Source organism: Oncorhynchus keta, chromosome 15, assembly GCF_023373465.1.
Source record: "Oncorhynchus keta strain PuntledgeMale-10-30-2019 chromosome 15, Oket_V2, whole genome shotgun sequence".
NCBI classification, from domain to species: domain Eukaryota; kingdom Metazoa; phylum Chordata; class Actinopteri; order Salmoniformes; family Salmonidae; genus Oncorhynchus; species Oncorhynchus keta.
The window spans coordinates 38,139,287-38,211,375 of record NC_068435.1 but is presented as its reverse complement, the minus strand read 5'-3'; the positions used below and the strand labels follow the sequence as shown (position 1 = coordinate 38,211,375).

Here is a 72,089-nt window from a genome sequence, read left to right as displayed (position 1 = left end):
TGTCAACTTCTGACCCAATGGAATTGTGATACAGTGAATTATCAGTTTTAAACAATTGTTGGAAAAATTACTTGTGTCATGCACAAAGTAGATATCCTATCCAACTTGCTAAAACTATAGTTTGTTAACAAGAAATATGTGAAGTGGTTGAAAAAACAGTTTTAACGACTCTAACCTAAGTGTATGTAAACTTCTGACTTCAACTGTACCTATTGCCTGATCACCCAGACTACGTTACTGGCCTTTTCCCTGCCTGTACTGTTGCCCTTTTGGACCCTCTGTGTATGACCTTCTGCCCCTGGACCCAGCTTCCTGCCTCCTCCTGTGTATGACCTTCTGCCTGCACCTGGACCCAGCTACCTGCCTCCTCCTGTGTATGACCTTCTGCCTGCACCTGGACCCAGCTACCTGCCTCCTCCTGTGTATGACCTTCTGCCCCTGGACCCAGCTTCCTGCCTCCTCCTGTGTATGACCTTCTGCCTGCACCTGGACCCAGCTACCTGCCTCCTCCTGTGTATGACCTTCTGCCCCTGGACCCAGATTCCTGCCTCCTCCTGTGTATGACCTTCTGCCTGCACCTGGACCCAGCTACCTGCCTCCTCCTGTGTATGACCTTCTGCCTGCACCTGCACCCAGCTACCTGCCTCCTCCTGTGTATGACCTTCTGCCTGCACCTGCACCCAGCTACCTGCCTCATCCCGTGTATGACCTTCTGCCTGCCCCTGGACCCTGCTTCCTGCCTCCTCCTGTGTATGACCTTCTGCCTGCACCTGGACCCAGCTACCTGCCTCCTCCTGTGTATGACCTTCTGCCTGCACCTGGACCCAGCTACCTGCCTCCTCCTGTGTATGACCTTCTGCCCCTGGACCCAGCTTCCTGCCTCCTCCTGTGTATGACCTTCTGCCTGCACCTGGACCCAGCTACCTGCCTCCTCCTGTGTATGACCTTCTGCCTGCACCTGCACCCAGCTACCTGCCTCCTCCTGTGTATGACCTTCTGCCTGCCCCTGGACCCAGCTACCTGCCTCCTCCTGTGTATGACCTTCTGCCCCTGGACCCAGCTTCCTGCCTCCTCCTGTGTATGACCTTCTGCCTGCACCTGGACCCAGCTACCTGCCTCCTCCTGTGTATGACCTTCTGCCTGCACCTGCACCCAGCTACCTGCCTCCTCCTGTGTATGACCTTCTGCCTGCACCTGCACCCAGCTACCTGCCTCATCCCGTGTATGACCTTCTGCCTGCCCCTGGACCCAGCTTCCTGCCTCCTCCTGTGTATGACCTTCTGCCTGCACCTGGACCCAGCTACCTGCCTCCTCCTGTGTATGACCTTCTGCCTGCACCTGGACCCAGCTACCTGCCTCCTCCTGTGTATGACCTTCTGCCCCTGGACCCAGCTTCCTGCCTCCTCCTGTGTATGACCTTCTGCCTGCACCTGGACCCAGCTACCTGCCTCCTCCTGTGTATGACCTTCTGCCTGCCCCTGGACCCAGCTACCTGCCTCCTCCTGTGTATGACCTTCTGCCCCTGGACCCAGCTTCCTGCCTCCTCCTGTGTATGACCTTCTGCCTGCACCTGGACCCAGCTACCTGCCTCCTCCTGTGTATGACCTTCTGCCTGCCCCTGGACCCAGCTTCCTGCCTCCTCCTGTGTACGACCTTCTGCCCCTGAACCCAGCTACCTGCCTCCTCCTGTGTATGACCTTCTGCCTGCGCCTGGACCCAGCTACCTGCCTCCTCCTGTGTATGACCTTCTGCCTGCCCCTGCACCCAGCTGCCTGCCTCCTCCTGTGTATGACCTTCTGCCTGCCCCTGCTACGTTAGGTAAGAGGTTAAGGTTAGGGTTAGAATGACCCATATTACATTCAACTGCTTTAGTATGACATGCTACGTTAGGTAAGGGGTTAAGGTTAGGGTTAAGGTTAGGGTTAAGGTTAGGGTTAAGGTTAGGGTTAGAATGACCCATGTTACATTCAACTGCTTTAGTATGACATGCTACGTTAGGTAAGGGGTTAAGGTTAGGGTTAAGGTTAGGGTTAAGGTTAGGGTTAAGGTTAGGGTTAGAATGACCCATGTTACATTCAACTGCTTTAGTATGACATGCTACGTTAGGTAAATGGTTAAGTTTGGGGTTAAGGTTAGGGTTAAGGTTAGGTTTAGAATGACCCATTTTACATTCAACTGCTTTAGTGTGACATGCTACGTTAGGTAAGGGGTTAAGGTTAGAATGACCCATGTTTCATTCAACTGCTTTAGTATGACATGCTACGTTAGGTAAATGGTTAAGTTTGGGGTTAAGGTTAGGGTTAAGGTTAGGTTTAGAATGACCCATTTTACATTCAACTGCTTTAGTATGACATGCTACGTTAGGTAAGGGGTTAAGGTTAGAATGACCCATGTTTCATTCAACTGCTTTAATATGACATGCTACGTTAGGTATATGGTTAAGTTTGGGGTTCAGGTTAGGTTTAAGGTTAGGTTTAGAATGACCCATTTTACATTCAACTGCTTTAGTGTGACATGCTACGTTAGGTATATGGTTAAGTTTGGGGTTCAGGTTAGGTTTAAGGTTGGGGTTAGAATGACCCATATTACATTCAACTGCTTTAATATGACATGCTACGTCAGGTAAGGGCTTAAGGTTAGGGTTAAGTTAGGTTAAAATGTTGTCCGTCATGAGATTTGAACAGACAATCTTTGGGTTGCTAGATGTTCGTGCTATATGCCTACACATCCACCCCGATCAACCACCATCCTTTTTTTTTAACCCATTACTTCATTACTCAAATTAAGAAGTTTCACGGTGCAAGAGGCTGTATGTATGAAAAATCTCATGGTAGAGATTGTGGTCTACAGTTTATCATCAGGTACTTCCTTATTAGACATTGCGCACCAGCTGTTATTGACAAATGGATACACACCCCCACCCCTCGTCTTACCAGATGTAGCTGTTCTGTCCTGACGATGCACGGAAAACCCAGCCAAATGTATATTATCCGTGTCGTCATTCAGCCACTTTTCGTTGTAACATAAGATATTACAGTTTTTAAATGTCCCGTTGGTAGGATAGTCTCGAACGGAGATCATCTAGTTTATTTTTCTAGTGATTGCTTTATGATGATACTGTATATGTATGTGTCTATGCCTGTATAATGGGGTTTGATTGACTGATTGAATGAAAGTGCGGTATAGCATCATGATTTAGTTTAGTTTATTAGGATTCCCATTAGCTATTGCACATGCAGCATCTACTCTTCCTGGTGTACCACATGATTATAGTGTGTGTGTGTGTGTGTGTGTGTGTGTGTGTGTGTGTGTGTGTGTGTGTGTGTGTGTGTGTGTGTGTGTGTGTGTGTGTGTGTGTGTGTGTGTGTGTGTGTGTGTGTGTGTGTGTGTGTGTAAGAGTGAGTGAAAGACAGAGAGAGATTACGATTCTGCCTGCAATTGTATCCTATTTGTGACTCACCGTCTCTTTTCAGTCTTTTTCTCCAAAATTTGAAATACTCTGTTGTACATTAGATAAAGGTACAGACTCAGAGATTCAAAATGGAATATGCTACAATGTAGTGTATGATATGCCACATTGGCAGTGTATATTGACCCCCCTTCCTGGGGTCCAAACACATTAAAGCACTTACATTACATATAAAACAAAAGATAAAACAGTACATCCCATAACATTATTACACCACTTCATACAATACAACATGTGGCTATGTGCTGTAATGAAAGCAGTGTTGGTGCTTTTACTGTGTATAATATAGCTTTCTAAAAATGTGAGCTCCACATCTGGGCCCCTATGCTCAGGATTGGGTTGCTCATCATCGGTGATGTAGTCAGGAATAGGGAATAGGTCTTGGAATTGAATTTAGAATGACATTTTGAATGACGATGATTCACATTGGTTCTATCACTCAAAGTTAAAAACCCTCAATTTAGCACCCATTGGCACTAGCAGAATGTACATTTACATTAACATACAGTATAATTATCCATAATTCTAGCATGAACTTTCTCATCGCGGTTATAATTACAGATCGGTATCTTAATGCATTCTTTGTCCAAATTCCAATACATTCTGCAGTGTGTAGACCTTCACAATGAACTTGATACCCCAAATAAACAATTATGGACAAGTCCAAATCAATTACAGGCACAGTTGACCAACCCCCTCACCAGCACTCAATCTTCTGGCGTCTCTTCATTTTCTTCTTCAGATAGCTTCAGAGTTTGTCTTCCCAATGGCACACATGTTCAAAGTGGATGGCCCTTGATAATGTGTCTTACTTGAGCCGCCACTGTCCTTTACAGTCCATTATGTCTTGTCCATTTGCCAACCAGTATACCAGCAACATGAGAGAAGTTTGGAACAGATCTCTCTCCATGTGGACTCCCAAAAGAAAAGGTGAGAGAACTGGCAGTTGATATCTCCGACTGGATGCTGTGTACAGATGCTGGCTCGGACTCAGGTCTCACAATAGAAGTGGTGAAGGACCATAGTGAATGCCATTTTAACCCATTACTTCAGCCAGATAGAGGGTTTTAGATTCACACTGTTCCGGTGTGTGGTCACCTTCGCCATAACCTCGAGAGAGGACATATCAGAACAACAGTTTAGTCCAGACAAATGATTTACTGTATGACAAATGATTACTTCTACCAACATTCTTAATACACATTTCTAAGACACATGTCAAAGAGAATAACAACACATAGTTATTGGCTTATACTCCCCGATCGTATCGACGACCTCACTGCAGAGTTACAAGGTTAGTGAGTCAGACGGCTAATTCTTAGGGAGAAATCTCAACCATCCAGCACAGCCAATCTGGTGAGATTTATATTAAAGCAAGAGAGAAACAGAACAAACCAAACAAAAAACAGCTGCATATATCCTTTGATTCACTTCTTCCTTTTACAAGCAGGCATGTGAACAAAATCAATCTGCATATTTAACCAAAGAGCCTCAGGATAATCCCCCCTTTTGACACATGACTCATATCGTGATTAATATGTAACAAAAAACAACACTGCTGGTTAAATCAAAATCATCAAAATAACAAATCGAATTAGAATTACTACCCCTAAAACTCCATAAATAAATAATTGTATCCCATAAGGTAATAGTAAAATAGACTAGAGACAGGGGACTGGGGACTAGTAATACATTTTAAACTTCTTCCTAATCAGTAGTGTTTACATATTACATTTCGCATCACACCCAATGTCTCCAAGCTCTAGTGAGGGTGATCAGGCCCCACCAGAAAGTCTGAACAGAGGTCAGAGGTTATTCAACCCCATTAAATGAGTGTTTCTCTCCCCCTTTCTCTTCCTCCAACTCAGACTCATTATTTAAAAACATTTATAAAATATCATATATTTTGTATAACAGGTCTACATTTGTTTTTTTTCAGTACATTTCTTCTTAAATTAATGAACATGTTCAATTAAAACTCAGAAAATAAAAACATCCAAAAATGTAACACAAATTATTAAAGAGTTGAGGGAGGACAGTGACCTACCTCCCTGTTAACACAAGTTATCATGTTTTGTTTTGTCTCTAATTTAAACAATTTTGTTCACCTGGTAAAGTAACATTATACAAAAAGATTGTAGAGGTAAACAAGGATTTGAGTGGAAGAGAAATGTATTGGGTGATGGTGAGTGCTTCTGAGTTAAAGCAAACATATATGTAGACCAGTGGAAATAACAAAGAAAGTGGGAAAGAAATTAAATGGAAAGTTAATTGGAAAGTAAAATGAAAAGTAATATTTCACATTTGGAATTGTTTGGACTCATTAAGATTTAAGCAGAGGGTTATTTTCTTCTTTAGGAGAGGATGGGGATCCCTATCGCTCCATTTGACATGTTTCCTGAGGCTGTTGCCTTGGGAGAGCAGTTCGTGAAATTCTGCAGTTCTATTAAGTATAAAGGTACCCAGATCTGGCCGTAAAGGGAGCCCCAGTTAAGTAAGGCTTGGGCATTTGTTTGCTTTTGTCCTATGTTTTACCATACACACACCAGCACGCTCACACACATAACCCAATTGTTATGAATATTTGTTAGTGGTGTTAATAACGTGTTTGATTTATTGTGTGGTATCTTTTCATTTGGTTTTTAGTGAGTTTTCACAGGTTACAGAGGATTTACCTGAACTTCTTGGTGACAGGGGGGCAGTATTGAGTAGCTTGGATGAATAAGGTGCCCAGAGTAAACTGCCTGCTACTCTGTCCCAGATGCTAATATGTAAATATTATTAGTAGTATTGGATAGAAAACACTCTGAAGTTTCTAAAACTGTTTGAATGATGTCTGAGTATAACAGAACTCATATGGCAGGCGAAAACCTGAGACAAATCCAACCTGGAAGTGGGAAATTGTAGGTTTTGCTTGGCCTATCGAATACACAGTGTCTATGGGGTCATTTTCCACTTCCTAAGGCTTCCACTAGATGTCAACCGTCTTTAGAAACTTGTTTGATGATTCTACTATAAAGGAGGGGCTCATGAGACCTGTTTGAGTCAGTGTTCTGCCAGAGTGCCTTGGTCTCATGACGCGCGGGTCACGAGAGAGTTAGCTCTAGTTCCATTGCTTTTCTTCAGACATAGGAATTCTCTGGTTGGAGCTTTATTTAACATGTATGTTAAAAACATCCTAAAGATAGATTCTATAATTAGTTTGACAGGTTTCTACGGACTGTTATATAACTTTTTGAACTTTTCATCACATTCTGCTGGACCTGCACACGCGTTTGTATTTGCTTACCAAACGCCCTAACAAAATAATCTATTTGGACATAAATGATGGACATTATCGAACAAATCAAGCATTTATTGTGGACCTGGGATTAACAAGTGACAACGTTAGTTTGGGTACTCTGTTCAAGCCAGCCTCTGTTAACTTCATATCTCCACACAGCTGTTCCCTTGAAAGATGTGAGAAGAACAGTGTTGTGACGTGACTTTCATTAATGTGATGACTGTTATTTATCAAATCATTACCTACTATGTTTAAATTAATTGTTACCAGATTAAATTAATCATGTAACAATAAATTCACTAGGAATGTGGGGCACCACAGAAGAAGTTGTTTAATGAGTTACCACAAATTAAACTCAAGAATGTATATACATTACCGTTCAAAAATGTGGAGTCACTGTTTTTGTCCATTAAAATAACATCAAATTGATCAGAAATACAGTGTAGACATTGTTAATGTTGTAAGTGACTATTGTAGCTGGAAATGGCTGATTTGGCCGAAACAACTGAAAATGTGGTTGAGCAAAAGAATGGCCGTGGTTTCCGCTGTGTCATTGGTTGCTTCACAAGGCACTTTACACGCCTTGTGAATGCGCAAGTCACTGTGAGGAGATACTTGTTGCCTCTTGCCGACCTGGCAACTGGGCTGACCCAGTCGATCTGGATCGAGCTGCATTGCAAGGGTGCTCTGTGGAGTGGCTTGAAGGGTTGAAACTGGCAGCAAACTAGACACCCCCTCGCATATTGTTCCATGTGGGCCACCTGTCGCAATGTTTCAGATGTAACCTTGACCACACTGGTGGCTGCATCTGGCATTGCCTTGTGCAGGAAGATGTTGAACTCTGAGGGGGAGTTCACATACCCAAATGGGCAATGATTGAACGTGAAGAGCTTGTTCGAGAAAGACAAAGCCAACTTGTGTAGTTCACAAGGGTTGACTGTCATGGTCCAGAAACCCTTCGCCACATCAACAGTGGAGAAGTACTTGGCGTTTGCCACCTTTGTCAACTCTTTGTCGAGCTGTGTCATTGGCCAACAAGAAAACGTAACCAGCTTGTTGAGTTGCCTATAGTAAATGGTAAAACACCATTTAACCATTGGTTTCAAAGCAGGCCACACGGGAGCGCTGTACATACGGTTACATTCCCTGATGATCTGTTTAGCTAAAAGGGAGTCGATAAGCTCTTATACCTCTGAGTACGCTGCAAGCTGAATTTTGTATTGTCTCACAAATGTAGGAGCTGCTCCTGGTGGCGTAGGAATACCCACCACATGAATAGCCGTAACACCGCAATCCAGCGAGTCTGTCGACCAGATCACTCTGTGTTTGTTAAACAATTCCTGCAGCTGATGTCGTTCAGTGTAATTGACAAGTGCGTCTACCTTTGACGGACAACTAAAAAGCGTCCCTCCCTCACCAAATAGGTCTAGAGAGGAAGGAAGAGGCCCAATGATGGGAACAACAAGTTCAAAATCAAGGAAGGATTAATCAATCAATGTTCCTAGCTGAGTGTGCCGAGGAATTTAAATATCTGATTGAGTCAGATTCTGCACCAAGAGGTAAGTGGATCTAGCGTTTAGTTCCAACAGTGGGTTACCATTGATAGTTAGCCCCAAGTCGAATAGTCGTGGAGATGGTTGGAATAACGCAGTGGTGCCTTCCATCTGGTAGCCGGGCGCCAGGTTCAGTCTTACAGAAACCTTTCTGGTTCTTGCCGGTATCACTACGGCGGACTAAGTTAGCACTTTGCAAGCTTCAGGAATAGTCTGCTCGGATGGTTTGTGACAAGTAGTAGGTAGTGAGATGATTCCTTGGTTCCAATGCAAAGTGATAGCGCAGACACCCCTACAGCAGTCAGTGTCATCTGGGGAGTCATTCCCAGTGGGAATCTGAATTTCTTTGGAACAAGGGGGTGGCAGTTAGCCGCTTTCTAAATGTTATTGAACATTTCCAAACTGATTGCAGATTTTTCGGACCAGGTTGCCAGTATGGCAACCTCAACCATAGTGCCATTTAGGCACAAGCCATCTATCAGTGGAGGGCGGTATGTGTCTGTTGGTGATTCACCCAAGCCACACAGGAGAACCTCCTGTCATTTGCCACAAATGGCAGACTCATGACCAAGTTCACCGGGGGTACATCAGTTGATGACGCCAAACCCTCGTCATTGCATAATGTACTGCAGGTAGCCTTCGATGAAGGCGGGGGAGTCAACGGAGTTGGCATAGTTATTTGTGACCAGACTTGGTTGGTTTTCCAATCCATCAGTGGTACCATACCCCAATCAGCATATGCTCTGTGTCAATGCTAGTCACGTGCACAGGGTGGATAAGTGACAAGCTTTTGAAGTTCAGTTTTAGTAGGAGACGCTTAGAGGTGAGGTAGCCTGCGTGAAACCTTGAAGTGTAGTGTTTGGTCCTAACCATCGTTTTGCTGGATCCACTGCCCTTTTGAGTTCATCCAGCAAATTTTGAGATTTGAGGGAAATAGTCTAACCTGAATCTATCAGTGCATCACAGGTCAAACAGTCCTCTAAGACCACGTTGAGGTATGTTGAGGTACGTGGACGTATGGTTCGAGTTCTTTTTTCTCGTCATATTCCCAAAAAAGTGGAGAGAGTTGGAAGAACATTTTTCAAGACAGATAATCAATTTCGTGACCCAGTGGGTGCTCTATCGGAATGGGAGAGGAATTAGCTGTTGCAACGCTGCTTACCTTGTACGTCTCCACATCTGTATCAGAGTCTGTAGACAAAACACATGGTCTTGTGTCTAGATCGAGCATGCCCTGGACAGGGATTTGAGTGAGGGCGGGGGTAATGTGAACGTTGACGTCCTCAAGAATATAATTAATTTTGGCTGACTCGTTCTCTGGCAATTGTACGCCTAGTCATGGTGTCTTATCCTTGTCCTCTTCCTCAAATTTCTTCCGCTGCAGTACAACTCTTATCAGAGCTTCTAGAGAGTTTCTGTTGACGTTCTTATCATCATTGAACCCTTTGTTGCTCTTCTTATGCTTGTTACTCTTGTGCCCTGACCCTTTGTGAGGGTTAGGTCCAGGAATGTAGCGGCCAGATCGATCTCTGGGACCTGTTTTGTAGGGGACGTTCTTTATAGCTACCGTGACTGTGGTGGTTATCGGTGTGGTGGTCACGTGTGCGTCATCTTTTGCTGCTCCTGTCCCTGATGCCGCACACTCCAACTGGAGTGATTGCTCCCTCCTAAGCTTGAAAACCAAGATGTCTGGGGTCTTAGCCTGGCTCACTTTCGAAGGCTTGTGGGTGTTCATTCCCGAGCTTATTTGACATTGTTAGCCAGCGAGCTGTCGTGTTTGCGAGTCGCCGAACCACTGAATTCTATTGGCAAGTTTAGCGTAGTCATTTGCATGTGTTGCTGTTGTAGATGGATGAACCTTGTCACGTGTCTGTAGGACGTTCGATTCAACAGGTAAAGGCTGTCCGTATTCATAGTGTTGGGGTAGCCATCCAAGGCATCCTCTATGTCTGCTAAGAATGTCTCAGTGTCGTTTGGCTTACATACAACGGGGTCAAAGGTGCGGAAGTTTTAAATGATTTTGTCAAGGCTTTTCCGCACCAGTGTACGGGGAGTGTCTGCTCCCTTCTGTGGGGAATTTTGGGCCGAAAGGCCAAGAGGAAAAGCCAAGCTTTGGTTTTGTTGGCGAGGAGGCACCATGTTACTATGGGCCGAATGGCAAAAAGGGAAAGACTAAGGGAACCCTAAGAGAGGTGAAGTCTAAAACCTCCTGTCGTCTACATTCCTTTGTTCCTTGAGCTCCGGTTGCAAGCTAGGTTGCTTGGATGGGTAGTCCCACAATAGTGTGTGACTGTTCTGGAGTTCCTCCAAATGGTACATAAGGGTGGTATTCTGCAGTATCGCAGAGTCCACTTGGGAGCTTAGGGTATTTATATTAGTGTCACGATCGTCGTATGTAGTAGACCAAAGTGCAGCGTGGTTAGAATACATTATTCTTTATTTAATGAAGAACACGAAGAACACTTAAACAAAAACAACAAAACGAATAAGACGAACGTGACCGCTATATAAACAATGTGCTAACGTGTAACATAACATAGACAATCACCCACAAAATACCCACAGAATATGGCTGCCTAAATATGGTTCCCAATCAGAGACAACGATAGACAGCTGCCTCTAATTGAGAACCAATCTAGGCAACCATAGACATACAATTTACCTAGAAAGGATACAGCCCCATAAACATACAAAAAGCCCTAGACAAGACAAAACACATATATCACCTATGTCACCCTGACCTAACCAAAATAACAAGGAAAACAAAGAATACTAAGGTCAGGGTGTGACAGTACCCCCCTCCTCCCCAAAGGTGCGGACTCCCGGCCGCACACCTAAACCTATAGGGGAGGGTCTGGGTGGGAGTCTGTCCATGGTGGCGGCTCTGGCGCTGGACGTGGACCCCACTCCACCATAGTCTTAGTCCGCTTTTGTGGTCTCCTAGGAACGGCGACCCTCGCCGCCAACCTAGGACTGGCAACCCTACTAAAGGGCCCCACTGGACTGAGGGGCAGCTCCCGACTGAGGGGCAGCTCCCGACTGAGGGGCAGCTCCGGACTGAGGGGCAGCTCAGGACTGGCTGACGACTCTGGCAGATTTTGGCTGACTGGCGGCTCTGGCAGATCCTGGCTGACTGGCGGCTCTGGCAGATCCTGGACGACTGGCGGCTCTGGCGTATCCTGGACGACTGGCGGCTCTGGCGGATTCTGGCTGACTGGCGGCTCTGGCGGCTCCTGGCTGACTAGCGGCTCTGGGCTCCTGGCTGTCTGGCGGCTCTGGCGGATCCTGGCTGACTGGTGGCTCTGGTGGATCCTGGCTGACTGGCGGTTCCTGGCTGACTGGTGGCTCTGGTGGATCCTGGCTGACTGGCGGATCCTGGCTGACTGTCGGCTCTGGCGGATCCTGGCTGACTGGCGGCTCTGGCGGCTCCTGGCTGACTAGCGGCTCTGGCGGCTCCTGGCTCCTGGCTGACCGGCGGCTCCTGGCTGACTGACAGCTCTGGCGGCTCCTAGCTGACTGGCGGCTCTGGTGGCTCCTGGCTGACTCGCAGCTCTGGTGGCTCCTTGCAGACTGGCGGCTCTAGCGGCTCTTTGCAGACTGTCGGCTCCTTGCAGACTGGCGGCTCTAGCGGCTCCTTGTAGACTGGCGGCTCTGGCGGCTCCTTGTAGACTGGCGGCTCTGGCGGCTCAGAATAGACTGGCGGCTCTGGAGTCTCAGAACAGACGGGAGCCTCTGGCGGCTCAAGACAAGAGGAACACTCTGGCGGCGCTGAACAGACAAGGCACACTGTAGGCCTGGTGCGTGGTGCCGGTACTGGTGGTACTGGGCCGAGGACACGCACCTCAGGGCGAGTGCGAGGAGGAGGAACAGAGAGTACTGGGCTCAGGACGCGTACAGGAAGCCTGGTGCAAGGGGCTGCCCAGTGTGGCAAAGTGGAATAGCCCGCACTGGGCTGTGCAGGCAAACCGGGGACACCATACGTAAGGCTGGTGCCATGTATGCCGGCCCAAGGAGACGCACTGGAGACCAGATGCATAGAGCCGGCTTCATGGCACCTAACCCGGCCGATACGAGGAGATGGAATGTACCGCACCGGACTAAGCACGCATACTGGGGACACTGTGCGCTCCACCGCAAAACACGGTGCCGGACCAGTACAACACCCTCTCTCACTCCGGTAAGCACGGGAAGCTGGCGCAGGACTCCTACCTGCCTTAGCCACACTCCCCGTGTGCCTCCCCCTAATACAGTTTTGGGGCTGCCTCTCGGGCTTCCTACCGCGGCCTCCGTGCTGACTCCATTTGCCGGTATCCCTCCTCACACTGCTCCAGAGAATTCCAGGGGGGCTCCGGCACTCTCCCTGGGTCTGCCGCCCACCTGTCTATCTCCTCCCAAGTAGTGACCTCGTCCAGATCTCGCTCCCAAGTCCATAAGTCCTGATTACGCTGCTCCTGCTGCCGCTGCCTGTCACCACGCTGCTTGGTCCTGTTGTGCTGGGTGATTCTGTCACGATCGTCGTATGGAGTAGACCAAAGTGCAGCGTGGTTAGAATACATTATTCTTTATTTAATGAAGAACATGAAGAACACTTAAACAAAAACAACAAAACGAATAAGACGAACGTGACCGCTATATAAACAATGTGCTAACGTGCAACATAACATAGACAATCACCCACAAAATACCCACAGAATATGGCTGCCTAAATATGGTTCCCAATCAGAGACAACGATAGACAGCTGCCTCTAATTGTGAACCAACCTAGGCAACCATAGACATACAATTCACCTAGAAAGGAAACAGCCCCATAAACATACAAACCCCCTAGACAAGTCAAAAAACACATACATCACCCATGTCACACCCTGACCTAACCAAAATAACAAGGAACACAAAGAATAATAAGGTCAGGGTGTGACAAATGTGAGTGTCACACTTGCTCCATTCGGCCTCATACTTATCTCTCATGGCTTGCAGGCAGAGGTCTCGAGTGCGGAGCAAGAGATTCAGTGATGAAATGTCCTTCGCTTGCTTAGAGGGCACTTTTTCCCAATTTTCTCACCTAAGTTCTCTCATTGTTCATTTGATCAACGACTTCAATGAGTTCTGCTGTTTTGTCATCCAACTTGATCATTGTGTTCATTAACTGATCGTCTTTGGTCTGCAGCTTTTGGAATAGAACATTATTGCTTTGAGTGGTCACTCAAAATTGCCTGCAGGGCTTCAAGTTGCTCGCCCTTGTTTTTAGCTAGCTCGTCAGATTCATCTCATTTTGCGTGAACTTCGTCATATTTATTTTTGGCTAAATCGAGTTGTTCCTATAGAAGACGGACTTGTTAAATTGTTCTGTCCTCAAACGCAGGTCCTCGGCTAGCCGTATCCTTGTCTTTGTCGGCTTTTATCATTAACTTCCTGTTCTCTCCACCTGTCCCTTCATCTCAACAGTTGCCTGGTCATGCTTCTGCTGGTCATTGAGGTACTGGACCATTGTCCATCTCTGCTGGTGGGCATAGTTCAGGGCTAAACTGGAGAGAACATTTACAAGGCCTGTGCCGGCTGGCCTAGTGTGGAGGGCGTCGGTCGCAATTTCTGCAGTTTTTTCACTTATGGGTTCCGCTTTGTGAATCAATGTTATTGATTAATCATACCTGTAAAGGCTATTTGGGAATTAAACTTGAATTAACCTGAAAGCATCGATGTATCTAGGTTCATGTGGGAAAGTTTAAAATGTCTCATTGGTTGGAACAAATTAATTTAGGGGTTATCCAGATTATCAACCTGGAACAAGGTCTGTTTGGCAATTTAACTTCCTTGTTAAATCGAATGACACAATAATATCCAATCAGTTGAGATTGGTTGGATATCATACAGTGTAACAGATGTGAGGAGGTGTGTGCCACATGAAACATATATATATATATTTTAATTACTGGCGATCCTTCACCAAGCATCTCACTTCCAAGTACAACAGGGTCCCCTTTAAAACGGGAACGGGTTTACTAATGACGTCTCACGTTCACCCTTTCTGCGTTTCTTTTGCTAGCAATGTTTTACCAGAACACATGAAACATAAAATAAATACCCGCCGTGGTCTACTCACGCTACTGAAATGTGAAAGATGGAGGGATAAGTTAGTTTCGTTCAAACGACTAGATCTACTCAAATTTCTACAATCGGCCGGCCCATATGTCCTCTCTCTAGAAATGAATAATGACAGAGTCTACTCACTTCTGAAACGCGAGACACAGAAATAGTACTTAGTTTTGGCCCAAGGAGTCACCGTACACACTGACTTTTCGTCAGATATACAACACAGGAGTCATTATCTCCCTACCAGTATCTGGATGAAAAGGAACCACACACACGCCACTCAACATTAATCCTGCCTATAGCGCTAATGGTGTATAACTTACTTTGCTACACAATTCATATAGACTGAATTCAACAGTAAGGCCTAGTTTTCTAGATTCCTCGCACGGGGCTCCAATATGTTGTGACATGAGCTGTTATTTATCGAATCATTACCTACTATGTTTAATTGTTACCAGATTATATTAATCATGTAACAATTAACTCATTTGGAATTTGGGGCAACACGGAAGAAGTTGTTCAACGAGTTACCATCTCCCGAATTAAACTCAAGAATATATATATATAAGTTATAAGTTATATATAAGTTATAAGTCACTTATTAATCATTACCTCATATCAGTCTCATTCTGAACATTGCAGACCACTTGAATCTGCACAAACCCCAGTCTTACTGATCATTCCGTACCACACCATTGATTTGATTATGTACTAACAAACAAAATAATAACACAGGATACACACACACACATGGTACAGCTTATTGATTAGAAACTTAATACGATGAAAACAGGTCCCTAGCGGACTAACACAATATGACACTTGTTACACAAGATGGAGAGTTCACGAGAGAGAGAGAGAGAGAGAAAGAGAGAGAGACAACACTTGGATAGATTTGGGAACTACGCTCACAGTAATCCTAATACCTTGCCACGAACTGCTGCCTATTTGGGTAAGAAGTAATGCATGTATTTATGTGTTGAAGGTCTTCGTTGTGTATCTCTGTTGGACCCAGACCTTCGTGAAAAGGGTTCCGCTTTGTGAAAAGGGTTTGATTGGGCCTTCTCCTTAGTTCATAAGTGTAAGGCTCTGATTGTGCACAAGAGATCATAATGTCCTTCTCCTTAGTTATCTGTGTTAACATTCCCTCGTTCTGGAAGAGTGGTCTTCTGTGGACAGCTAATCAGCCAATGATCCCAAGAGTGGTGATGAGAGCAGTGTAGGTGACGATGAATTGAAGAGAATAACCGGATGGTCCTACTTAAATTCACTTTCTTAGACACAGTACTTCAACTGTAACATTGATTGTTAGAGGCTACTTTGTCGTCTTCAAATCGTGTTGATTTTCAGGGTCGTGACAAATGGAGACCTAGCTGGAGCTTGTGGTCTTTCTAGTCTGGTATGTGAATTCTTAACTCAATCTTTTATACACTTGGATTTCCGTCATACTGACACGCTCTCTGAGCTCCCTCGTGCGTGGCTAGTTACGGGGCAAAACATCATCAAAAACTGTGATCTCGTTAGAAAACCAAAATCACATTCCTGTCTTAACAAAAATATTATCTTCATCCTTGATATTTCCTACACAGCGTAAAGGATGTAAACCTGATTTACACCGTTGGAAAACTCTTCAAGTTACAATATTTTCATTATATCACTTTTACCATTTTTAATGGCATCACAAAATAGACATTCATTTCCCATATTCCATCTCTCATCATTCCCCACATTTGGAAGTTGAAATATATTGTCCCAGTGTTCACTGATGGATGTTAGTGTTTGGGTGGCAAAACCTTCTGTAACAAAGAGATTCTATTCACCAACATTAGAGACCAAAAGGAGTCGTCTGCTGCCTACAATTTACGATTGGCGTGTGTCATAGAATCCCCACACCAGTCCCTCATCCCCTCTGCGGGTGAGAGGGCTCTGTAGATGCTGATCCACTGTAACTTCATCTTTGTATCCTCACAGGAGTGTCATGCCAACAGGTTGAACTGTGACACTATGGTCACTCTCATGGAATCTTTGTCTCATGCCATGTGACCAAGTTCATCAGAAGCACAGCATTGGTAGAATAGAAATGTCTTACCATTTGTTAAGCACATAGTTGTTAACTATTAATATTAAACAAAGCAGGTAAATATGTAATTTTTCTCTCAACCCCCCAACAACAGTGTAGTGACTCCACAATAATTACCTAAATATAGTAAAAAAATATATACAGAATACAAATATTCTAAAACATGCATCTGTATGCAACAAGGCAATAAGTAATAAAAAAGAACACTTTTTGGCCAAATCCAACACATCACTGATTAACTTCACTCAAACCTTATTTTCAAGCATGGTGGTGGCTGCATCATGGTATGGGTATCCTTGACATTGGCAAAGACTAGGGAGTTTTTCAGGATGAAAAGAAATGGGATGGACCTGAGCACAGGCAAAATCCTAGAGGAAAACCTGCTTTAGACCAGGCAGGCACTGGAAGAGGATTTTGGCAATGAGGCCCTTTCTCTACTTCCCCAGAGTGGATATCCTTTTTAAGTCTCTGTATCCAGTATGAATGAAGTTTGAGGTCATTTCGTGAGCCAATGCTAACTAGCGACTGAGATACCAGTCTCTTTAGCCAACATTGTACTCTTTATCATTGCCAAAGACTGGCCTTTCTGCCATCTTCAAATATGAACATTCTATAATTAATGAGCTTGGGTCGTCACTGTGTCTCTGTATCCAGTGTGAATGAAGTTTGAGGTCAGCCACAAAGTTATAAACCGAGCCCATTTCAACTATTTATCTTCTTAAAATCTGATTTGAACCCTAACCTTAACCACACTGCTAACCTTATGCCTAATCCCAACCTTATATTAAGACCAAAAATCACATTTTTGTTCTCATGAACTTTGACAATATAGCTCATTTTGATTTTGTGTAACTAGTGGAAACCATGAGCTCGAGGAGAACAGAAGAGTTGAACCTGATTCGATAACCCTCATTGCCATCATCAACAACAATTATGCAAATATTGGAACTATCACTTTTTTTTCTCTCTCCACAGAACACATTGGTATCCTGCTGCTACGTCTGTCAGAGGTTTCTAGCTCATTTGTAAGTTCTCAAACTAAATACCACTGGACAAAAATAAACACAACATGCAACAACTTCAAAGATTTTACTGAGTTAACTTCTTGCGTCGAGCCATCCCGGATCCGGGATCGTGACTACAGCCATTACCATAACACAACGTCAACTATTCATGAAAATCGCAAATGAAATGAAATCAATATGCTAGCTCTCAAGCTTAGCCTTTTGTTAACAACACTGTCATCTCAGATTTTCAAAATATGCTTCTCAACCATAGCAAAACAAGCATTTGTGTAACAGTATTGATAGCTAGCGTAGCATTTAGCATAGCATTTAGTGTTAGCATTCAGCAGGCAACATTTTCACAAAAAACAGAAAAGCATTCAAATAAAATCATTTACCTTTGAAGAATTTCAGATGTTTTCCATGAGGAGACTCTCAGTTAGATAGCAAATGTTCAGTTTTTCCTGAAAGATTATTTGTTTAGGACAAATCGCTCCGTTTTCTGCGTCACGTTTAGCTACGAAAAAAACCTGTATCCAGGATTGTGTAAATCTAACCGCAAGCTCATTAGCATAACGCAACGTTAACTATTCATGAAAATCGCATAATTAAATTAAATAAATCTATTTGCTCTCAAGCTTAGCCTTTTGTTAACAACACTGTCATCTCAGATTTTCAAAAATATGCTTCTCAACCATAGCAAAACAAGCATTTGTGTAACAGTATTGATAGCCTAGCATAGGATTATGCCTGACATTCAGCATGCAACATTTTCACAAAAAACAGAAAAGCATTCAAATAAAATAATTTACCTTTGAAGAACTTCAGATGTTTTCAATGAGGAGACTCTCAGTTAGATAGCAAATGTTTTTACAAAAATATTATTTGTGTTGACAAATCACTCCGTTTTCTTCATCACGTTTGGGTAAGAAAAAAATGAAAATTAAGTTATTAAAACGCAAACTTTTTTCCAAATTAACTCCATAATATCGACAGAAACATGGCAAACCGATGTTTAGAATCAATCCTCAAGGTGTTTTTCACATATCTATCGACGATAAATCCTTCGTGGCAGTTGACTTTCTCTTCTGAAGAAATGGAACGCGCATGGACCTAGAGATTACGCAATAATTTCGACACAGGACACCGGGCGGACACCTGGTAAATGTAGTCTCTTATGGTCAATCTTCCAATGATATGCCTACAAATACGTCACAATGCTGCAGACACCTTGGAGAAACGACACAAAGGGCAGGCTCATTCCTGGCGCATTCACAGCCATATAAAGAGACATTGGACCACAGCGCCTTCAGAATCTGGGGCATTTCCTGTATGAAACTTAATCTTGGTTTCACCTGTAGCATTAGTTCTGGGGCACTCACAGATAATATCTTTGCAGTTTTGGAAATGTCAGAGTTTTTTCTTTCCAAAGCTGTCAATTACATGCATAGTCGAGCATCTTTTCGTGACAAAATATCTTGTTTAAAACGGGAACGTTTTTTATCCAAAAATTAAAAGAGCGCCCCCTATCTCAAAGAAGTTAAAGTTCATATAAGGAAATGATTCAATTAAAATAAATTAATTATGCACTAACACTGTGTTCCACATGACTGAGAATACAGATATGCATCGGTTGGTCACAGATACCTTTAAAAAAGGGGGTGTGGATCAGCAAACCAGACCACCATTTGCCTCATGCAGCGCGACACATCACATTGAGTTGATCAGGCTGTTGATTGTGGCCTGTGGAATGTTGTCCCACTCCTCTTCAATGGCTGTGTGAAGTTCCGCCATGGGGCATTCTGTTCACAACGTCGACATCAGCAAACCGCTCGCCCACAAGACACCATGCTCGCTGTCTGCCATCTGCCCGGTACAGTTGAAACCAGGATTGATCAGTGAAGAGCACACTTCTACAGCGTGCCAGTGGCCATTGAAGGTGAGCATTTTCCCATTGAAGTCAGTTATGATGCTGAACTGCTGTCAGGTCAATTCCCTGGTGAGGATGACGAGCACGTAGATGAGCTTCCCTAAGACAGTTTCTGCATAAATTCTTTGGCTGTAAGAACTCAGTTTCAACAGCTGCCCAGGTGGCTGGTCTCAGACGATCCTACAGGCGAAGAAGGCGGATGTGGAGGTCCTGTTCTGGTCTGCAGTTGTGAGACCGGTTGGACGTACTGCCAAATTCTCTAAAACGACGTTGGAGGCTGCTTATGGTGGAGAAATTAACATAACATTATCCTGCAACAGCTCTGGTGGACATTTCTGCAGTCAGCATGACAATTGCACGCTCCCTCAAAACTTGAGACATCTGTGGCAATGTGTTGTGTGACAAAACTGCACATTTTACAGTGGCCTTTTATTGTTCCCAGCACAAGGTGTACCTGTGTAATGATCATGCCGTTTAATCAGTTTCTTGATATGCCACACGTCAGGTGGATAGATTATCTTGGCAAAGGAGAAATGCTCACTAACAGGGATGTAAATACATTTGTGCAAGAGATGAGACAAAGCTTTTTATGCATATGTAACATTTCTGTGTTCTTTTATTTCAGTTAATGAAACATGGGACCAAAAATACATGTGTTAATACAGTACCAGTCCAAAGTTTGGACACACCTACTCATTCAAGGGTTTTTCTTTATTAAGGTACTATTTTCTACATTCCACATATGGACTCATGTAGTAATAACCAAGTGCTAAACAAGTTCAAATATATATATATATATTTTTTGATTCTTCAAAGTAGCCACCCTTTGCCTTGATGACAGCTTTGCACACTCTTGGCATTCTCTCAACCAGCTTCACCTGGAATTATTTTCCAACCGTCTTGAAGGAGTTTCCACATATGCTGAGCACTTGTTGGCTGTTTTTCCTTCACTCTGCGGTCCAACTCATCCCAATTGGGTTGAGGTTGGGTGATTGTGGAGGACAGGACATCTGATGCAACACTCCATCACTCTCCTTCTTGGTCAAATTAACATTTACATTTAAGTCATTTAGCAGACGCTCTTATCCAGAGCGACTTACAAATTGGTGCATTCACCTTATGACATCCAGTGGAACAGCCACTTTAAGGGGGGGGGTGAGAAGGATTACTTTATCCTATCCTAGGTATTCCTTAAAGAGGTGGGGTTTCAGGTGTCTCCGGAAGGTGGTGATTGACTCCGCTGTCCTGGCGTCGTGGGGGAGTTTGTTCCACCATTGGGGGGCCAGAGCAGCGAACAGTTTTGACTGGGCTGAGCGGGAACTGTACTTCCTCAGTGGTAGGGAGGCGAGCAGGCCAGAGGTGGATGAACGCAGTGCCCTTGTTTGGGTGTAGGGCCTGATCAGAGCCTGGAGGTACTGAGGTGCCGTTCCCCTCACAGCTCCGTAGGCAAGCACCATGGTCTTGTAGCGGATGCGAGCTTCAACTGGAAGCCAGTGGAGAGAGCGGAGGAGCGGGGTGACGTGAGAGAACTTGGGAAGGTTGAACACCAGACGGGCTGCGGCGTTCTGGATGAGTTGTAGGGGTTTAATGGCACAGGCAGGGAGCCCAGCCAACAGCGAGTTGCAGTAGTCCAGACGGGAGATGACAAGTGCCTGGATTAGGACCTGCGCCGCTTCCTGTGTGAGGCAGGGTCGTACTCTGCGGATGTTGTAGAGCATGAACCTACAGGAACGGGCCACCGCCTTGATGTTAGTTGAGAACGACAGGGTGTTGTCCAGGATCACGCCAAGGTTCTTAGCGCTCTGGGAGGACACAATGGAGTTGTCAACCGTGATGGCGAGATCATGGAACGGGCAGTCCTTCCCCGGGAGGAAGAGCAGCTCCGTCTTGCCGAGGTTCAGCTTGAGGTGGTGATCTGTTAAATTAAGGCCTGATTCTCAGTCTTCTCTGAACAGTTTTTGCAACTGCGCTTAAAGAAACTTTCAAAGTTCTTTAAGTGTTCCAGATTGACTGACCTTCATGTCTTAAAGTAATGATGGACTTTTGTTTCTCTTTGCTTATTTGTGCTGTTCTTGCCAGAATATGGATGTTGTCTTATACCAAATATGGCTATCTTCTGTATACCATCCCTACCTTGTCACAACACAACTGATTGTTGAGAGAATGCCAAGAGTGTGCAAAGCCATCAAGACAAAGGGTGGCTACTTTGAAGAATCTCAAATCAAATATATAGATTTGTTTAACACTTTTTTGGTTACTACATGATTCCATGTGTGTCATTTCATCGTTTTGATGTCTTCACAATGTAGAAAATAGCAACAAAAAAAAGGAAAAAAGTGGAACGAGTAGGTGTCCAAACATTTGATTGGTACTGAAACAAATATATACATGTACATACTGCAATTCCAACCACAAAATACAACAATTTGCCTATAATTCTATTTGAGGCTCCACATATCATGGAAAAGAATGTTATTGCCAACAACCAATCAGTCTCAAATCCAGCTGCATATAGAAAGTTGAGATTGGCCTTTAGGCAGTGGAGTGGAATATTAGCTAAAAAAGACTGGGTACCAGTTATCATGCATTGCAATTTATGCAGGGACATATAAAGGTACAAACAATTAGAATACTTTGCATTGCAACAACACATAAAAAGAGCGAGAGGCTATACAGCTCCTTTATAGTTGTCTACCACATGTTTTATGCTAACTATTAACCCTATAGAAATAAAAAATTTACATGTCTACGACATTTTACACATTTCAGAATTCATATCCTCATAATAGAAATGACTTCCATTTTTTTTTGTGTACACATTTTCTATGATCGAGGTCTTTCTTTCTTGCCCTTGTAAGGGGCCAGTAGTGAGACATTGGCTACTTTGACCACCTTGAAGCAGACACCAGGAATATCACCATCGGAATGTCCCTTTCAAGAAATTCTGCTACCAAGACTTCATCGTTTTCCTGTTGAGAGAGGAGGAAGAGGATTTCAAAACAGTGGTTATGATGAAAAGCCTGGACATTGTGAAGGAAGTTCAAAGGAGGAAAATCCAGGAAACAGATGGCAAACTCATAATAAACCAAAACACAAATCAAAAGTATATGGATGTTCTTGAGGGACTGGAAACGGCTCTTTGTAGGGCCATGGATCAATGTCCAATAACGGGGGGCGTAGAGAGTTAAAATAGTAGAAGGTGCAATTTCAATATGTGGATTTGCGTCAACAGTTTATTTTGTTATGTCAGTCACTGAGTCACTCAATTAGCCATGTCAGCTAACCATTTTTGGATTGGTAAATTAATCTAGCTCAATGATGTACAATATATAATATAATATGGATTGCTGTTGCTGTGTAATGGCCAATGAGAGGCTTTGAAGCCACCTGATTGGCCATATTGGCACTCCCCTGAAGCAGTCCTCCATAGGAATTAATGGAATTTTACAGTATTTCAATTCAATGATAAGGACAAAATTACATGTATTTAAGTATTTTTTTTTGTAGTGGGGACAGTAAAAATAATTAAAAGTTTATACTTTCATGATATTTTAATGAAAATGTTTTACAATATTTCTACATTTTTTGCTCAAATAATAATTAAAAAGTATGGCAAATTGTAGCAAAAAAATTGTAGACAAATGCATTTCGATATTTTTTTATAATATTTTTATTCACAATGAATGAAAGATAAAATGTAAAGACATTGTCCCCTTTGACCTCCCCAGAATGCCTCCAAACACATTTACAAAGAAAGGCAAAGTCATTGGGTTACATATCAGAAAACAAAAGTGTACAACAATGTTACTTCAATACAAGCAAAAATGTAATAGCCTAACAATTTCAGGTGATTAGGTGATCCTATAGGCCTACAGCAGTAATCTGAAGGGGTGGGGCCAGGAGCACTAATCTGGAGGAAGTGTTTGGAGCTGTTCCAAACAGGATATCATCGGGTCCCCTGTGGAATGAAATTAGTTGGTTGACCCTCAAATGGTACACTTCATTTTTTCTAATTTTAGGAACAGCATCAGATCTTTGAGTCAAAGAGAGGCTAAGGGAGGATTGATACATTTCCAAACCAATGAAATCCTTCGGCGGGCAAATAGGCAGGCAAAGGCAATGGCATCCAGCTGTCTATTGGTAAGAGAAAAGTTGTTGTTTAATACTCCACACATTTCTGCACTAGGCTGCAACTTCATATCAAATGCTTCAGAAAGGGTTTTAAATATAGTGGACCAATAACCTGCCAGACAGGGACAGGATCAGAACGTGTGGGTCAGGTCTGTCAATGGGCCTTTACACCTGTCACATGTACCAGCAATATTTGGGTAGAATTTGGATGATCTGGCCTTGCTGAAATGGATACGGTGAAGTACCTTAAACTGTATACGGCTGAGCCGGGCACAAGAGGAGCTTCCTTTTACCCCGAGTAAGGCACCATTCCAGACTTCATCAGAGATCCCTCCACCACGTTCCCTTTCCCACTCAGATCAGATTTTATGGAGTGACGGGTTATCAAAGGACATGATTATCTAAAAAAATATGGGATATGAATCCCTTTATTTGAAAAGGTGTTTTCAAAAGAGCATCCAGACCCGATCCGGGTGATATAATTGAAAAGGTTGGGCTTTGAGTGGAAATAAACTGGCGGATTTGTAAATACCTAAACAAATTTGAATGATGTAGATTCAATTTGATAGAAAGGTCTTCAAATTTGGCAAATGTACCATCAATATAAAGGTCATGAAACTTAGCGAGGCCATTCCTGTCACAGCCTGAAAGCTGAATCCAGTTTGCCTGGAAGGAATAGGTGATTATTACATATAGGACCTTGACTAGAGAAATCATAGAATTTAAAATGTAGATGGAATTGAGTACATATTTTAGAGTATTGACAACAATTGGATTGGATGTGTAGCGCGAAGCTGAAAGAGGGAGATTCGAGGTGACTAAGGCTGATAAAGAGGAAGAGAAACAGGATTTGGCTTCTGTTTGACACCAGTCAGTTTCAGTTTCACCGTGCGCTGCCACTTTAAGAGCGCATGAGCAGTAAGGAAGGAGGAAATAAAGAGGAAATAAAGAGAGCTCGTTCAGCTCTTTGGAGAGGGGCTCTTGGGTGGCGCGACATTTTGATTGTGTGCTGTAGAAGTTTTGTTTATAAAGTATTTAACGCAATCGTCGGTGTGATCGCTCTAGGTCGTGGTTGTTTTCGTTTGGGACCGCGCCCATTATGGATCGCATGGATTAGTAGCAACATTTTTGCGAAGCTTTAACATACAAACCAACTTGTAAATCACTGCCAATTGTGATTCTAACATGTATTGACTCATGGGTGTGAATATGTAAATGAGATAGTATTTTTGTATTTAATTGTCAATAAGTTTGCTAAAATATATAAAGATTGTTTCATTTTGTCATTATGGGGTATATAGATGGGTTATACAATTGTATTTAGTCCATTTTTAATTTGGCAGTAGCACAACTAGGGCTGTCTGACAAAAAAATAAAAATCTTTGTCGACCAAGAATCGTTTGTTCTTTCGGCCAAACATGTTTTTTTTTCCATATATTGACACACCCTATGTGTTTTAATCAAATCAACTAAACTCAGCAAAAAAATAAAATGTCCTCTCACTGTCAACTGTGTTTATCTTCAGCAAACTTAACATGTGTAAAAATGTGTATGAACATAACAAGATTCAACAACTGAGACAAACTAAACAAGTTCCACAGACATGGTACGGCACCTGCACCGCCCGCAACCGCTGGGCTCTCCAGAGTGTGGTTCGGTTTGTCCAACGCATCATCGGGGGCAAACTACCTGACCTCCAGGACACCTAAAGCATCCGATGTCACAGGAAGGCCAAAAAGATCAAGGACAACAACCACCGGCGCCACTGCCTGTTCACCCCACTATCATCCAGAAGGCGAGGTCAGTTCAGGTGCATCAAAGCTGGGATCGAGAGACTGATAAACTCAAGGCCATCAGACTGTTAAACAGCCATCTAACAGAGAGGCTGCTGCCAACACACAGACTTGAAATCCCTGGCCACTTTAATAAATGGAACACTAGTCACTAATAATGTTTACATATTTTGCATTACTCATCTCGTATGTATTGTAATGACCTGACTAGATCATAAAGGAACAATTGTCCAGACAGAGGATTGAGTTAATGAATTGACGGTTTATTAAATCAACTTTACACAGGCTACTGTTTGGCCGTAGCCCACGCCAAATAAATGAAAGATAACCCACAAGCCAACCGTGACCTTCTCTTGTGAAGCCCAGACGTAAGAGAGAGGTCTTAACTTCCAATGCTCCATCCCCCTGCCCAACCCCCCCTCCACCGCCAGGATGCCTGGCATCAGAACATTCCCGTGATTGGCAGATAGCAGATTGATTGGCATGTCGGACCCCGCGAACACTGGGTACTGGTAAGTACAACACAACCACCTACTTGCCTAACACATAACACACAGCTGTCTGTGCGGGTCGCTACAGTATATACTGTATTCTATTGTATCTTAGTCTATGCTGCTCTGACATTCAGCATCCATATATTTATATATTTTTAATTCCATTAATTTACTTAGATTTGTGTGTATTGTTTATTGTTGTGACATTGTTAGATATTTACTTGTCAGATATTAATGCACTGTTGGAGCTAGAAACACAAGCATCTTGCTACATCCGCAATAACATCTGCTAAACACGGGTATGTGACCAATGTCATTTTATTTGACACCAGCAACATTTCAGTCGCACCTTGCGCCACACACTTGTCTGTACATCAAGCATGTAAACTATTTGCTTACCCGATCTATAGCAAGCTGTGCCACTGATTGGTGGAGTAATTGAATGAGCTAAATGTAAACACAATGTTGATTTCACAGGTTAAAAAAGGAATGATATAAACTGCGTTTTTGGTGGGGTTGGACCGGTTCAGAACTTTATTTTGCTTGTCGGAAACAGTAAGTGGTTCTGTTCAGATCGAAACGATTGGAAAATAAATTCGTGAGCATTTTGTATAAGCTAACCTGTAACGGAAACATCTGTAGTTACATGGAACAACAATTGGTCTGGGAATGTGAGGGCGGCATGATTATTATCTGGCGTGCTCACAGCATCACATAGGTGTGGAGGGAAATAAGCTGCCAAGAAGAGAGGACAGCAGCCAAACGAACACCTTACAACAAAATAATTTATGGACACTGAAAGAGAGCTTTGGTAAACTGACATATCGCTAACCCACTATAGCATTCTCATATAATACATTTATTTCCAAGCATTAGCAGGTTTTTGCATGTTTGATCAATGAAATAAATGTTCATTCTAATGTGATTTTGAACTTACCCATTGCGCCTGCTTCCGTACACACACACGAACAAAAACCACACGCAGGATTCTTATCACATGACCTACGCAGTCCGTACCAATAATTTGGGGAAATCAATGAAATCCCACGTTCATGGGCTTTATGACGAAGTCTCGCGAGTTTTCCCGTGTGATCTTGATTGCTGTCGCTGAAGAGTAGGAGGAAAATACCAGGTACAGTATTTAAAACAATATATTTTCTTTACCAAAACATACTTGACTCCTAAAATAGATATTCGCGTTCCTAAACTGACCCTGTGCTTATTTATGTCTGATAGAAATTCATTGAGGCCAAATAGATGGAGTTGTTCTGCTTGATAGCGGCCAGGCTTCAATGTTGTGGTTTTCGTCGAAGGCCGCAGTATTACGTTTCCGGCTTATACCAAAAGGACAGTCACTCAGTTCCCCAACTTTATTTACGAATACGTTACTGACGTTAAAATGACGTACATGGCAATCTCATACAACAATTTTACAACATTGCAGTTATTCTATTTTAACCTGGCTTCTATGTGCTATGATACATTTAACCGGCCGTCATTGTAAATAATAATTTGTTCAAAACTGACTTGCCTAGTTAAATAAATAAAATAACCTAAATAACTCACTGTAACGTTACAGTACAGCAGTACACCCACTAACTGCAACGTTAAACATTGAGCCTTAGTTTTATTAGTGAAATGGCAATGATCATCAGAAAAAAACATGTTTTTGCAGAACAATTCATGATGAGTTATGCTGAAAAGCCGGAGGAGATAACGAGAGAGGAGTGGATGGAAAAGCTCAACAATGTCCACATTCAGAGAGCTGACATGAACAGGCTCATCATGAACTACTTGGTGACGGGTACAGTAAACCATGCACACACACAAACATAGGCATACCAAGAAATACCAGGTGCACAAAAAGGTGCTCTAAACAGATAATTGTATGTCTTTGATATCAACAGAGGGGTTTAAGGAGGCAGCTGAGAAGTTCCGTATGGAGTCTGGAATTGAGCCCAGTGTGGACCTGGATTCTCTGGATGAGAGGATAAAGATCCGGGAGATGATCCTGAAGGGACAGATACAGGAGGCCATTGCACTCATCAACAGCTTGCACCCAGAACTGCTCGACACAAACCGCTACCTGTACTTTCACCTACAGGTAAAAAGCAGATGGCCTCTCCCTTTATTCTTCTGGCACTCTTATGTGCAGTGTTCCCTTTATTCCATGCAATCTGTTCCTCTCACTATCCTTTTCTTTCGTCCATCCCCCCCTCTGACCGTCCCCTCATACTGATCTGCCCCTCTGCAGCAGCAGCACCTGATTGAGCTGATCCGTCTGAGGGAGACTGAGGCAGCACTAGAGTTTGCTCAGTCCCAGCTGGCCGAGCAGGGGGAGGAGAGCAGAGAGTGTCTGACAGAGATGGAGAGAACCCTGGCCCTGCTGGCCTTCGACAACCCTGAGGAGTCGCCCTTCGGAGACCTCCTCAACACGATGCAGAGGCAGAAGGTGAGGCTTTAATGTCGCATCATAATCTAGAAATAGATAACTTATTGCTTTGTAATTGTACGTTTCTGCTATTTAATTTTATTTCTTCAGTATTTGAACTTTTGACTACATTATTGCAGATTTCATGTTCTTCTTGTCCACTGTGTGCTTCCTGAAGGTATGGAGTGAAGTGAACCAGTCTGTGCTGGACTACGAGAACAGAGAGTCAACGCCCAAACTGGCCAAGCTCCTCAAACTGCTCCTGTGGGCTCAGAACGAACTTGACCAAAAGAAAGTCAAGTACCCCAAAATGACAGACCTCAGCAAGGGCACGATCGAGGACCCAAAGTGACCGCACACCAGGCTATGTGTGCCGTGGGAAACTAAACGGACTCACCTACTCCCCTCCTATCTATTTATGCTCCGACACAGACTGACTCATACTACTTTTTTCTTTTTTTGTGTGGGTTGCTTTTTGGGAGACTTTGATAACATGGACTGTGCAAACTTGATGGTTTGTATTTTTAAAGTGACTTTATGACTGAAACTTCAACATCTGAAATATAAACCCTTGTATTTTAATGAAGTAAAATTAGACTTTTGTTTCATGTCTCCGATAGATGGTTACATATTTCAGTTTCACTATTTTTTTCTGTCTACTGGCAGGGAAAGTTAGCAATCTTTGCATATGGAGGATGTGTTTAAAGCCTAAATTAGGCTCTCGGGACTATAATGTGTCAACCTAGAAGAGGAATGAAGGTGTGGTGTTTGGGTAGAACGATTGGTTCCCATTGCTGTGGTCCACTGTCAACATTGTTTTATTTTTCTGAACAAAAACATGCACATTTGAGTTTAATGCTATAGGATAGGGGCCAAAGCTTCTGGGTACTGATGGTGAATGCTTCTAAGCTGCCAATGCCCTGTATCTTTGTCAGAGTTTTATTGCAACTTTAGTTTTCATCCTGTGTTATCTTGAACAAACAAGACAATAATGTGAATACATACAGAGACATCCACTCAGTTCACGGTGGCTGTTTTGCAACCGGATTATTTACATGTATGGAATAAAATACTCTTTTGGAACACTTGATATGCCTAGGTTGTTGTTCATTATATTTGCAACAAAAAATATGTAATGATGATATTGTGTGTGTTATTGTCATCTGTGTGCTAGTTACCGATAGCTTACTTTCTCACAGGATGGAACAAGTAAGAAATGTTTTAGACACCAATGTGCAGGAATCTCACTTTTTCCCCATCTGATTGCAGGTTATATAATGGTACCTATGCTTGGTACCTTAGGCAGAGGAGCCAACTCATTGAAGATGTTCTGCTGCGTCCCTGGCTGTCATATGAAGGATGACAGCACCTACTACATCGCAACAGAGGATCATCAGACATGCTTTTGCCAAGGGCAGGGTAGTGCATCCATCCCGTAAGTGGTAGACCTACAACATTTAGGATGATATGGCCATTATAGACTAACATTCTGTAGTAGCTGGCTATATTGGGCTGGGATGTGTGGTTCTTCTCATATGGACCCTGCTGAGTTTTGCTGTGCAATCCAATCAGGTATTTATGGAAGTTTGTTCCTGCCAACCCCCCCCCCAAAAATATCTGACTTTGTTATGAAATAGTTAGTCACAATCTCATGATGACTTCTCATAATTATAAGTCATTATCTTTTTTATTTAACTATGCAAGACAGTTAAGGAGAAATTCTTATTTGCAATGACAGCCTACCCCAGCCATGGGACTCTCAATCACAGCTGGATGTGCTGGTTTGTGATACAGCCTGGATTCAAACCAGGGACTGTAGTGACACCTCTTGCACTGAGATGCAGTGCCTTAGACCACTGTGCCACTTGGGAGCCAAATACATTTAGGTGATCTGTATCACATGAATCCAATGTGCACTTTGCCTGCCTGAACTTTCAAGGATAGCCTTATGTATATCCTATAGCCAATCACACATTGTGTGTGTGTGTATGCGAGAGAGAGTTTGTGGTGGTATCGTCCCATATTAATGGATTGGAGAGTTTTGTTGATGTGAGTTAGTGCCTGTATGATGACATCTGGTTTATCAGATGTAATTAATTTCTCTAACACTTTCAGTTAATAGCTCAGGCATTTATTTCCTTAAATCACTGAACACCGCTTTTGCTCATTTGCAGTTAATTGTTTAATTCCAGCATTCACTTCCAGCATTTGAATCAATTTCTACATTGCACTGTGTTATTATTTACACACTGTGGTGTTTCTCTTGTCTTAGTATGCCTCTATGTAAACATAAGAGTGGGAGTTCTACGACTAGAGGGCGAAGGGTCTGTCCTCCTGAAATTGTTGACTGTTTTTGTACTTGCTAGGATTTCTCAGCTGTTAGCAGCCAATGGCATGTTCTCTTACTGGCAATACAACGGATGATTGCCATTTTTTTAAATCATTACTGAATTATTTAATGTAACAAATCAAACATTAAATCTTGTAAACAATTCATGGTAATTTGTTAACCTTGTAAATGATTAATTTAGACCCCGTGTTTATTTTTTTGTGTGTTGTTGCTCTGCTATTAAAAGAGACAGGTAGCTATTTGAGACTTTTTATGGTAATTAATTAACTCAATTCAATTCATTAAAGGGGCAATCTGAGAATGGTACATTAATTATTTTTTAACTTAAAAAAAAAAAAATATATAGCCATTGATTCTTGATTTTACTCCACCAACCCAAAATGTAAGCTTGTTTTACTCCACTGTTTGTAAACAAACACTGTGTCTATGGAATTGAGTGGTTACATTTCTCCTGTCCCATTCCTCAGCTGTTTACCAAATAAAGTGGTGGGGACGGTGCTTTATTCTTTGAATCCCAGATTGCCCCTCAACTTGCAGATCTATTCAATGTCCATGATCCAAACTTACTATCTCGTAATAATGAGTTACTATCTCATTATTATGAGTTAATTGATAATGCCAGAGAAGCCAGTGTTTGGAGGATATATTGGCACAGGTGTTGTTAGTCGAGTGCCAGCAAACCGTAATGATTTACATATTTTATTTTTTTTAACTTTCATTTTATTAATTTATACATACAATTTCATCCATCCACAAGATATAGTCTTGACACAAATCTAGGGTTGCTACCCAAGCCGGCTGGTTGTTTGTATTATCGGTTTGGTTGCCAGAGACAGGACCCAGTCGTTCAATCTTTTTGTTCTACATTTATGGACACGATCCAGTCGTTTGTTCGAAATGTTCCTGCTTGCTAGCTAGCCAACTACAGCTAACTTAGTCACACAAGACAAACAGCAAAGTGGCTGCATTTGTGTTTGTTTAAGCTGTTTTTGAGTGACATGAATTTGGATACATCCATAACAATGAGCTAATGATGTGATTTCACTGGGCATAGAAAATGTGCTCTCTTGTCAGGACAATGTGGAGCTAGCCAAAAACACAGCTAACACAATCACTGAAGCTGGAAATAAAGCAAATGAGCTGCACTTCGTTTAATTTCATCTGCTTTTTTTATTGATGGTTCTTTATATATATCCATAAAAATTATGCTGATTCATGATTTCGACTGGCTGAGAAAAGCTGCCTGTCTGTCTCATCCCGACTTGTTCAACATTACTATGGGACAGCTGGAGATCGAATTTCAATATTGAAACAATGTTGCAAATGTCAGACAGAGAGCAAGGTTTATACAAATATCTGCTGTTGAAACCAAATGTAATTCTAAAAGAAATGCGAGATAATGTGTAGATGCTTTTTATAGTGGAGATCAAGTTTATAAATTGCCTGGCTGGGCTGATGGAACAGAGTAAATAGGCATTTTAACCTCAGCTTTAACCGGTGGTCATTTGTGGAATAGACACTGGCTGGAATGCGGTTTTACCCAATAGGATTCAGGATTAGACCCCCGTTGTATAATATCTCCTAATTATGACTTCCTATATCATTATTTTGACTTACTGTGAGATAGTAGACTTACTAGTTACTAATTATGATTTACTATCTCGTAGTCAGATTTTTCGGGGGGGAGGGTGGCGTGAACGGGCTTCCATAGTTATCATCCAGGTTATGTAGCATAGAGTTTCAAGAATATTGCACAGTCATTATGGAGCGCGAACGCCTATGTTGGATGGATGTACTAGGCAGCGATACCCCGGGTGGAAAAGAGTGCATTCAAACTGGTTTTCATAGGGACTGAGTAACTTCTTTAACTTACTTCCTGGTGTAACAAACCGTTAGCAGGAAGAACTGCGTGTCTGGAAAAGAAAACGGACACGTGGATTATCATTGCTCCTCTAGTTCCAGGCAAGAGCCACGGAAATAAAAACCATCCTCTCTGTGGCTATCTGTCCTTATTCTCCCGTGATCTTCACCTCATCACACTGCAATACAATAACGGATCCTCGTTAAACGAAAGGGAAATGATACGTGGGCGCGAACATCGATCAAAGCGTTTCTTTTTGTCGGCTTTCCTCACTCATTCCATAGGCCACTGAACTGCGACGTGCAGGAAAAAGCAAATCTCAAACATTAGCATCTCTTGTTGAATGGCAATTCTGCAAAAACATGGAAAGATCTCTGGTCCAGATTTGGTCTGCCTCAAAGAAACCCCGCCAGACACAATCGGTGACGCCGGAGGTCATCAGAAGAATTGGAGTGAACATAACACGAACTGGCCCAGGTGAGTTAACGAAGCAAGATTTTAGTATCCATCCTTTCCCCCAAAGACTAAAACTACCATGTTGAAATTACGGACGTTTTCTTAGGTTTGTAATAACATAACACTATATGAGAGATGTCTTAGCTAGTTCCTTATTTTGCAAATGCCCCTACAAGTTAGAAATTATTTGAGCTCTCAGGTTATGTTACTCGGCTGCACACACACACTTTTTGGGACTTTCAAAGTTACTAGGAAGTCTGATAGTCAGTCATTTTATAGAATTTTCTTAGCATCCATCATAGCCTTATCTTTGTCTTGTCAACTAAGGATTCAGCCAATACTAATATCACGAGATGTAGGCTTAACCTAACTAGTTAGTACAATTTAGCATAGATACAATTTATACATTTGAAGTAAAGTGAATACGCCTAGTTGGTTAAGTTTAACGTTCAACATGTCTCATGAGCCACATTTGCTGTTTTTAAAATGTAGAAAAGCAAAATAAATGTACATATGTTGGTTTTACTGAGAATACCCACTCTCACACCTACTCTCTCAAACACACCATTGTCTTTGCTGCACAATCATTCCCTGCACCCGCTCTGCAGACCCCTGGCGCGGGTATGGACAGTGGTGCTACTGCTGGGAACCTGTCTGCTGTACTGTGCCCGCGTGGCCATGCCCATCTGTTCCGTCAGCATGGCCGAGAAGTTTAACTGGACCAAGAGGGAACAGGGCATGGTGCTGGGCAGCTTCTTCTGGGGCTACTGCTTCACACAGGTCCTTGGAGGCTACGTCAGCGACAGGTGGGCAACGAGAGGAGATGATTATAGAGTTATTGTCTGTTTGCTCATAAATTTGCACATAAATTGCCTGTGTGCACAACCTGCAGCTGCGCTCACTACATACAATAGCTACAATAAACAGTGTACATTGCATTACATTTATTCACCTTTAAACACAGATGGACAATCGGATGATATGAGACCTGCGATTTGAGAAATAGCCCAAGACTTTATCTGTTTTACACATTTGTTTTACGTCATACAGCTGCTCCATTGGTACAATTGACTATAAAACAATACATTTTATATAACTCATTCACTTCAAAACACCCATTTTCCCAAAAAGCAAAAGAACTCCTGAGGGGATGGTGATAGAATGTCATGGTGCAGAGATACTACTGTACATGCTACAGAGTATAAAGGGAGTGTAGTTTTAGGAGCCAATACCCATTTGAGACAGAAGATGGAGTAATTTACCTTAAATTATAAGGTAGTGTTTATATGGGCCCCTTTCAAGCAGCCCCTTATTTAGCACTTATTTGCTTTTTCAACATTATTTTTGTTACAGCCTTATTCTAAAATTGAATAAAACAAATGTTATTTTATTTCACCTTTTATTTAACCAGGTAGGCCAGTTGAGAACAAGTTCTCATTTACAATTCCTCATAACTCTACACACAATACCCCATAATGACAAAGCGAAAACAGATTTTTAGACATTTTTGCTAATTTATAAAAAATAAAAATCAGAAATACCTTATTTACATAAGTACTTGCTTTGCTTATGAGACTTGAAATTGAGTTGATCCTGTTTCCATTGATCATCCTTTATTGGAATCCACCTGTGGTAAATTCTATTGATTGGACATGATTTGGAAAGGCACACACCTGTCTATATAAGGTCCCACAGTTGACAGTGCATGTCAGAGCAGAAACCAAGCCATGAGGTCGAAGGAATTGTCCATGGAGCTCCGAGACAGGATTGTGTCGAGGCACAGATCTCGGGAAGGGTACCAACACATTTCTGCAGCATTGAAGGTCCTCAAGAACATGATGGACTCCATTATTGTTATATGGAAGAAGTTTGGAACCACAGAGAACCTTCCTAGAGCTGTCCGCCCGGCAAAACTGAGCAATTGGGTGAGAAGGGACTTGGTCAGGGAGGTGACCAAGAACCCCATGGTTACTCTTTGATTTGATGAGTCCAAATGAGGACTAAAATAGATTCTAATCTTCAACATTAAAATACAATTCATAATACGATCACATTTTCACGTAACACACTGTTACAGACATAATACACTGTTACAGACATAACACACTGTTACAGACATAACACACTGTTACAGACATAATACACTGTTACAGACATAACACACTGTTACAGACATAATACACTTTTACAGACATAACACACTGTTACAGACATAACACACTGTTACAGACATAATACACTGTTACAGACATAACACACTGTTACAGACATAACACACTGTTACAGACATAATACACTGTTACAGACATAATACACTGTTACAGACGTAACACACTGTTACAGACATAATACACTGTTACAGACATAATACACTGTTACAGACATAACACACTGTTACAGACATAATACACTGTTACAGACATAATACACTGTTACAGACATAATACACTGTTACAGACATAACACACTGTTACAGACATAACACACTGTTACAGACATAATACACTGTTACAGACATAATACACTGTTACAGACATACATAACACACTGTTACAGACATAATACACTGTTACAGACATAACACACTGTTACAGACATAATACACTGTTACAGACATAATACACTGTTACAGACATAACACACTGTTACAGACATAACACACTGTTACAGACATAACACACTGTTACAGACATAATACACTGTTACAGACATAATACACTGTTACAGACATAACACACTGTTACAGACATAACACACTGTTACAGACATAACACACTGTTACAGACATAACACACTGTTACAGACATAATACACTGTTAGACATAACACACTGTTACAGACATAACACACTGTTACAGACATAACACACTGACATATTGACCAGATAAATACTCAAACAGTTTAAAAAGATGGATTGATTCTTCATCCTCCATAGTCCAGCACAACTTTCCCATGTATTATATTAATGGTTTTAAAGTATTGTTTTCATTTATATATTGAAAGGTTTCTGGTTTGCTCAGACAAATTATTCAATTTCTTTATTGCTCTAAATCGAAATGTTATTTTGCCCATTTCTCTTTTCTGTCTGGATAACACAGATGGGACAATCTGTTCCTAGTATTTACTATCTGTCTCTTACCAACTGAATCCTGTTGTGAAGAGTTTTAAATGGTGTATACTATGGAATATAATGCGCATGTTTTTTCTCAATTATCTTGTTGATTGATGACCAACCAAGCGCTTTGAGCATGACTACAACAGAAGAACCATGTCTCCACCTTAAAACAATGCTTGCTGCTTTGCTCTGTGCAATCTGCAGCCTCCTAATTTGAAAAAATATCCTCTCATATTGCCCTGGTTTCCAGTGGTTTGCGGAAGAGGATGTCTTCCTTAATTGACCCCCCATAAACGTAACGGACATATACCAGGAGCTGTGCCAGGCCAGCCAGGTCTGTTGACTCATCCAGCTGTAACGGACATATACCAGGAGCTGTGCCAGGCCAGCCAGGTCTGTTGACTCATCCAGCTGTAACAGACATCTAAATGTGTTTCGGTCAAAGCCAAAATATATTATTTAGGTTGACCAAGTTAAAAACCTCATGTATTTTGATAGGAAGACTACATACATTAACCTGAGCTATATGCAACCCTTTCCTTGTCAAGTGAAGATCAATAGAGCATGTATTCATTATAGTAGAAGTCATGATACACCACAACACACAAACTCAAATTTGAACATTAAATTAAAATAGCCAGGGAGTTACTCTAGAGTCCCGATACAATTGCCTGTTGATGTAAAGTTTATTCATCACCATGGAGACTTGTTGATTCAGGCAATGCTTTTCCTTCATAATGGGATACTGTTTTTTTTTCTCCTTTCATTGATCTCCGTGGGGAAGTGATCATTCATTCCAAAATCAGTGTTTCTGAGTTCTCTGCACATGTTCTTCGTCATTTCCTTTTGCTTAAAATGGTCAAAACATGCAATAATAGCCCGTGGCCTATTCCCAGAGGCCTTACCTATTCTATGGACTCTGGAGAAAGTGGTCTATTCCCAGAGGCCTTACCTATTCTATGGACTCTGGAGAAAGTGACATTACGCACAACATCCGTGGGCAGTTTCAGTTGAGTTGACATAAAGTCTCGGACTGTGTCCTCACAGCCTCTGCTGTTGTCATTCTCCGGGATCCCTGAGAATATTAGATTGTTCCGCATTGATGGGCACTGTACATCAAGCAATGATACTTTTAGTTGTTTGTTCTCCCTTTGCACCACCTCCACCTTGCTATGAATAGAGTCTACAGCACCTTTCAGCTCCGTGTTCTCTTTCCTTAGATCATCTATCTGACGTTGGCTGAATTCTAGACTGGCACATAATGCATTGACGTCCTCTCGTAAATATATCCAAGATATCAAGTTTGGCAAGCCTTTCATTGATGGATTTTAACAAGTCAACATCCATATCCGTAAAAACCTCTCTCCACATGTGCCTTCTTGCTTGGGGATGGTTTGGTGCCATCGCTGACACAGCTTGGCCAACTTGGTTTTGTTTTGTTGATTGGGTTTGTTGTCCTCAGCAGTGCTCGAATCCTCCTTAAAACCAGTGACGCGTTTCTTTTTGACTTCGTAAGTGTCTCTCGTCAATGAATCGTTCAAGCTCCTCGACGGTTTGAGTCATCCAGCGTGTTTTGCAGGCAGAGTTAAACAAAAATAACAAAACAATGGATGGATCTTTCCGGTAGATACACACAATAAAACACGTTTGAACTATTGAGTACTCACTCGTGGTTGGAGGAAGTGCTAGTGTTAAGAGGATAAGAGAAACACTGTTGTTTGGTTAGCAGGTTTTCAGTAGGTCAGTGACACAGGCAACACAGATCACTGTGTTGGCTGATGGTTGAATCTATTCAAAAGGAAAACCTGACAGAGCTCCAGAGTTCCTCTGTGGAAATAGGAGAACCTTCCAGAAGGACAATCATCTCTGCAGCACTCCACCAATCAGGCCTTTATGGTAGAGTGGCCAGACGTAAACCACTCCTCAGTAAAAGGCACATAACATCCCACTTGGAGTTTGCCAAAAGGCACCTAAAGACTCTCAGACCATGATAAACAAGATTCTCTGGTCTGATGAAACCAATGTTGTGCTCTTTGGCCTGAATGCCAAGTGTCAAGTCTGAAGGAAACCTGGCACCATCCCTTCGGTGAAGCATGCTGGCGGCAGCATCATGCTGTGAGGATGTTTTTCATCGGCAGGGACTGGGAGAATAGTCAGGATCGAAGGAAAGATGAACAGAGAAAAGTAAAGGGAGATACTTGATGAAAACCTGCTCCAGAACACTCAGGACTTCAGACTGGGGCAACGGTTCACCTTCCAACAGGACCACGACCCTAATCACACAGACACTGCAGGAGTGGCTTCGGGACAAGTCTCTGAATGTCCTTGCGTGGTCCAGCCAGAGCCCCGACTTGAACCCGATCGAACATCTCCAAAGAGACCTGAAAATAGCTGTGCAGCAACACTCCTCATCCAACCTGACAGAGCTTGAGAGAATCTGCAGAGAAGAATGGGAGAAACTCCCAAAATACAGGTGTGCCAAGCTTGTAGTGTCATACCCAAGAAGACTCAAGGCTGTAATCACTGACAAAGGTGCTTCAACAATGTAATGAGTAAAGGGTCTGAATACTTATGTAAATGTAATTTCATTTTTTAATAAAAATAAAAAAAATTAAAAAACATTTGCAAGAAATTCTCAACCTGTTTTTCTTTGTCATTATGGGGAATTGTGTGTAGATTTGAGGGGGGGGGGGATTTTAAATCTATCCATTTTAGAATAAGGCTGTAAGGTAACAATGTGGAAAAAGTCAAGGGGTCTGAATACTTGCCCGAATGCACTGTATATATCAGGTCGTAACTGGCAATTTGGGAGGGTTGGGGGTTGTTGTTTGAACATGGGGTCTGTTTGCATTTCAAATTAAGGAGGTGTTAAACAATAGAAGTTATCAATGAATTTACCTGCAAAAAAAGCAGAGAATCATTCACACACACCCAATTCCTGTATTTTGGATACAGGGTCTGCGAAAATGCAGGAAAAATAAAACATTTTTTTTGGGAGAACCCGTTTCAGAAATATGAAAAAGCTGTTTTTTAATTGAAGTTGTGGTACATTTGTGGGATTTTGGTCTGTGTATGAAAGGGATACAAGATAAACCTTTAAGTCATGAGTGGAATTTGAAGGGCATTATATGACCGTTATTATTATATTGTGTGTTGTTTGAGGAGTGCACAGCCCTTGTGCTGGTGTCTGGGTGGTGAAAAGGGTGACCGCAATGACGTCGACGTCCTTGGTTAGTTGTGCTTGCTTTGTATGCTGATGTCCACTCAAAGCAGATCAAATCATCCAATGTCAGTCATTTTTCAATTACATTGCCTGGCAGTTGTGTTTCCTGGTAGGAAAGATGAGTACCAAGACATTTTAAGTGACTGCAGACTAAAAGGTATTTAATGATTCTCTGTTTCTTCACATGGCAGGCGACGTTTAGGGTCATCTCACATCTTGCCAACGGAGGAAATAAGTAATCGAGCGTTCAAAGTTCAGAAGCCTCTGCTCTCAACTCCGCCCCCCAAAATCAACGAAGTGAAACGGTCTTAACTCCACTGAAACAGTTTAGATTTGGCCTAAACACCTGAAGCTATTATCATATGATTCTGCTTTTCAATTCTTTCAGATATTAGAGGAAGCACCCAGGAAATGGGTAGCTGATAATGGGAAGTAGCCTCCTTGTCTCCTTTTCTTCATTTGCATTGTTCTGACAACAGAATAGGTGAAAGCTAATTGTTGGAGACCAACTGGATCACTTGGTTTCATGTATACATGTTGTTATGAATAGTGCAAATGAAGCAGATTAGATGAGAAAATACATGTTGTACTATTGAGAGATGCATAATTGTTATCATCTGGTAACAGTACCGTGTCTTTCCTTCAGGTTGTAGATTGAGAGTATGTCATCATTGTAACTGTCATCTACTTGTATCACTGTTTCATCATTCTCTTCCCCTAAGAGTTGGAGGAGGAGGTTAGTAGTCCAGTAGTAATGATAGTGTTGTTATATTACTCCATCTCTTCCCCTCAGGGTTGGAGGAGGAGGTTAGTAGTCCAGTAGTAATGATAGTGTTGTTTTATTACTCCATCTCTTCCCCTCAGGGTTGGAGGAGGAGGTTAGTAGTCCAGTAGTAATGATAGTGTTGTTATATTACTCCATCTTTTCCCCTCAGGGTTGGAGGAGGAGGTTAGTAGTCCAGTAGTAATGATAGTGTTGTTATATTACTCCATCTTTTCCCCTCAGGGTTGGAGGAGGAGGTTAGTAGTCCAGTAGTAATGATAGTGTTGTTATATTACTCCATCTCTTCCCCTCAGGGTTGGAGGAGGAGGTTAGTAGTCCAGTAGTAATGATAGTGTTGTTATATTACTCCATCTCTTCCCCTCAGGGTTGGAGGAGGAGGTTAGTAGTCCAGTAGTAATGATAGTGTTGTTATATTACTCCATCTTTTCCCCTCAGGGTTGGAGGAGGAGGTTAGTAGTCCAGTAGTAATGATAGTGTTGTCATATTACTCCATCTCTTCCCCTCAGGGTTGGAGGAGGATGTTAGTAGTCTAGTAGTAATGATAGTGTTGTTATATTACTCCATCTCTTCCCCTCAGGGTTGGAGGAGGATGTTAGTAGTCTAGTAGTAATGATAGTGTTGTTATATTACTCCATCTCTTCCCCTCAGGGTTGGAGGAGGAGGTTAGTAGTCCAGTAGTAATGATAGTGTTGTTATATTACTCCATCTCCTCCCCTCAGGGTTGGAGGAGGTGGTTAGTAGTCCAGTAGTAATGATAGTGTTGTTATATTACTCCATCTCTTCCCCTCAGGGTTGGAGGAGGAGGTTAGTAGTCCAGTAGTAATGATAGTGTTGTTATATTACTCCATCTCTTCCCCTCAGGGTTGGAGGAGGACGTTAGTAGTCTAGTAGTAATGATAGTGTTGTTATATTACTCCATCTCTTCCCCTCAGGGTTGGAGGAGGATGTTAGTAGTCTAGTAGTAATGATAGTGTTGTTATATTACTCCATCTCTTCCCCTCAGGGTTGGAGGAGGAGGTTAGTAGTCCAGTAGTAATGATAGTGTTGTTATATTACTCCATCTCCTCCCCTCAGGGTTGGAGGAGGTGGTTAGTAGTCCAGTAGTAATGATAGTGTTGTTATATTACTCCATCTCTTCCCCTCAGGGTTGGAGGAGGAGGTTAGTAGTCCAGTAGTAATGATAGTGTTGTTATATTACTCCATCTCTTCCCCTCAGGGTTGGAGGAGGAGGTTAGTAGTCTAGTAGTAATGATAGTGTTGTTATATTACTCCATCTTTTCCCCTCAGGGTTGGAGGAGGAGGTTAGTAGTCTAGTAGTAATGATAGTGTTGTTATATTACTCCATCTCTTCCCCTCAGGGTTGACGGTGTAGTGTAATACTGTAGTAATAGCCATGCTGTTATATGACTCTCTCTTCCCCTCAGGGTTGACGGTGTAGTGTATTACTGTAGTAATAGCCATGCTGTTATATGACTCTCTCTTCCCCTCAGGGTTGACGGTGTAGTGTAATACTGTAGTAATAGCCATGCTGTTATATGACTCTCTCTTCCCCTCAGGGTTGACGGTGTAGTGTAATACTGTAGTAGTAGCCATGCTGTTATATGACTCTCTCTTCCCCTCAGGGTTGACGGTGTAGTGTAATACTGTAGTAATAGCCATGCTGTTATATGACTCTCTCTTCCCCTCAGGGTTGACGGTGTAGTGTAATACTGTAGTAATAGCCATGCTGTTATATGACTCTCTCTTCCCCTCAGGGTTGACGGTGTAGTGTAATACTGTAGTAATAGCCATGCTGTTATATGACTCTCTCTTCCCCTCAGGGTTGACAGTGTAGTGTAATACTGTAGTAATAGCCATGCTGTTATATGACTCTCTCTTCCCCTCAGGGTTGACGGTGTAGTGTAATACTGTAGTAATAGCCATGCTGTTATATGACTCTCTCTTCCCCTCAGGGTTGACGGTGTAGTGTAATACTGTAGTAATAGCCATGCTGTTATATGACTCTCTTCCCCTCAGGGTTGACGGTGTAGTGTAATACTGTAGTAATAGCCATGCTGTTATATGACTCTCTTCCCCTCAGGGTTGACGGTGTAGTGTAATACTGTAGTAATAGCCATGCTGTTATATGACTCTCTCTTCCCCTCAGGGTTGACGGTGTAGTGTAATACTGTAGTAATAGCCATGCTGTTATATGACTCTCTCTTCCCCTCAGGGTTGACGGTGTAGTGTAATACTGTAGTAATAGCCATGCTGTTATATGACTCTCTCTTCCCCTCAGGGTTGACGGTGTAGTGTAATACTGTAGTAATAGCCATGCTGTTATATGACTCTCTCTTCCCCTCAGGGTTGACGGTGTAGTGTAATACTGTAGTAATAGCCATGCTGTTATATGACTCTCTCTTCCCCTCAGGGTTGACGGTGTAGTGTAATACTGTAGTAATAGCCATGCTGTTATATGACTCTCTTCCCCTCAGGGTTGACGGTGTAGTGTAATACTGTAGTAATAGCCATGCTGTTATATTACTCTCTCTTCCCCTCAGTGTTGACGGTGTAGTGTAATACTGTAGTAATATCCATGCTGTTATATGACGCTCTTCCCCTCAGGGTTGACGGTGTAGTGTAATACTGTAGTAGTAGCCATGCTGTTATATGACTCTCTCTTCCCCTCAGGGTTGACAGTGTAGTGTAATACTGTAGTAATAGCCATGCTGTTATATGACTCTCTTCCCCTCAGGGTTGACAGTGTAGTGTAATACTGTAGTAATAGCCATGCTGTTATATGACTCTCTCTTCCCCTCAGGGTTGACGGTGTAGTGTAATACTGTAGTAGTAGCCATGCTGTTATATGACTCTCTCCTCCCCTCAGGGTTGACGGTGTAGTGTAATACTGTAGTAATAGCCATGCTGTTATATTACTCTCTCTTCCCCTCAGTGTTGACGGTGTAGTGTAATACTGTAGTAATAGCCATGCTGTTATATTACTCTCTCTTCCCCTCAGTGTTGACGGTGTAGTGTAATACTGTAGTAATATCCATGCTGTTATATGACGCTCTTCCCCTCAGGGTTGACGGTGTAGTGTAATACTGTAGTAATAGCCATGCTGTTATATTACTCACTCTTCCCCTCAGTGTTGACGGTGTAGTGTAATACTGTAGTAATATCCATGCTGTTATACGACGCTCTTCCCCTCAGGGTTGACGGTGTAGTGTAATACTGTAGTAATAGCCATGCTGTTATATGACTCTCTTCCCCTCAGGGTTGACGGTGTAGTGTAATACTGTAGTAATAGCCATGCTGTTATATGACTCTCTCTTCCCCTCAGGGTTGACGGTGTAGTGTAATACTGTAGTAATAGCCATGCTGTTATATGACTCTCTTCCCCTCAGGGTTGACGGTGTAGTGTAATACTGTAGTAATAGCCATGCTGTTATATGACTCTCTCTTCCCCTCAGGGTTGACGGTGTAGTGTAATACTGTACTAATAGCCATGCTGTTATATTACTCTCTCTTCCCCTCAGGGTTGACGGTGTAGTGTAATACTGTAGTAATAGCCATGCTGTTATATGACTCTCTCTTCCCCTCAGGGTTGACGGTGTAGTGTAATACTGTAGTAGTAGCCATGCTGTTATATGACTCTCTCTTCCCCTCAGGGTTGACAGTGTAGTGTAATACTGTAGTAATAGCCATGCTGTTATATGACTCTCTCTTCCCCTCAGGGTTGACGGTGTAGTGTAATACTGTAGTAGTAGCCATGCTGTTATATGACTCTCTCTTCCCCTCAGGGTTGACAGTGTAGTGTAATACTGTAGTAATAGCCATGCTGTTATATGACTCTCTCTTCCCCTCAGGGTTGAAGGTGAGAATGTATAGTCGTAATAATAAAGTTGTCTGGAGAGTGCATGTTGTTGCAGTAACATTATTATGATATCTATTCCCTTCAGGGTTGGAGGTGAGAAGGTGCTCCTGCTGTCTGCGGCGGCCTGGGGGGCGATGACAGCCTTCACGCCCGTCCTGGCCCACTTCTGCTCTCAGCCCATCTTCTCCATGACGCTGGCCCGCTTCCTGATGGGGCTGCTGCAAGGTCAGAGGTCACTGGGCACTGGGAGCGAATGAACAGCTATGCTCCGTCTCAAATGACACCCTATTATTTCCTATATGGTGCTGTAATTATAACTACATGGGGAAGGGACAAGCAACTGTGTGCCCAAACCGAGAGAACTGGTTTCTGGTTCAGAGACAATTACTGTACAAAACCAGTCAAATAGTTTCTCTGTCCTGAACAAACAAAAATGGTCTCACCTTCAGAACTACATAGCCTGTGGCTTTAACTTTAAGAGTGGCCTCTGGGGTTGAAGTTTGACTTTATTGCTTCCTCCTGAGGTATAACTGTTCGCGTTTCCTACTTTTTTTATTTCTTTTTTTATTGAACCCTTGTTTTACGATTGTGCATATTTTTCCGTCAAAGTTAAATTATGAACTTTGCTCTTTAGCGAGTTTTTTCCCATCCTATCCAATACCAGGTGTATCAAACGCCTCTGAATGATGTATCAATGGTTACACATTGTAACTATGCAATAGACTAGAAACATGATTTAAGTAAAGGCTGATTTGTAATTCATATATAGAGAAAAAAAAACAGTACATCCTACCAGCACGCCCACAAGCGAGCCACTCAGGTGGAGAATAACGTGAGGAACGAGATGGGAATAACAATCCAGGCTATTTGCTCTGAGACCGGCGTAATAATGTAATGAAACAAGCAGGGAGCAGGTTTCAAACCCTCAACATTCTAGCCCGAAGACCAGCACGCTATCGATGGTGCCCAAATGTATTAATTGGGGTTGGGGCCGATTGTGGCTAAAAACACTTTCTATTGGAATCTTTATCATGTGGAAAGGGGGAAAAGTATTATTATTAGTTTTTCACAAGCGCAGCAGGATGGGCTATTAGCTGAATAATAAGACTATTCAACCTCTACTAAAGAGCCGAGTTAGGTGTGAACCCACCAACTTGCAACACATTTTTTGTATACATCTTTCTGCATCTACCTACACACGGTCAATGTTCTGAAGGAAAAAAAAGAGGAAAAAAATATATATATATATATACTGAAAGGATATTTTCAGGACCCTGTCTTTCGAAGATAAAGATCATTCGTAGAAATCCAAATAACTTCCCGTGCTTGTTCAATGAACCATAAACAATTAATGACATGAGATGAGATGAACCTGACATGAGGACTCCTTGCTGTCCCCAGTCCACCTGGCCATGCTCCTGCTCCAGTTTCAACTGACCTGAGCCCTAGGACCGTGCCCCAGGACTACCTGACATGAAGGCTCCTTGCTGTCCCCAGTCCACCTGACTGTGCTGCTGCTCCAGTTTCAACTGTTCTGCCTTATTATTATTCGACCATGCTGGTCATTTATGAACATTTGAACATCTTGGTCATGTTCTGTTATAATCTCTACCCGGCACAGCCAGAAGAGGACTGGCCACCCCACATAGCCCGGTTCCTCTCTAGGTTTCTTCCTAGGTTTTGGCCTTTCTAGGGAGTTTTTCCTAGCCACCGTGCTTTTACACCTGCATTGTTTGCTGTTTGGGGTTTTAGGCTGGGTTTCTGTACAGCACTTTGAGATATCAGCTGATGTACGAAGGGCTATATAAATAAATTTGATTTGATTTTGATTTGATTTAATGAACATGCACCTGTGGAACGATCTTTAAGACACTAACAGCTTACAGACGGTAGGCAATTAAGGTCACAGTTATGAAAACCTAGGACACCAAAGAGGCCTTTCTACTGACTTTGAAAAACACCAAAAGAAAGACCAGGGTCCCTGCTCATCTGCGTGAACGTGTCTTAGGCATGCCGCAAGGAGGCATGAGGACCGTAGATGTGACCAGGGTAATACATTGCAATGTCCGTACTGTGAGACGGGGCTACAAGGAGACAGGACAGACAGCTGATCGTCCTCGTAGTAGCAGACCACGTGTAACAACACCTGAACAGGATCGGTACATCACACCTGCTGGACAGGTACAGGATGGCAACAACAACTGCCAGAGTTACTCCAGGAACGCACAATCCCTCCATCAGTGCTCAGACTGTCCACAATAGGTTGAGAGGGCAGGACTGCGGGCTTGTAGGCCTGTTGTAAGGCAGGTCTTCACCAGACATCACCAGCAACAACGTTGCCTATGGGCACAAACCCACCGTCGCTGGATTAGACAGAACTGGCTAAAAGTGCTCTTCACTGACGAGTCGTGGTTTTGTTTCACCGGGGATGATGGTTGGATTCACGTTTACCATCAAAGGAATGAGCGTTACACCGAGGCCTGTACTCTGGAGCGGGATTGATTTGGAGGTGGAGGGTCCGTCATGTTCTGGGGTGGTGTGTCACAGCATCATTGGACTGAGCTTGTTGTCATTGCAGGTAATCTCAATGCTGTGCGTTATAGGGAAGACATCCTCCTCCCTCATGTGGTACCCTTCCCTCAGGCTCATCCTGACATGACCCTCCAGCATGACAATGCCATCAGCCATACTGCTCGTTCTGTGTGTGATTTCCTGCAAGACAGGAATGTCAGTGTTCTGCCATGGCCAGCAACAAGCCCGGATCTCAATCCCATTGACCACGTCTGGGACCAGTTGGATTAGAGGGTGAGGGCTAGGGCCATTCCCCTCAGAAATGTCCGGAAACTTGCAGGTGCCTTGATGAAAGAGTGGGGTAACATCTCACAGCATGAACTGGCAAATCTGGTGCAGAGGCAAAACAGGTTAACATTCGCAAGGCCGCAGGGCCAAACGGAATATCAGGAAGCGTACTCAGAGTATGCTCTGACCAGCTAGCAAGTGTCTCCATTGACATTGGCAGTAGAATGGCCCGTACTGAAGAGCTCAGCGACTTTCAACATGGCACTGTCATATGATGCCAACTGTTCAACAAGTCAAATTTCTGCCCTGTTAGAGCTGCCCCGGTCAACTCGAAGTGCTGTTATTGTGACGTGTAAACATCTAGGAGCAACAATGGTTCGGCCACAAAGTGGTAGGCCACAGAAGATCACAGAACGGGACCGGCGAGTGCTGTAGCACGCTTGCAATGCTCACTACCGATTTCCAAACTGCCTCTGGAAGCAGCGTCAGCACTAGAACTGTTCGTCGGGAGCTTCATGAAATGGGTTTCCATTAGCCACACACAAGGCTAAGATCTTCATTTCACAATGCCAAGCGTCGGCTGGAGGGGTGTAAAGCTCGACACCATTGGACTGGAGCAGTGGAAACGCGTTCTCGGGAGTGATGAATCAAACTTCAGCATCTGGCAGTCAAACAGACAAATCTGGGTTTGGTGGATGCCAGGAGAACCTGCCCCAAAGCATAGTGCCAACTGTAAAGCTCACGCCATCACGCCCTCATCCACATCGATGGGGCTGTAGTGGAGCGGGTTGAGTTTCAAGTTCACTAAAGAATTAACATGTTCCAGACGCACACAGTTGTCAGGGCAAGACAGCGCCTCTTCCCCCTCGGGAGGCTATAAAGATTTGGCATGGGCCTTCAGATACTCAAAAAGATATGCAGCTTTATCATGTAGAGCAGGTATTCCTAAACTGAGGTACGCGCAATGCCGTCAAGGGGTACGCAAACTAAAAATGTGATTCTTATATGGTGCAGATATGGCTGGGACAAATGTACAACAAGAGAGGATATGTTTAAAGTGCTGGACAGCTTTGTGACATCAAATGGACTTTGGTGGTCAAGATGTGTTGGTATCTGTACTGATGGTGTAAAAGCCATGACAGGGAGACATAGTGGAGTGGTAGTGTGTTTGTAAGCAGTTGCTCCCGACACCACTTGGGTACTCTGCAGCATCCACTGACACTACAGTGAAAATGGTTAACTTTGTTTAAGCAAGGCCCCTGAACTCTCCTCTATTTGCTGCATTATGCAATGAAATGTGCAGCGTCCATGTAACGTTTTTACAACATGTAGGAGAGCGCTACAGAGAATGGGAGAAACTCCCCAGATACTCGAGGCTGTAATCACTGCCAAAGGTGCTTCAACAAAGTACTGAGTAAAGGCTCTGAATACTTATGGAAATGCCATTATTTATTTTTATATGTAAATCTTTCGAAAGACCTGTTTTTGCTTTGTCATTATGGGGTATTGTGTGTAGGTTGATGAGGGGGGAAAACAATTTCATCTATTTGCGAGTAAGGCTGTAATGTAGCAATGTGGAAATAGTCATGGGGTCTGAATATTTTCTGAATGCACGGTATATGTACATAGCTACCTCAATTACCTCCGTACCCCTGCATATTGACTCAGTACTGGTACTCCCTGTATATAGCCATGTTATTACCTCGTACCCCTGCATATTGACTCAGTACTGGTACTCCCTGTATATAGCCATGTTATTACCTCGTACCCCTGCATATTGACACAGTACTGGTACTCCCTGTATATAGTCATGTTATTACCTCGTACCCCTGCATATTGACTCAGTACTGGTACTCCCTGTATATAGCCATGTTATTACCTCATACCCCTTCACATTGACTCAGTTCTGGTACTCCTTGTATATTGCCATGTTATTACCTCGTACCCCTGCACATTGATTCAGTACTGGTACTCCTTGAATATTGCCATGTTATTACCTCGTACCCCTGCACATTGACTCAGTACTGGTACTCCTTGTATATTGCCATGTTATTACCTCGTACCCCTGCATATTGACTCAGTACTGGTACTCCCTTTATATTGCCATGTTATTACCTCGTACCCCTGCATATTGACTCAGTACTGGTACTCCTTGTATATTGCCATGTTATTACCTCGTACCCCTGCATATTGACTCAGTACTGGTACTCCCTGTATATTGCCATGTTATTACCTCGTACCCCTGCACATTGACTCAGTACTGGTACTCCCTGTATATTGCCATGTTATTACCTCGTACCCCTGCATATTGACTCAGTACTGGTACTCCTTGTATATTGCCATGTTATTACCTCGTACCCCTGCATATTGACTCAGTACTGGTACTCCCTGTATATTGCCATGTTATTACCTCGTACCCCTGCATATTGACTCAGTACTGGTACTCCCTGTATATTGCCATGTTATTACCTCGTACCCCTGCATATTGACTCAGTACTGGTACTCCCTGTATATAGCCATGTTATTACCTCGTACCCCTGCACATTGACTCAGTACTGGTAATCCTTGTATATTGCCATGTTATTACCTCGTACCCCTGCATATTGACTCAGTACTGGTACTCCCTGTATATTGCCATGTTATTACCTCGTACCCCTGCACATTGACTCAGTACTGGTACTCCTTGTATATTGCCATGTTATTACCTCGTACCCCTGCACATTGACTCAGTACTGGTACTCCTTGTATATTGCCATGTTATTACCTCGTACCCCTGCACATTGACTCAGTACTGGTACTCCTTGTATATTGCCATGTTATTACCTCGTACCCCTGCATATTGACTCAGTACTGGTACTCCCTGTATATTGCCATGTTATTACCTCGTACCCCTGCACATTGACTCAGTACTGGTACTCCCTGTATATTGCCATGTTATTACCTCGTACCCCTGCACATTGACTCAGTACTGGTACTCCTTGTATATTGCCATGTTATTACCTCGTACCCCTGCATATTGACTCAGTACTGGTACTCCCTGTATATTGCCATGTTATTACCTCGTACCCCTGCACATTGACTCAGTACTGGTACTCCTTGTATATTGCCATGTTATTACCTCGTACCCCTGCATATTGATTCAGTACTGGTACTCCCTGTATATTGCCATGTTATTACCTCGTACCCCTGCACATTGACTCAGTACTGGTACTCCTTGTATATTGCCATGTTATTACCTCGTACCCCTGCATATTGATTCAGTACTGGTACTCCCTGTATATTGCCATGTTATTACCTCGTACCCCTGCACATTGACTCAGTACTGGTACTCCCTGTATATAGCCATGTTATTACCTCGTACCCCTGCATATTGACTCAGTACTGGTACTCCCTGTATATTGCCATGTTATTACCTCGTACCCCTGCACATTGACTCAGTACTGGTACTCCCTGTATATTGCCATGTTATTACCTCGTACCCCTGCATATTGACTCAGTACTGGTACTCCCTGTATATAGCCATGTTCTTTTTGTGTATTTATTTATTTCCACTATTCAAAATGTTATACATTTTTTTATCTTTAACTCTGCATTGTTGAAAAAGGACCCGTATTTACAATTAAATTTTGATGTTGATTTGAAGCGCGTCGTGTCAGGATATGAATCATTAGTTTGATTCTGCAGGCGACAACGCTTTCTCATTTGAGACAATGGTGTTTTTCTTTTGCCATTTTCCCACTTTCTGTGTCATTTTGCCGAAAGAAGAATACAGAACATTCCTTCCAAATATGTATTAAATGAATGAACCAATGTGTGTGACTTTCTGCGCTCACTACATAGTGTAACAGAGCTGTGTATCTGTACCTCCAGGTGTGCACTACCCGTCTCTGGTTAGCCTGTGTTCTCAGAAGGTGGTGGAGAGTGAGAGAGGATTCCTCATGAGCACTGTGGGCAGTGGCTCCTATCTGGGGTGAGTCTGGCCCTACGAAACTCCCTGTTTCCACGCTGATCTAGGGTTGCAAATATTACTGGAAACTACCAGAATTTGTGAACTTTAAAGAATTTCTATGTAATTTATCAAAAGACATCTAGAGGCCCTTTTGGGTACTTCAAATGATCACAGTAAAATCAAATCCAATTTTATTTGTCACATGAGCCGAATACAACAGGTGTACCTTACTTTAAAATGCTTACTTACAAGCCCTTATCCAACAATGCAGTTTCAAGAAAATAGAGTTAAGAAAATATTTACTAAATAAACTAAAGTAAAAAAAAAATCAAAGAATGACAATGAGGCTATATACAGGGGTACACATTAGTAATGAGGCTATATACAGGGGACAGGTTAATAATGAGGCTATATACAGTGGTACAAGTTAGTAATGAGGCTATATACAGGGGTACAGGTTAGTAATGAGGCTATATACAGGGGTACACATTAGTAATGAGGCTATATACAGGGGACAGGTTAGTAATGAGGCTATATACAGTGGTACAAGTTAGTAATGAGGCTATATACAGTGGTACAAGTTAGTAATGAGACTATATACAGGGGTACTGGTACTAAGTCAATGTGCAGGGGCACAGGTCAGTAATGAGGCTATATACAGGGGTACAGGTTAGTAATAAGGCTATATACAGGGGTACACGTCAGTAATGAGGCTATATACAGGGGACAGTTAGTAATGAGGCTATATACAGGGGACAGTTAGTAATGAGGTTATATACAGGGGTACAGGTTAGTAATGAGGCTATATACAGGGGACATGTTAGTAATGAGGCTATATACAGGGGGACAGGTTAGTATTGAGGCTATATACAGGGGACAGGTTAGTAATGAGGCTATATACAGGGGTAGAGTTTAGTAATGAGGCTATATACAGGGGTACTGGTACTGAGTCAATGTGCAGGGGTACAGGTCAGTAATGAGGCTATATACAGGGGGACAAGTTAGTAATGAGGCTATATACAGGGGTACAGTTTAGTATTGAGGCTATATACAGGGGACAGGTTAGTAATGAGGCTATATACAGGGGTACTGGTTAGTAATGAGGCTATATACAGGGGTACACGTCAGTAATGAGGCTATATACAGGGGACAGTTAGTAATGAGGCTATATACAGGGGACAGTTAGTAATGAGGCTATATACAGGGGTACAGGTTAGTAATGAGGCTATATACAGGGGACAGGTTAGTAATGAGGCTATATACAGGGGTACTGGTTAGTAATGAGGCTATATACAGGGGACAGGTTAGTAATGAGACTATATACAGGGGTACTGGTTAGTAATGAGACTATATACAGGGGTACTGGTTAGTAATTAGACTATATACAGGGGTACTGGTTAGTAATGAGACTATATACAGGGGTACTGGTTAGTAATGAGACTATATACAGGGGTACAGGTCAGTAATGAGGCTATATACAGGGGACAGGTTAGTAATGAGGCTATATACAGGGGTACAGGTTAGTAATGAGGCTATATACAGGGGGACAGGTTAGTAATGAGGCTATATACAGGGGACAGGTTAGTAATGAGGCTATATACAGGGGTACTGGTTAGTAATGAGGCTATATACAGGGGACAGGTTAGTAATGAGGCTATATACAGGGGTACTGGTTAGTAATGAGGCTATATACAGGGGACAGGTTAGTAATGAGACTATATACAGGGGTACAGGTTAGTAATGAGGCTATATACAGGGGACAGGTTAGTAATGAGGCTATATACAGGGGTACTGGTTAGTAATGAGGCTATATACAGGGGACAGGTTAGTAATGAGACTATATACAGGGGACAGGTTAGTAATGAGGCTATATACAGGGGTACTGGTTAGTAATGAGGCTATATACAGGTTACAGGTTAGTAATGAGGCTATATACAGGGGACAGGTTAGTAATGAGGCTATATACAGGTTACAGGTTAGTAATGAGGCTATATACAGGGGACAGGTTAGTAATGAGACTATATACAGGGGTACTGGTTAGTAATGAGGCTATATACAGGTTACAGGTTAGTAATGAGGCTATATACAGGGGACAGGTTAGTAATGAGACTATATACAGGGGACAGGTTAGTAATGAGGCTATATACAGGGGACAGGTTAGTAATTAGGCTATATACGGGGGTACACGTCAGTAATGAGGCTATATACAGGGGACAGTTAGTAATGAGGCTATATACAGGGGACAGTTAGTAATGAGGCTATATACAGGGGTACAGGTTAGTAATGAGGCTATATACAGGGGACATGTTAGTAATGAGGCTATATACAGGGGGTCAGGTTAGTAATGAGGCTATATACAGGGGGACAGGTTAATAATGAGGCTATATACAGTGGTACAAGTTAGTAATGAGACTATATACAGGGGTACTGGTACTAAGTCAATGTGCAGGGGCACAGGTCAGTAATGAGGCTATATACAGGGGTACAGGTTAGTAATAAGGCTATATACAGGGGTACACGTCAGTAATGAGGCTATATACAGGGGACAGTTAGTAATGAGGCTATATACAGGGGACAGTTAGTAATGAGGTTATATACAGGGGTACAGGTTAGTAATGAGGCTATATACAGGGGACAGGTTAGTAATGAGGCTATATACAGGGGACAGTTAGTAATGAGGCTATATACAGGGGACAGTTAGTAATGAGGCTATATACAGGGGTACAGGTTAGTAATGAGGCTATATACAGGGGACATGTTAGTAATGAGGCTATATACAGGGGGTCAGGTTAGTAATGAGGCTATATACAGGGGGACAAGTTAGTAATGAGGCTATATACAGGGGTACAGTTTAGTATTGAGGCTATATTCAGGGGACAGGTTAGTAATGAGGCTATATACAGGGGACAGGTTAGTAATGAGGCTATATACAGTGGGACAGGTTAGTAATGAGGCTATATACAGGGGTACTGGTTAGTAATGAGGCTATATACAGGGGACAGGTTAGTAATGAGGCTATATACAGTGGGACAGGTTAGTAATGAGGCTATATACAGGGGACAGGTTAGTAATGAGGCTATATACAGGGGTACTGGTTAGTAATGAGGCTATATACAGGGGACAGGTTAGTAATGAGGCTATATATAGGGGTACTGGTTAGTAATGAAGCTATATACAGGGGACAGGTTAGTAATGAGGCTATATACAGGGGTACTGGTTAGTAATGAGGCTATATACAGGGGACAGGTTAGTAATGAGACTATATACAGGGGTACTGGTTAGTAATGAGGCTATATACAGGGGTACTGGTTAGTAATGAGGCTATATACAGGGGACTGGTTAGTAATGAGACTATATACAGGGGTACTGGTTAGTAATGAGGCTATATACAGGGGTACTGGTTAGTAATGAGGCTATATACAGGGGACAGGTTAGTAATGAGGCTATATACAGGGGTACTGGTTAGTAATGAGGCTATATACAGGGGACAGGTTAGTAATGAGACTATATACAGGGGTACTGGTTAGTAATGAGGCTATATACAGGGGTACTGGTTAGTAATGAGGCTATATACAGGGGACAGGTTAGTAATGAGGCTATATACAGGGGACAGGTTAGTAATGAGGCTATATACAGGGGTACTGGTTAGTAATGAGGCTATATACAGGGGACAGGTTAGTAATGAGACTATATACAGGGGACAGGTTAGTAATGAGGCTATATACAGGGGTACTGGTTAGTAATGAGGCTATATACAGGGGACAGGTTAGTAATGAGGCTATATACAGGGGACAGGTTAGTAATGAGGCTATATACAGGGGTACTGGTTAGTAATGAGGCTATATACAGGGGTACTGGTTAGTAATGAGGCTATATACAGGGGACAGGTTAGTAATGAGACTATATACAGGGGTACTGGTTAGTCAGGGTAAAGTGACTGCATAGATAATAAACAGCAAGTAACAGCATTGTAAAAACAAACAAAGGGGGGGTCAATGCAGAATGTCCGGTTTGCCATTTGATTTATTCTTCAGCAGGCTTGGGGGTAGAAACTGTTAAGGAGCCTTTTGGCCAAGATTTGGTGCTCCGGTACCGCTTGCCCCGCAGTAGTTGTGAGAACAGTCTATGACTAGGGGGACTGGAGTCTTTTGACTCTTCCTCTGACACTGCCTAGTGTGTAGGTCCTGGATGGCAGGAAGCTTGACCCCAGTGTGTAATTATCTCTGTCCCTCTGTGTGGCCTTTTCACATGTTGAATATATTATTCATATTATTAATCAAATAACATTGGAACAACAAAGCTGTAAAACGTTATCCTAAATATAATATTTTTAATGTAGAGACACAGGAGAGGAGCACTTTGGTTTTTAGTTCATCCACGAGGTGCTCTTTGATCATGGGATGAAATACTGTAGAGCAAAAAGAAGTTGATGCTATACATTAAACAATGCCCAAAAAGCCGGGATAAACACGCGTTGTCCACCACTATTCTTTGTCACCCTGATGAAGGCTGTTATAGCCGCAACGCGTCAGTATTTTTTAATTCTTGGCCGTAAAACAATAAAGGCTTCTTAATGTTTTCACTACAAGAGTGCCTTAATTATTTCTGAAAGTTTGTTTGCAGTAAGGCTTTTCGAGCGTTGCTTACATTTACATTACATTTAAGTCATTTAGCAGACGCTCTTATCCAGAGCGACTTACAAATTGCTTACTATCCAGCATCAACTTAATTTACTTCTATAATATGTTTAATATGAGGGTTTCAGCATCAAACTTCCTTTTTTTTGTGTTGTAGATTTTTTGGCACCAAACTGGTGTCAGTTGTGGAAAAGGGCCTTAGTTGGAAGAGTTATAATGCCATTGTTGAATAGATGCTTTTTTCATTAATTAGTCTATTTTCTCTTGAACCATATATTCTATCCACAAGAAACTCATAGATAATATGGACACAGATATAAAAAAAAATGAATACTGTATATGAATTCATTTTGATATATTACCGAAGATTCCTGTAACTTTGGTAATTTACCAGAAGCTTTGCAACCCTTCCCCCGCCTTGAGCTCCGTTGTTTCCCCCACTGGTGTTTAAAGGGTATGATTGAGGGAGGGTAAGCTGATCCTACATCTGTGCCTTCGAGCACTTTTTACCGGGGTGTTTTAAGTGCTGCTGTTGTTGAGGTCATCTGTTATGGAAGCCAGGGTCAGCTGTTTGTCATTGGAGCTGCCGGGGGATGTCATTTTGGGCTGGACATAAACAACTCATCAGGGAGCCACAGATGTTCCGTCTCCAGTCAGGAGTTCTCCACAGATGCTCTTGTTTTGCCATTTCAGTAAAGAAACAATACAATACAACACTACAGTTTGAGTGTTTGACCAGTGCTGTTGTCTCCTGCAGGACACTGGTGATTGGGGGGGCTGGTTCCCTCATGCTGGACCTGTATGGTTGGGAGAGTGTGTTCTATGTGTCTGGTCTGCTCTCTGTCCTCTGGGCCTACTGCATATGGAAATACCTGCTCAAAGGGGAAGGTAAGGAGTGTGTCGGTGTAATGGCAACATGCATATCTTACTGAAACTGAACACTTTCATTTCACAGCTCGACTATTTTGGGCAAGTGCTGCGTCATTGTTGTTTTCTAGCCATCTGCTCGTATTGTTGTCATGAACTTCCTCTGAGCTCCACATTGAGCTCAGACTTTTCTCTTTCTTTGTGTGTGTGTGTGTTCCAGGACCTATCATCACATTGGAGTCGCTGGGTCGTGGAGGGCCCCGGTCCAAACTCTCCAGGAGACACTGGCTACGTCTCTTCAAACAACCTGCTGTCTGGTGAGAAAAGGCCCAAACACAATCCTCTCTGATCAGCTCACTTCCCTGTCGATGTTTCCGTCTCACATAAAGGCTTCATTCATATCCTCTGTGCCTGTCTCTATTGGCTGTTATTTATAGAACCCCATGACAGTCCGTGCAACTGATCTGCCCTGTTTACAATGACGGAAATGGTTGGTTGGTGTTATTTCCTGTAATGGCTAAACCACACCTTGATAGGAAAATGAACCACTGAACAGAAAAGCAGATGTCACTGACTGTGTAGGTGGGGGTTGGTGTGAGCATGGATTTGCAGCACGGACTGACACTGTTCAGTCCTTGAATGAGCGAAACTCAGTGTAGAGAGAGAGCTATTTAAACACTCCGAATAAATATACAGTAAACATACTGATGGCGCTTGTTTTTATGTTGCACATACACATTAATATAACTGTAGTGGTGACCCATACGTAAGTTATTTCAGCCAGTAAAAGTAGGAACTGCTGTGGAATATTTTGAGCTTTCAAAAGATGTAGCCTATGAGTCATAGAAGTGGTACACTAACTTAATTATATTTGTTTGCTCCGTCTCTCTCTCTCACTCTGTCTCCATTATCCTCCCTTCAGTGCTGTGATTATTACGCACCTTTGCACTGCGAGCACCTTCTTCACAATGTTGTCATGGCTACCGACTTACTTCAAGGACACCTTCCCTGATGCCAAGGTAACTTGCCCCCTCCATCCCTCCTCTTTTCCCAACCCATTCCTTCAGAAGACGAGACAAAACAAAACTTTAAATGCCACATTGGAGTTCAAGGTTGGAATGGCAAAGACAACAGACACTTGAAAGTGTACATACAAAATGGCTCAAATCTAGTCAGACCCCCCTGCATCTGACAGACCTGTGTAATACCACTGAGTACACCAAGAGAGGGCGCTGTAGACACGGTGTAGACATAAAACTCTGCTAGCTAAGGAACTCAAATCTAGTCAGACCCCCCTGCATCTGACAGACCTGTGTAATACCACTGAGTACACCAAGAGAGGGCGCTGTAGACACGGTGTAGACATAAAACTCTGCTAGCTAAGGAACTCAAATCTAGTCAGACCCCCCTGCATCTGACAGACCTGTGTAATACCACTGAGTAAACCAAGAGAGGGCGCTGTAGACACGGTGTAGACATTAAACTCTGCTAGCTAAGGAACTCAAATCTAGTCAGACCCCCCTGCATCTGACAGACCTGTGTAATACCACTGAGTACAACAAGAGAGGGCGCTGTAGACACGGTGTAGACATAAAACTCTGCTAGCTAAGGAACTCAAATCTAGTCAGACCCCCCTGCATCTGACAGACCTGTGTAATACCACTGAGTAAACCAGGAGAGGGCGCTGTAGACATGGTATAGACAAACTCTGCTAGCTAAGGAACTCAAATCTAGTCAGACCCCCCTGCATCTGACAGACCTGTGTAATACTAGCTAAGGAACTTGGATGTTCCCCCAACTTAGATGTTTGCCAAGTTGGATCACGATCTCTTAACAAACGTATAGGGTATTAATGTCATACATGTCTGAGCTCATATCAGTGTTCTTGGTGTTAAATGTTATGGTGTTCTCCCTGCAGGGTTGGGTGTTTAATGTTATCCCATGGTTTGTGGCCATCCCCTCTTCTCTCTTCAGTGGCTGTCTCTCTGACCACCTTATCAGCCGAGGTAATGCCAGAAATATCAACTATTTGTCATCAGGAAACAAATGATGTGAATGTACCCTTTTACGATTGTCAAGGTTTTTTACTATTGATCTGTCCCACGTCTCTCTCTCTTTGTCTCTTTCTCTCTCTGTCTCTAGGGTTTGACACTGCTGCTGTGAGGAAGCTTATGCAGGTATTGTAGCTTGTTTCCGATTCAATGCCCACATTGGCATTACTAGTTAACTTTGCCTTTCCTCTCCTCACCTTTCCTCTCCTTGTGTCCTGGTCAGTTCTTCTCCATGGGTGTGTCCAGTGTGTTTACCCTCCTGCTGTGTGGCACCACCACCTTCCCCATAGCTGTGGCCTTTGTCTCTGCCACCATGGGCCTCACCACCTTCAGCCACAGGTACCGATGCTCGTCCCCAAATCCGCTCCTAGGCCTAGTGTCTATCATCTAGGACCATATTCAGCCACAGGTACCGATGCTCATCCCCAAATCCGCTCCTAGGCCAAGTGTCTATCATCTAGGACCATATTCTGCCACAGGTACCGATGCTCGTCCCCAAATCCGCTCCTAGGCCTAGTGTCTATCATCTAGGACCATATTCAGCCACAGGTACCGATGCTCGTCCCCAAATCCGCTCCTAGTGTCTATCATCTAGGACCATATTCAGCCACAGGAACCGATGCTCGTCCCCAAATCCGCTCCTAGGCCTAGTGTCTATCATCTAGGACCATATTCAGCCACAGGTACCGATGCTCGTCCCCAAATCCGCTCCTAGGCCTAGTGTCTATCATCTAGGACCATATTCAGCCACAGGTACCGATGCTTGTCCCCAAATCCGCTCCTAGGCCTCGTGTCTATCATCTAGGACCATATTCAGCCACAGTTACCGATGCTCGTCCCCAAATCTGCTCCTAGGCCTCGTGTCTATCATCTAGGACCATATTCAGCCACAGTTACGTCCCCAAATCCGCTCCTAGGCCTAGTGTCTATCATCTAGGACCACCTTCAGCCACAGGTACCGATGCTCGTCCCCAAATCCGCTCCTAGGCCTAGTGTATATCATCTAGGACCACCTTCAGCCACAGGTACCGATGCTCGTCCCCAAATCCGCTCTTAGGCCTAGTGTCTATCATCTAGGACCATATTCAGCCACAGGTACCGATGCTCATCCCCAAATCCGCTCCTAGGCCAAGTGTCTATCATCTAGGACCATATTCTGCCACAGGTACCGATGCTCGTCCCCAAATCCGCTCCTAGGCCAAGTGTCTATCATCTAGGACCATATTCTGCCACAGGTACCGATGCTCATCCCCAAATCCGCTCCTAGGCCTAGTGTCTATCATCTAGGACCATATTCAGCCACAGTTACCGATGCTCGTCCCCAAATCTGCTCCTAGGCCTCGTGTCTATCATCTAGGACCATATTCAGCCACAGTTACGTCCCCAAATCCGCTCCTAGGCCTAGTGTCTATCATCTATGACCATATTCAGCCACAGTTACCGATGCTCGTCCCCAAATCCGCTCCTAGGCCTCGTGTCTATCATCTAGGACCATATTCAGCCACAGGTACCGATGCTCGTCCCCAAATCCGCTCCTAGGCCTAGTGTCTATCATTTAGGACCACCTTCAGCCACAGGTACCGATGCTCGTCCCCAAATCCGCTCCTAGGCCTAGTGTCTATCATCTAGGACCATATTCAGCCACAGGTACTGATGCTCGTCCCCAAATCCGCTCCTAGGCCTAGTGTCTATCATCTAGGACCATATTCAGCCACAGGTACCGATGCTCGTCCCCAAATCCGCTCCTAGGCCTAGTGTCTATCATCTAGGACCATATTCAGCCACAGGTACCGATGCTCGTCCCCAAATCCGCTCCTAGGCCTAGTGTCTATCATCTAGGACCATATTCAGCCACAGGTACCGATGCTCGTCCCCAAATCCGCTCCTAGGCCTAGTGTCTATCATCTAGGACCATATTCAGCCACAGGTACCGATGCTCGTCCCCAAATCCGCTCCTAGGCCTAGTGTCTATCATCTAGGACCATATTCAGCCACAGGTACCGATGCTCGTCCCCAAATCCGCTCCTAGGCCTAGTGTCTATCATCTAGGACCATATTCAGCCACAGGTACTAACCCTTGAGGGCTTCGCTGTTTTATCCTGGAAGTGTACAAGGATGTAAATGAATGATGCAGGATGTAGATAATAACCAACAGTGGAATGGGTCATATAAACATAATCACCCCCTCACAAGCGCTTTAACAGCGACTCTGTAGTTCCACTTATCTTATCTGTCAGTTTTATTGGGTTTAATATGTAACACCTTGTCTACTGGGGCAGTAAATATAGGGAGTCTGTTTAACACCTTGTCTACTGGGGCAGTAAATATAGGGAGTCTGTTTAACACCTTGTCTACTGTGGCAGTAAATATAGGGAGTCTGTTTAACACCTTGTCTACTGGGGCAGTAAATATAGGGAGTCTGTTTAAAACCTTGTCTACTGGGGCAGTAAATATAGGGAGTCTGTTTAACACCTTGTCTACTGGGGCAGTAAATATAGGGAGTCTGTTTAACACCTTGTCTACTGGGGCAGTAAATATAGGGAGTCTGTTTAACACCTTGTCTACTGTGGCAGTAAATATAGGGAGTCTGTTTAACACCTCGTCTACTGGGGCAGTAAATATAGGGAGTCTGTTTAACACCTCGTCTACTGGGGCAGTAAATATAGGGAGTCTGTTTAACACCTTGTCTACTGGGGCAGACAGTAACGTGTCTTGTGTCTGTACTCCAGCGGTGTGTCTGTGAATGTTCAGGACCTGGCTCCGTCATGTGCTGGGGCTCTGTTTGGTATGTTACACCGGCGGCTCATTTATCCACCTCTTAGCAGATTTGATTGATGAATATTACAGTCCTGTCAAATATTACAAACGAATCATGTATCTATTTTTCATTACAGGTGTTATGAATACCTGTGGAGCATTCTCAGGTAAGCATGTTCTTTGAGGGACAAACCAAAGCGGAAACATCTGTGATGAATCGTTCACCAACAGTTCCAGGATCAGTTGTGTTGTCCTTTCATGAGGTGGTGATGAATAATTCGTCTGATGGTTCTAAAAGGCAGGACTTTGGGTTGTGTCTCTTGTCAGTCTCATTGGCTCCAATGCTCCATGCATATTTCATACTGGCTTGATAATAGAGTTTGTGTCGGATAAATCATTGAGGGAGTAGAAGATGACAGTTAGGGCACCGTAGGGGGAAGGGCCATTTGAATCTGTTTACTTCTACCCCACACAACTGGGAATGGGAGGCTGAACTGGCATTTGATATGCCGTAGTCTGAAACTGCTCCGTTTGTGCGTGCATGTACTGTTTCCTAATGCCGTATTCCTCTGCGTATCTAATCGTGTTTCTCCAGGTGTGTTGATGGTGTATTTCTCTGGGTATCTGATTGAGGCTACAGGGTCGTGGGCGTCTGTCTTCACCCTCATCACTGTGGTGAACCTGGTGGGCCTGGTCACCTTCCTGGCCTTCGCTGAGGCCCGCCGGGTCGACATGGACTCTTCCAAGGGCCACTACCACGACATCAACATCTGAGTCCCAAGCCCTGGTCCCTCAACAACCACCTTTTAAACTGAGGTGCCAAAACGGGACCAGGTCCCACACTATCCACATCTGAGTCCCCAAAACAGGACCAGAACCTATGCCCATGTACCACAGAATGCACACGGGAGACTTGAATATAGAAAGAGAACAGCGAGAGCCTTGGTCTGTTATATGTATCAAAACATCCACATCATAATTTGAGAAGTGAAAGAAGTGAAACAGTAGTGAAAGTCAATCCTAGATGTTTGTCTAATCATAGTCAGTGTTTCTTCTATTAATATATATTAATTTAACAACTCAATTGTTTCTCTCTGTATAGACATTCGTGGATTTGGCAATTTCAGCTACACCTGTTGCTGACAAGCACACAGCCATGTCATCTCTATAGACAAACATTAGCACAGTAAAATGGCCTTACTGAAGAGCTCAGTGACTTTCAACTTGGCACCGTCATAGGATGTCACTAGGTTGTCTCATTTCTGCCCTGCTAGAGCTTCCCCGGTCAACTGTTAGGGCTTCCCCGGTCAACTGCTAGAGCTTCCCCGGTCAACTGTTAGAGCTGCCCCGGTCAACTGCTAGAGCTGCCCCGGTCAACTGTTAGAGCTGCCCCGGTCAACTGTTAGAGCTTCCCCGGTCAACTGTTAGAGCTTCCCCGGTCAACTGCTAGAGCTGCCCCGGTCAACTGCTAGAGCTGCCCCGGTCAACTGCTAGAGCTGCCCCGGTCAACTGTTAGAGCTGCCCCGGTCAACTGTTAGAGCTGCCCCGGTCAACTGCTAGAGCTGCCCCGGTCAACTGCTAGAGCTTCCCCGGTCAACTGTCAGTGCTGTTATTGTGACGTGGAAACGTCTAGGAGCAACAACGGTCGCAAAATGGTACGCCACACAAGCTCACAGAACGGGACTGTCGAGTACTGAAGCACGTAGAAATCATCTGTCCTCGGTTACAATTTTCACTACCGATTTCCAAACTGCCTCTGGAAGCAACGTCAGCATAAGAACTGTCGGGAGCTTCATGAGAAGGGTTTGGCCGAGCAGTCACACACAAGCCTAAGGTCACCATGCACAATGCCATGTGTCGGTAGGAGTGGTGTAAAGCTTCCTGCCATTGGACTCTGGAACATGCGTTCTCTGGAGTCACATTTCACCATCTGGCAGTCTGATGGACGAATCTGGGTTTTGCGGATGCCAGGAGAACGCTAGCTGCCCCAATGCATAGTGCCAAATGGAAAGATTGTGGAGGAGGAATAATGATCTGTGGCTGTTTTTCATGGTTCAGGCCCCTTAGTTCCAGTGAAGGGAAATCACAATGCTACAGCATACAGTGACATTCTACATGATTCTGTCCTTCCAACTTTGTGGCAACAGTTTGGGGAAGGTCCTTTCCTGTTTTAGCATGACAATGCCTCCGTGCACAAAGCGAGGTCCATACAGAAATGGTTTGCCGAGATTGGTGTGGAAGAACTTGACTGGCCTGCACAGAGCCCTGACCTCAACACCATCGAAAAACTTTGATGAATTGGAACGTTGACTGCGAGCCAGGCCTAATCGCCCAACATCAGTGCCCGACCTCTGCAGCAATGTTCCAACATCTAGTGGAAAGCCTTCCCATAAGAGTGTAAGCTGTTATAGCAGCGAAGGGGGGACCAACTCCATATTATCATTTTTAGAATGAGATGTTCGACGAGCATGTGTCCACATACACTATATATATATATATATATATATATATATATATATATATATATATATATATATAGTTTAAGTCGGAAGTTTACATACACCTTAGCCAACTACATTTAAACTCAATTGTTCACAATGCCTGACATTTAATCCTGGTAGAAATTCCCTGTTGTAGGTCAGTTAGGATCATCACTTTAATTTAAGAATGTGAAATGACAGAATAATAGTAGATAGTAGAAGTTTACATACACTGAATGTTGTCCCATTCCTCCTGACAGAGCTGGTGTAACTGAGTCAGGTTTATAGGCCTCCTTGCTTGCACACGCTTTTTCAGTTCTGCCCACAATTTTTCTATAGGATTGAGGTCAGGGCTTTGTGATGGCCACTCCAATATCTTGACTTTGCTACATTTTTGGAAGTATGTTTGGGGTGCATTGTCCATTGGAAGCCCCATTTGCGACCAAGCTTTAACTTCCTGACTGGCGTCTTGAGATGTTGCTTCAATATAGCCACACAGAATTCTGCCCTCATGTTGCTATCTAATTTGTGAAGTGCACCAGCCCCTCCTGCAGCATCGCACCCCCACAACATGTTGCTGTCACCCCCGTGCTTCATAGTTTGGATGGGGTTCTTTGGCTTGCAAGCCTTCCCCTTATTCTTCCAAACATAACAATGGTCATTATGGCCAAACAGTTCTATTTTTGTTTCATCAGACCAGAGGACATTTCTCCAAAAAGTAAGATCTTTGTCCCCATGTGCAGTTGCAAAACGTAGTCTGTTTTTTTAATGGCGGTTTTGGAGCAGTGGCTTCTTCCTTGCTGAGCGGCCTTTCAGGTTATGTCAATATAGGACTCGTTTTACTGTGGATATAGATATTTTTGTACCTGTTTCCTCAAGCATCTTCACAAGGTCCTTTGCTGTTGTTCTGAGATTGATTTGCACTTTTCGCACCGAAGTACGTTCAACTCTAGGAGACAGAACGCATCTCCTTCCTGAGCGGTATGACGGCTGTGTGGTCCCATGGTGTTTATACTTGTGTACTATTGTTTGTACAGATGAACGTGGTACTTTCAGGCGTTTGGAAATTGCTCCCAAGGATGAACCAGACTTGTGGAGATCTATAATTTTTTTTCTGAGGTCTTGGCTGATTTATTTCGATTTTCCCATGATGTCAAGCAAAGAGGCACTGAGTTTGAAGGTAGGCCATGAAATACATCCACAGGTACACTTCCCATTAACTCAAATGATGTCAATTAGCCTATCAGAAGCTTCTAAAGCCATGACATCATTTTCTGGAATTTCACAAGCTGTTTAAAGGCATCGTCAACTTGGTGTATGTAAACTTTTGACCCACTGGAATTGTGATACTGTGAATTATAAGTGAAATTATCTGTCTGTAAACAATTGTTGGAAAATTGACTTGTCATGCACAAAGTAGTGTGTCTAATTATATGTGTCTAATTATATGGGAACAACTAGCATGTCATTGCACTAACACTAGTTGCAATGCACCAATCCTCCCTCCCTTCCCACCCACTACCCTTGCCACCACTGCTGAAAAAAATCCTAGGGGAACACTGACAGTGCTTCCATATTTGGATTTAAAGAACCATTCCTGTCATGTTTTTGATTGTTGGAATTCCAGCCATGGTTGGGCCTTTTGGGCCTGTTGGGCTGGGACTGTGGAGTAGCGGTCGTGGAAATGGTGACTGTGGTTAACAGTTCAAAGTTTCTGTATGACCTCAGTGTCTCCTGGTTCCACACACAGGTCTGGGTTTATGTGTGTTTGTGGCTGATGAAGGAAACCCTACTCTGTGGAGACTATTGGGAAAGATGTGTGTTTGTGGCTGATGAAGGAAGCCCTACAGGATGTGGAGACTATTGGGAAAGATGTGTGTTTGTGGCTGATGAAGGAAGCCCTACTCTGTGGAGACTATTGGGAAAGATGTGTGTTTGTGGCTGATGAAGGAAGCCCTACTCTGTGGAGACTATTGGGAAAGATGTGTGTTTGTGGCTGATGAAGGAAGCCCTACTCTGTGAAGACTATTGGGAAAGCATACTAACAGAAAAAGACCTGACTGTGTGAGTGGCATCTAATTAGGAGGTGACTAATCACCCATACACCCACTCTGATGTACTGTACAATTTACCTGCCATCGTCTATCACCATGGTTACATGCTCGTCAGTGTGCTTCACTGCGTTTTGTTTCCAGAGCTGTCATAGAGAGACTAGCCTCAACATACAGTGGGGCAAAAAAGTATTTAGTCAGCCACCAATTGTGCAAGTTCTCCCACTTCAAAAGATGATAGAGGCCTGTAATTTTCATCATAGGTACACTTCAACTATGACAGACCAAATTAGAAAAAAAATCCAGAAAATCACATTGTAGGATTTTTAATTAATTTATTTGCAAATTATGGTGGAAAATAAGTATTTGGTCAATAACAAAAGTTTATCTCAATACTTTGTTATATACCCTTTGTTGGCAATGACAGAGGTCAAACGTTTTCTGTAGGTCTTCACAAGGTTTTCACACACTGTTGCTGGTATTATTACAGGCCTCTCTCATCTTTTTAACTGGGAGAACTTGCACAATTGGTGGCTGACTAAATACTTTTTTGCCCCACTGTACATTTAGCAAGAAGGATTTGTTTTATGTTAAATTAAGAAGGCCAAAGGTTATTACGTTTCCTTTTTTTAATGTAAAGATGATTAATTGCATGACATGCTCAAATACAAAGACCTGAATCACAGATTCTTATTTTAATTTTATGTATTTCATTTATATGGAAATATCAATGTTGTCAATAAAGCATAGGAGACCTGTAGAAAGATGCCATAGTGTATCATTTGAGAGTGGCCACTTAAGAGGCTTGATGGATGCAGTTCCGCACAGCTGATGAGGCAGTCAACTGTCCTGCCGTAGACGCTCCCTGTTTGTTATGATTACTTCAGTCTGGACAGGATGTGATTACTTCAGTCTGGACAGGATGTGACGTCATCTGTAACATGTTAAGCCTTACCACCCACAGAGTGGTACGGACACAGTAGGGTGCTTGCTTCTCAGAAACAAAGGCCCTGATTGCAGTAAGGTTATGATGAGGTTATGATGAGGTCAAACAGGATGACATTATGAATCAGTTATATTATGGCATTCGTGAATACATGAACAGTGTTGACTCTACCTGTAGATGCATATATAAATGAAACTTACATATAGACCTGCTTTATACCTTAGGCCTTGGCATACAAAAGGTAGCACACTGTTAGTGACTGGGTACTGTACAAAAGCTATGCCCTAGTTTGTCAATGTCTGACCAATTTGTAGTCTACTGTTTTTACTTTGTTGTCAACTGAACACCCAACATTTTTGATCCCAGAAGCTGACTAAGAGATGCCCTTATTCAAAATCTCTTTCACTTCACTTGCCTTAGCTGATGATTGTTTGAAAATGCCTTCATTGCTTGTTTGATTTCTGTCACATCAGGTTTGGGGTCCAACCAGTAGTGAAATCAGTGAGTGAATTGAAATTCTAATTCAAGAATAGAAAAATGCCATCTCAATTAGGATTTAAAAAAAATGATTTAATTGGAATTTTGATGAACTTCAATTTCTCCAGAATAGACCCCCAACCCAAACCCTGTGTCACCGTCTGTCCTTTTGTATGTATCATATCGGCCCATTGAATTAGAGCCAAGAACCATATAATTCTGATTATGTTTCCCGCCACCAACATTTCACAAACGTGTAGCTTTCTTCAAAAGCATACGGACTATTTTTGATAAGACAATGTAATATATATTATATATTTAAAAAAAAGATTTCAAAAGGTTTATGCAAAATAAATAGTATTCTATTGCTTAAGACATATATTGTATTTGTAATCTTATTTTATTGAACTTGAAATAAATACAACTATTTTATCAACTGTAGTGAGTTGGACTATTCCTTCTTGCCATGGAAAGTGACTGGTTAGACTGTAAGATGTACTTTCACCTGCTACCACATAGGGGCAGCAGAGGGCTTATAATCAAGAGTCACAAAGTTGCTCATTGGGAAAGGGCAGTACAGTTTATGTTTTGTCTTACTTTAGAAATACAAAAAATGTAATTGTGTGTTTACGTATGTCTACAAGATGTCATATACTTATTTTTTCCCGTCCAATCAGATTTGTTTGTATCATGGCAATTAACTTCAAAGATGTTTCAGTGATATTGTACTTTCTTGCATAACATACTTGTTGTACTCATTGCACACACCCTTGTGATAACGGCTGAGCAATAGTAAAACCATCAAGCATGCAACATGCAACGTGCACCTTATAGTGGGCATCATGTGCTCTCCGATCTCTCTGCCTCAGCTGTGCCGTGTATACTGGTGCAGGCAGGTCTCTCCCATTAACACTCCCCTCTCTTCAGGCCCAGCTCAGCCAGGACGTATGGGGTGGCACCATATGGCAGAACGCTATGTGCCATGTTGGCTAGCTGACACCAGTCTCACGGGACTAAAGGCTCAGGTTACCATGGAGACCGGTGGCTTGTGGCCGTCAACGTGGCAATAGACGTGGAGGGGTCAGAGACTAAGGATGGTTCTGGGGAATTCAATGGTTAACAGAATGAATCATTTGAAGATGGCTGGAGCAGGGAGTTGCAGGTTTTTAGGTAATATTGTTGATATAAATGTCTTACACTGATGATTGCTTGATTTCTGACCATCTCCATCACACTTGCAACACAATCTGAAGACAATATACTACATATGCCATGAGAAAAACACAGGAATCGCACTTTACATCATGTCCCAAAAAGTCTGAAACAGTTCCTTTTCCTTGTCTCCTTTCCTCTAAGACCTCTGATCTAATACGACTTTACTTTCGCTGTAGTTACGTGGACAGGGGATAGGTAGAGCGGAATAGAGGTCGACCGATTAATCGGAATGGCCGATTAATTAGGGCCGATTTCAAGTTTTCATAACTATCGGAAGTCTGTATTTTTGGAAGACGATTTTGCAGATTTAAAAAAATAATAATTATATATTTTTATTTTAACTTGGCAAGTCAGTTAAGAACACATTCTCATTTTCAATGACGGCCTAGGAACGGTGGGTTAACTGCCTTGTTCAGGGGCAGAACGACAGATTTTTAACTTGTCAGCTCGAGGGTTCCAATCTTGCAACCTTAGTTAACTAGTCCAACGCTCTAACCACCTGCCTCTCATTGCACTCCACGAGGAGACTACCTGTTACTCGAATGCAGTAAACCAAGGTAAGTTGCTAGCTAGCATTAAACTTATCTTATAAAAAACAATCAATCAATCATAATCACTAGTTATAACTACACATGGTTGATGATATTACTAGTTTATCTAGCGTGTCCTGCGTTGCATATAATCGATGCAACGCTGGGGGATGATTTAACAAATGCGCATTTGCGAAAAATGCACAATCATTGGACGACTGTACCTAACCATAAACACCAATGCCTTTCTTAAAATCAATACACAGAAGTATATACAGTATTTTTAAACCTGCATATTTAGCTAAAATAAATCCAGGTTAGAAGGCAATATTAACCAGGTGAAATTGTGTCACTTCTCTTTGGTTCATTACACGCAGAGTCAGGGTATATGCAACAGTTTGGGCAGCCTGGCTCATTGTGAACTAATTTGCCAGAATTTTACGTAATTATGACATAACATTGAAGGTTGTGCAATGTAACAAGAATATTTAGACTTAGGGATGCCACCCGTTAGATAAAATATGGAACAATTCCGTATTTCACTGAAAGAATAAACTTTTTGTTTTCGAACTGATAGTTTCCGGATTCGACCATGTTAATGACCTAGGGCTCGTATTTCTGTGTGTTATTATGTTATAATTAGGTCTACGATTTGATAGAGCAGTCTGACTGAGCGATGATGGGCAGCAGCAGGCTCGTAAGCATTCATTCAAACAGCACTTTAGTGCGTTTTGCCAGCAGCTCTTCGCAAGCACAGCGCTGTTTATGACTTCAAGCCTATCAGCCAAATGGCTGATGTGAAATGGCTAGTTAGTTAGCGGGGTGCGCGCTAATAGCGTTTCAAACATCACTCGCTCTGAGACTTGGAGTGGTTGTTCACCTTGCTCTGCATGGGTAACGCTGCTTCGAGGGTGGCTGTTGACGACGTGTTCCTGGTTCGAGCCCAGGTAGCGGCGAGGAGAGGGATGGAAGCGACACTGGCAGTGCCTATAAGAACATCCAATAGTCAAGGGTATGAAATACAAATGGTAAGCTATACTATAATGACTTACACTGGCAATAACTTTCATATGTGCCTATAAGAACATCCAATAGTCATGTTTCATTATTTATTTGGGTAAATGGATTTTTATTTAAATATTAAGTTAAAATAAGTGTTCAAATGGTATAGAAAAAATTGGGTCCTCCAATAATCGGTATCGACCTTGAAAAAAAATCATAATCGGCTGACCTCTAGAGCGGAACACTGCCTCCATTTTAAGAGTAGGCGGTCAGTCAGTCACTTCACGGTCTAGATGGGTAGATTCAAAAAGTCCCTTAATTGCAGAGCTAAAGCAGCACACAGACATAATCATGATGACTGGTCCACTGTTTAATTAGCTCCCATGAAACACTGGGGGGAGACGGGACAAGAGGAACCTCCCCACATCTTCTGGGCTTCAATGGGCATCGCTAGAGTAACCTGCTATAAGAGGGCCTCGTCACAGAGCCAGAGATACATGTAAATTAAATAGCCCTATTAATTTGTAATTAACATCAAGTTAATGACAATGTCACAGTGTCACCGTCTCATGGGATATCCTTCCATTGTGGCAGAGGGCCTACTCTACTGTATGTCCCTCCCCCTCCTCACTCTCTCGCCCTCTTTCTCTCTCCTGATCCCCTGATCAGAATGCTAATTAGTTGAATGCGAGTTAACGACACTAAAAGGCACAGGGAGTTTATTAGGACTAACTAAGGGCATAAAGACCTAGTGAACGACTGGGCATTGTGTTGTTGAGGATTAATCATTCACTGGTGATAGATCAGGTGTTAGAAGTTCTGAGGTCCTCTGAGAGCCTTTGTATTGGAACACCATTGACATGGTTTAAACGCTAATTGCATTGCGCCTGTTAGCCTGATGTTAGGGATTTCCTTAGGAGGTTCATTTTAGACGTTGCAGCCTGATAGAACTAACATATTTCCAGTATAGCCTACGTCTATCAGACCTCAAGATGCAGACAGTTCAAAGTAACAAAGGTGTAGTACAAAAACAGGGGGCAGGCAAACGACAGTTCAAGAGCAGGCAGAGGTCAGTAATCCAGAGCAGAGTCCGAAAGGTACAGAACGGCAGGCAGGGGCAGGCAGAGGTCAGTAATCCAGGTCAGAGTCTGAAAGGTACAGAACGGCAGGGTCAGGGTCAGTGCAGGCAGAGGTCAGTAATCCAGAGCAGAGTCTGAAAGGTACAGAACGGCAGGCTCAGGGCAGGCAGAGGTCAGTAATCCAGAGCAGAGTCCGAAAGGTACAGAACGGCAGGCAGGCTCAGGGTCAGGGCAGGCAGAGGTCAGTAATCCAGGTCAGAGTCTGAAAGGTACAGAACGGCAGGGTCAGGGTCAGTGCAGGCAGAGGTCAGTAATCCAGAGCAGAGTCTGAAAGGTACAGAACGGCAGGGTCAGGGTAGGCAGAGGTCAGTAATCCAGGTCAGAGTCTGAAAGGTACAGAACGGCAGGCTCAGGGCAGGCAGAATGGTCTGCCCTGGAAAGAGGAGACAGAGGGCTGTGAGACAGAGATTTTATCCTTGATAGATGAAACGTGGGATGTATATGGAGGGTGCGGGGCAACAGAAGACGAACAGCAGAGGGACAAAGGATCTTGGAAATGGGGAAAGGGACGATAAACGGGGGGAATGTTTGTGGGACTCTACCCGTAGAGGCAGATTCTGAGTAGACAGCCATACCATCTTCCCAAGACGATAGTGGGTAGCTGGGGTCTGGTGGCGGTCCGCCTGTTGACAATACCTGAGCTCCTGACCGAGCTCTCTTCCAGATAGGGTGACAGCGGCGGACAAACATCTGGGCAGAGGGTATTTTGACCTATTCCTCTGGCTCCGGGAAGAGCAGGGGCTGATAACCCATGGGGCACTCGAAAGGCGAGAGACCAGTGGCCGAGCAGAGAAGGGTGGTGCGGGCTTATTCCACCCACATGAGTTGCTGGCTCCAGGTGGTGTGGGTTTGGTGGAGACGAGGCAACAAAGAGTCGTCTACAGGTCCTGGTTGGCTCGCTCCGACTGGCCGTTGGATTGGGGATACAACCCGGAGGACCGGCTGGCCGACGACTCAATGTGCAGAACGTCTTCCAGAACCGAGATGAGAACTGAGGACCATGGTCAGAGACCATGTCCACCGGAAGTCCATGGATCCGGAAGACGTGCTGCAACATGAGCTGGGCCGTCACTTTGGCGAAGGTAGCTTGGGGAGGGGAATAAAATGGGCGGCTTTGGGAAACCTGGAGAGTGGTGTTGCCATCAGACGGAGGGAGACCAGTGACGAAGTCCAGGGATATGTGTGACCAGGGACGGTGAGGGACAGGAAGAGGTTGAAGGAGGCCAGCCGGAGCTTTCTGAGGTGTCTTGTTCTGAGCACAGACAGTGCAGGTGGCGATGAACGCG

General features: G+C 43.2%; 2 protein-coding genes and 1 long non-coding RNA gene across 4 annotated transcripts; all 3 read left to right on the top strand.

The window, feature by feature from the left end:
• Positions 1 to 26,823: 26,823 nt before the first annotated feature.
• Positions 26,824 to 29,346, top strand: LOC118394886 (glucose-induced degradation protein 8-B homolog). Its single transcript, XM_035788501.2, has 5 exons — positions 26,824 to 26,959; positions 27,503 to 27,631; positions 27,735 to 27,931; positions 28,082 to 28,279; positions 28,437 to 29,346. Exons 2-5 carry the CDS (start codon positions 27,511 to 27,513, stop codon positions 28,608 to 28,610), a joined length of 690 nt encoding a protein of 229 aa, XP_035644394.1. The 5' UTR covers positions 26,824 to 26,959; positions 27,503 to 27,510; the 3' UTR covers positions 28,611 to 29,346.
• Positions 29,347 to 32,259: 2,913 nt separating this feature from the next.
• Positions 32,260 to 63,476, top strand: LOC118395240 (solute carrier family 17 member 9-like). Of its 2 annotated transcripts, XM_052463977.1 has the most exons (13): positions 32,265 to 32,946; positions 33,534 to 33,731; positions 43,989 to 44,128; positions 50,573 to 50,672; positions 56,046 to 56,176; positions 56,376 to 56,472; positions 57,078 to 57,174; positions 58,074 to 58,161; positions 58,298 to 58,332; positions 58,430 to 58,545; positions 60,936 to 60,991; positions 61,101 to 61,130; positions 61,559 to 63,476. In XM_052463977.1, the coding sequence occupies exons 1-13, from the start codon at positions 32,813 to 32,815 to the stop codon at positions 61,735 to 61,737; spliced, it is 1,401 nt and encodes a 466-aa protein (XP_052319937.1). In that variant the 5' UTR covers positions 32,265 to 32,812; the 3' UTR covers positions 61,738 to 63,476. The 2 variants fall into 2 exon arrangements, 1 of the variants encoding a protein (XP_052319937.1); XR_008065328.1 differs by lacking the exon at positions 61,559 to 63,476 and having other exon boundaries at positions 32,260 to 32,946; positions 58,430 to 58,615; positions 61,101 to 61,121.
• LOC127907651 (uncharacterized) lies at positions 51,706 to 52,673 on the top strand. The gene is made up of 4 exons (XR_008065329.1): positions 51,706 to 51,743; positions 51,894 to 51,985; positions 52,293 to 52,384; positions 52,657 to 52,673. It is a non-coding gene; the product is annotated as an uncharacterized LOC127907651 (long non-coding RNA).
• Positions 63,477 to 72,089: the final 8,613 nt, after the last annotated feature.

Excerpts from the sequence above, each read along its gene's own strand:
- LOC118395240 (XM_052463977.1), top strand. The coding sequence starts at position 32,813 with ATGGCAATTCTGCAAAAACATGGAAAGATCTCTGGTCCAGATTTGGTC. Across the intron at positions 56,473-57,077 it reads TTCAAACAACCTGCTGTCTG|TGCTGTGATTATTACGCACC; the intron begins GTGAGAAAAGGC and ends TCCTCCCTTCAG. Across the intron at positions 57,175-58,073 it reads ACACCTTCCCTGATGCCAAG|GGTTGGGTGTTTAATGTTAT; the intron begins GTAACTTGCCCC and ends TTCTCCCTGCAG.
- LOC118394886 (XM_035788501.2), top strand. The coding sequence starts at position 27,511 with ATGATGAGTTATGCTGAAAAGCCGGAGGAGATAACGAGAGAGGAGTGG. Across the intron at positions 27,632-27,734 it reads CATGAACTACTTGGTGACGG|AGGGGTTTAAGGAGGCAGCT; the intron begins GTACAGTAAACC and ends TGATATCAACAG. Across the intron at positions 27,932-28,081 it reads ACCTGTACTTTCACCTACAG|CAGCAGCACCTGATTGAGCT; the intron begins GTAAAAAGCAGA and ends GCCCCTCTGCAG.